General features: G+C 38.2%; 1 protein-coding gene and 1 pseudogene across 1 annotated transcript; one reads left to right on the forward strand and one right to left on the reverse strand.

Moving 5' to 3' along the window:
- Positions 1-7691: 7691 nt before the first annotated feature.
- Positions 7692-10464, reverse strand: LOC105042709 (L-type lectin-domain containing receptor kinase SIT2-like). Its single transcript, XM_073256789.1, has 3 exons — positions 8447-10464; positions 8042-8143; positions 7692-7944 (listed from the first exon to the last, which is right to left on the reverse strand). The coding sequence occupies exon 1, from the start codon at positions 10399-10401 to the stop codon at positions 8494-8496; it is 1908 nt and encodes a 635-aa protein (XP_073112890.1). The 5' UTR covers positions 10402-10464; the 3' UTR covers positions 7692-7944; positions 8042-8143; positions 8447-8493.
- Positions 10465-18487: 8023 nt separating this feature from the next.
- On the forward strand, positions 18488-37255 carry LOC140857397 (uncharacterized; annotated as a pseudogene).
- Positions 37256-72089: the final 34834 nt, after the last annotated feature.

The raw sequence follows: 72089 nt of genomic DNA on the forward strand, positions 1-72089 counted from the left end.
ATGTAAGCTATGTAATTGCTGAGCTTCATTAACAAGTTTGGAGTGGCACTCTCCACCGATGGTCCAGTCCTATCGTAGCACTAGAGCCATAAATCTGGCTAAAGAATTGAAGGACCAGCATACTCTGTATTACTATCACTTTTGATTTTAGATCAGGGTGACATCGATCTTTGGAAGATCGATAAAAAAGGAGAACTTGACTGACCCATTTGCTGAGGCCTCGAAAATAAGAAGTTCTAAGAACTTAAGTGAAAGATAGGATATTTAATATCATTCTGATTGGCTTTAGTACAAGTGAGAGTTATTGGGAAATATGTCCTACAGCCAATCATCTAAGTGGTAAATGATTGGAATTAGTATATGAATTATCTAATAATAATAGTTATTTGGTAAGTTCATCATAAAAGTTCTATCTTCCTTAAATGAACTCTTAAATTATGATGAAGTCCTTAGAACTGCAATCAATCGATAAAGGATGATTTACCGGATGGTTCTTAAACTGTTCACGATCAAATGATAAGTTATTAACAAGGATGATAAGTTATCATGTATATGTCGCTGTATGCCATATGCGTTGATTGTCCTCATAACCAAGTGGTGTGGAGACACTGGTATGGCATCCAGATGAGATGTAGGAGTACATCTGCATTGAACGTGACCAATGTAATACTCTACTGTCAAGAGTAGTTAGCTAAGACCAATGGGTATAAGTGTCCCTCTGATATGAGATCACCACAGTGACTTGCAAGCAACTTACTATGCTTTGGTGCCGGACTGCCTGTATTTTTAATATAGGTTCAAAAGATTTTTGGATACAGTCAAGTACTTGTGAAGTCGATGTGTGAGTCAAGATGGAATTGACCACTTTTAATTAACTTTAGAAAGAGAATGTCTCATTGTGTTTCAATTTAGCAAAACCTAGACCTAGGTAATCCTCGTGAGGAGTCACGGGATTTGCAAAATTTTGAGACACAATAGAGATGACTTGTATGAGTGATTGATAGCATACTCGAAGTCGTCTTGAGCATTATTGATCAAAAAGATGAATTATACGATAACCATGGGTTAGGATTCTTAGAATGTTGCTTTGCATACATTCGACCTATCTAGACGTCGGAAACCATTGCTAGATAGTTACTTCGACTGATACAGAAATTGGTTCCTATGCTATCAGCTTAGGTTCGAATCTATAGGATCACACACATAAGAGGTTGTAACCTAATCAGATGGTTAATCGATGATTGAGAATCGTTCTAAGGTTAAACAATCAATGTGATAGATGTTTGACCTAATGCAAGTATTGCAGGAGGATTATTAGCAATTGGATTGCTAATTGGCTCAATCTGATTGAGCAATTAGGCTGAGATCAAGTCTAATTGAATATGATTCAATTAGAATTGGTTTGGATTTAATTAGATTAAGTCTAATTGATTTATTGGATAAGCCAGTTGCAAGGGAGAATAAGTCTCTATTTGACTAGGACTTGTATGCACCTAATTTCTAATTAAATTAGAATTTAAATTAAATATAATTTAATCTAATTTAATTAGACTCCTAGTTGGACTAATATCACCATTAATTAGATTATAATTAATTTAAATTAAGTTCAAAGTATTTGACCTAATCTAAATAAGAATCCTAGTTAGACTAGGATTCCATCTTCTCTTGCGCCACCTAAGAAATTCAAAGCCCACGCCCACTAATTAATTTCAGATAATTTTTTTTATGATTTTTACATCTAAGGGAAGTAATCTCATACCACTTATTTTAGAGATTTGAATTAGATTTGATCTGGTTCAATATAAAAATTAATTTGGTTCATTGTGGAAAGTGGTTTAGCCTATTTCTCTTTTTGAAGGAGTTTCTCTTCACAAGGACTCTTCCCTCCCTCTCTTGCGCCAACTTCCCCCATGTTTATCTTCTTTTTTGTTGCCCATTTTGTGGTTATTTTTATGCTATCCATGAAATAAATGAGATAGGGGGCGTCCAAGAGTTGGATGCCCCAAGGACTCCTTGTTAGACTAGGTCTTATGACCTAGTCTGTCATATAAAAGGAGGCCGCCCCATATGCCATGATATAGGAGTCAAAAATTTATGAAAAATTGAGAGAAATATCAGAGGAGAATGAGGAAGATCTGGGAGGTTTGAGGCACCAAAATCTATGGAGGAGAGTCCTCTAACAAGAGATCAAAATTTGATGTCTTGTAGAGAAGAAAGGTAAGAGAGAAGATTATCTTCTCTTATTGGTTTTCTTTCTCATTTTTTTTCTCTTTATTTTTATATTTTTATGTGATAAAAATATGAGAGAGAAAGAAGGATTACATAGGTGGTTTGAGGTACCAAAATCCTTGGAGAAAATTTTTCAATCAAGAGATCAAAGGTTGATGTCTTGTAGAGAGAAAGGTAAGAGAGAAGATTGACTTCTCTTATTATTTTTTTCTTTCATATTAATATCTCTTTGTTTTATATTTTTTTTTATATGATAAAAAATTTGAAAGAGAAAGAGGGATGGTGTGGTGAATTCATGCTCCAAAGAGTTGGAGCATGGTGATCTTATTTTGGACATCATATGATCATGTTTTGATGGAAGAAGAAGAAGAAAAGAAGGTCTTTTCTTAAGATTTCTTTTAGAACCCTTCTTCTCCATAAATCATGAGATTTTTTTATGAGAAAAATCAAATATCATAAGATCTAAAAACTAAAAAAATATCAAGAGAAGAAGGTCTTCTCAAGTCCTAGCATAGAGATATTTTTAGGATATCAATTGTTGATGTACTGGAGGAGAAGATCTGTCTTCTCTTAGGATCCTTTTCTATTAAACATTAATTTTGATTTTAGAGAGGTCAAAAGGTTTGACTTCTTCCTTATTCTTCCTCATATTCTTCATCTCTTGGAATGTCCAAGAGATCTGAAGAATATTTTTTAGATTAACCATCCGAAGGGATATGTAAGAAGCTAGCACTTCGAGTGGATCTTCGTTCGACGAACCTCCAATTTTGTTACAGCCTCATGTAGATCATCTATAGAGGTCGGATGCGTGTGTGGCTCCAAAAGAAACAAAGAATATCAATCATGGAGTTCTCGATCGGAATGAAGGTAAGAGATCTGATCTCTTCTTTTATCTAGATATGATCTAGGTTTTAGATCTGAAACTGTTTCAGATCTAGGGTATTGATTTGATCAATACCAAATCTTTTATTTTTTAATTTATAAATGCAATATGACATGTTATAGGTCTTAATTGTAGGGTTTAGTAATTTGATTACATGCATTTGTAAATTAAATTATTTAATTTATATGTTTCGCTGCGTTACATTTCAAAAAAATTTTGAAATTCATGCATGAAATCTTGTACCTTTTCTAACAAAAGGATGGCCAGGAAAAAGTAAGAAAAGGAAGAGGAAGTAAGCTACCTCAATCCACTAGCCCAAAAAGAAAGGATTCAGGTGATCTTTTCCTGACAGCAACCTAAGAAGAAAATCCCAAGAAATCCTATGAAAAATGGTGGGATTTCTTCAAGAAATTGGGATGGAGTTCAAGGGAAGGGAAGATCTCCATTTAGATGGATTTTAGGGCTTATAATCCAAGTTTAGAACCCGAGAATCCTTTTTTCCCAACTATAATCGGAGAAGAGGAAGACTCCCATTTTCCTTTCCCTGCCTCACATGCACAATGCACAAGGTTCCCTTTTTTCTTCTATGTGCTTTAAAATTCATGCAGAAAAAAATAAAGGGATGGATCTTTACAATTATCTCATAATATCTTTTTCAAGATCCTTTTAATTGTTATCCAAGCAGATTTTCTTGTGAGTTTTGGAGCCTAGTTGGGCCAGGTACGTCTCCTATGCCTCCATGATCACTCGCTACCTGAAATATAACAATCTCCAGCAAATTGAGGCACTCTTCTGGAAAGCACCCATGAGGAATGTCATGTTGGAATTAGCAATTATTGATGGGTATGAAAATGACAGATTACCATATTAGACTTTGGATTAGCCAACCTATGGTGAAAGTGGAGAGGCAAACTTTAGAACCCTAGGTCAAGGGAAAGAGGTTTTATTTGGAATTGTAATAGATCATACTTCAAGAGAAGAACATTTCTTGGTTTTTGCTGATTCTTATCAGAATTGAAATAACTGAGGGTAACTTAAATGGCCAAGCCTTAAGTGGTGCTTGGGCTTGAGCCTTAAATCGAGCTAGAGATCAAGCCTAAATTCAGGCTCGGACATGGGCCAGGCCAATGATATATTCGAGCCTGGTCCGAAAAAAAAATAAGCTCTATATCCAAGCCTAAACCCAACCTGATATATTATTTTGGCCTATCCGTAGCCTGACCTAAAGTTGGGCTGGCTCAATGGACTTCAGGTTGGCTCAAGCCTAGTTTCACCTCTATGATTAGGAGAGAAACTCTGATGGCTAGGCATGCTATGAGGTACTTGCTGGATCAAGATAGCTTATGGAGCTCTATTGTGAAGGCTAAGTATGGCCCATGGACATCATTTATAGATATTTGAGCTGGTGGAAATAGCTCCTTCAGCTGGAAACATATTTATACCCATTCTCTATTGTTTTGGTGATCAGCTAGCTGAAAGGATTCTATCTATGCCAGTTCCTAGCTATGACACTCTTGATAGGAGGGCGTGGTATTTTACCTATAGCTTGAAGGTGAAGGCCAAGGATCTTTATGACAGAGATGAGCTAGATCAAAGGTTGGATAGTGCATAGATTCAGAGGTTGGGTGTCCACACTAGATTTACTCTATTCCTCTAGAAGGTGGCTTGGGGTTGCTCCCATCCAGAGGTTTCTTGAGTACATGGGGGTGGAGCCTTCCTCTGAGTTGCGATGTTTGCTCAGCCATAGAGGAATCAGATGGCACATGTTGTATTTTAGCATCCAAGGGCATTGTAGATGTAGGGGCTCATTGACAGCTCCTTGGATTTCCTCCAATCTATGACACTGATTAAGACTTCCTTGCTTATCTAAGGGGTTGCATGAGTAGAGCATCTATTATACCTTAGGGGATTAAGATTGTATAGTTTTCTTACCACATTTGACTTGCTAGGAATGTTTAGGTATTTGAGAATACTAGCCACCCACCAAGATTCGCATTGCAGAGGGCTTTTATTCAGGCAACAGAAGTTATTTCATTCGATTCCATTGGAGAGTCTGTGATAGCTTGGGACATTTGGGACTCCTCATCAACTGTTGTAGCAACTTAGATAATCTTCATCACTTGAGAGGTCCCACCCTCGAGCTTGCTCAAGGTGAACTTCAATGGTAATATGACTGATGGTGGTGGTAAAGGATACGTTGGATTTGTGGCTAGAGGCCCTGATTCTAGATTCATTATTGTTGGAGAAATTTAGATACATGATACCATCAACCTCAGGGTAAGTTGAGGGCAGGTTGGGTGGGTGTTAACTATGCTAGATTGCCTATGGTTTAATTCCATCCACTTGGAGGGGGACTCAACGATTGTGATTGGTTGAATTTAGAGGCAGTCTCGAGTGGATAGACACACCTTGATTTAGGACATTTGGCATTTTGTGAGGCATTGCACCACATTCCATGCCAATCATATTTACTATGAGGCAAACAAAACCATGGACTCGATTATCTCTTTTGTGGTAGAGCATTCTGGTGAGGTGTTGTTCGTTGATTATATAGTTATGCCACCCTTCTTTAGTGGTATTTTATTTTTGATTTCATTGGATGTGTTCATATTAGACTTATGTAACTTTTCCGGCCTATCAAAAAAGCAAAAAAAGAATTTTCAAGGTGGAATGGAATAGAATGTGAAGCCCCATGCTTGATTGCTGTTCATTGCATAGGTATAGTCATCTGCTTCCCTAGTGTCATTGGTGACATTAGTGCCACAAGAGGTGATCTTCATTTAGACCCATGTTTGCTCCACTAAATATATTAAGAATGAAAATATTATCAGAGAAGCTGACTAGAATCATGAGAAGAGGCAAAACTAGATTCTTAGGTAACAAGATAAAACATGGAAGAACTTTTATTTTTGAATGATAGCATCCACCTTAGCAATTGCAAACCTTCAGTCATTTACATATAGGTTTGAGTTTAGCATTGAGTATCATGACTTGGATTTCATAGCCCTTTGTTTGAAACATGCTGGAATAAAGCAGCACCATTGCCACATTTTTCCTTAGTAATATTAACTATTATTTTTTGGCAAAACATGGACTGGTGTGAGCATTATCTTATAAGGGCATGTTTGGTTCGTGAATAAAACAAAATCAGAATCCATTGGAACAGGAACTAGAATTGCCATATCCTCCCAATGCTTTGGTTTATAACTGAAATCAAAATTAAAATTAGAATGGTATTTGAATACTAGGGAATAGTAGGAATTGTATTTTGGAGGATTGAGGTAATCTCATTGTCTCTTGGAATGGGAATGGAATGGAACTCTCCCCAACCAAATGACAGAAATGGGAGTCACTCATTCTTAATTCCATTCTAGAATCCAAACAAGCCCTAAATATAATGTCATAGACATGTTTGACCAAAGCTAAAGAAGCTGAATGACTTGCTCTGAATCACTTGATGTTCATGGCAGTTTGTGTTCATCTTTAAATGAGCATAAAGGATGAATAAGACCACTTCATTCGATGCAATACTAGGTCTCCAAGTGAAGTGAGAAGAGAGAAAATCATAAAATAAGATATTTACATTCAAATTCTATTAGCTATGTAAATTCAAGAAAATCAACAACCTTCAAAAAGAATAGGCTCCTTACTGGTGGGCAGAAAGTAACAAGTGACACTCACTACAAAAAAAAAGGCCATTTTCGATGAATTTTTTGAGGGAAAAAGGAAAAAATTCGTCAAAAATTTGTATTTCCGATGAATTTTTTAAGGAAATAAGGTCATCAAAAAAACCCTTTCAAAATTTTTTTTTTGAGGAATTTTTTCGAGGGATTTTTTGATAGAATTTTTTCTTCAGAAACTTCTGATGAATTTTTCGAGAAAAAATTTTCAAGGGATTTTTCGAGGGAATCTTTTCGAGAGATTTTTCAAGAAAAATTTTTCAAGAGATTTTTCGAGAGATTTTCCAAGAGAATCTTTTTGAGGGATTTTTCGATGGAATATTTCTGAGGAATTTTTTGAAAAAATATTTTCGATGGATTTTTTAAAGAAAATTTTTCGAGGGATTTTTCGAGGAAATCTTTTTGAGAAATTTTCTGAGGAAATGTTTTCGAGGAATTTTCTGAGGGAATCTTTCCAATGGATTTTTTGAAGAAAATTTTTCAAAGAATTTTTCAAGAGAATATTTTCGAGGGATTTTCCAAGGAAATCTTTCTATATTTCTAAGGGATTGCTCGAATTTTCAAGTGATTTTTCTATATTTTCAAGAAAATTATCCCTCGCTAAACAATTTTTCGAGGGAAAAATCCCTCACAAAATGACTTTCTGAGAAAAAATAATCTCTTGCAAAATATATTTTTGAAAAAGTATTTCATTGCAATATTTAAATCTAACCATTAAAAAGAACCTAAAATATCCTATTTTTTTATACACCTGATCATATACAAATAATCCATATGGCAACAAATTCATATATATTCACAAATATAATATATTAATCCTAATAGAAAAACATAATCATCATAAACATTATCCTTCTCATATATCCAAGTTCATAAATAAAAGAAGTTCCACAAGTATCATCATCCTTATCATATCCAAATCCATAACTAAAAAAAGGTATCCACAAGTATCATCATTCTCATCATATTCAAGTCCATAATAAAAAAAAAAAGTATGACAAGCATCATCATCTCAATCATAACAAAAAAAAAAAATCATATTGACCATCCTCCTCCTCCTAATCACCATACATGCATCATGGATGGCTGAAGTGATGATTCTGCACTATCCTTCTGAGTCGAGATCTGACTTGATTGCATCTCTTACCACTTCTAGATAAAATTAGTTTGTGAAAGATATTAGATACAATGAGTAAATATACAGATAGTATACATATATGAATTAAAGTAGAATTTTTTGAATACTTACATATGTTGTCTCTATCCTCTTTTTCACCCACTGATTGTCATCCTTTTTCTTTTGATGGGTGTGTCTGAAGAGTTCATCCAATGTAGGTATTCAGTTCAACTTCTGCATTTGAATTTCACAACACAAACAACATTAACAACTTTAAAAATAAAATTATATTATTAATAAAATGAAGTGGATCAAGAATATATATGTATTAATAATAAATAAATTAACATTCCTATCTAGGACTATCTCCAATATTCTTTTCAGACTTTTCCAACTCACAACATAGTACATATAATTAAGTAGGTTTAACTTCTATATCTAATCGTAGTACTTTGTATTTTTGAAACCATGGTGGACGACATTGAGTTACATCTAGTTCACTAGGACTGCAACAAGGTAGAATTTATTGTGTTTTACCTCATATATTTTATGTTGCTTTACAATTTGGACACAGTTTAATGATATTACGATTCTTCCAGTTCTTCCCCCCTCCCATCTTTGGGTATTTCGGGCAGTGAAAGATCACCATCCAACAACTGCATCACCTGGCGCATGGTTGGTCTAGCTGCAGGTGCCGGATGTGAACAAAGCAATCCAATCTTTAAGATCAGTTCCACGTCCTTGGGATTATAATCACCTTCCAATCTTGCATCTGCAACCTCTAGAATTACTCCACTCCTCCAACTCCTCCACACCCCGTCCACCAAATGAAGATCCGGTGATTCTTGTTGCATTATTGGCCTCCTTCCACAGACAACCTCAAGTATGAAAACCCCGAAGGCGAAGACATCAGTTCTCGTGGTTGCCCTGCCTGTTTTAGTGAGCTCTGGAGCTATGTAACCAAAAGTTCCCACCACATGAGTGATTTGGGCATCGCTGCCATGATCATACAATCTTGATAGTCCAAAGTCTCCCAACTTTCCATTCATTTCACCGTCCAGTAAGACATTGCTTGCTTTGATATCTCTGTGTACAACAATCTGCTCCAACTCTTCATGCAAGTAGAGCAAACCTGAAGCCACACCTCTGATAATGTTTTGTCTCTGACTCCAGCAAAGTGTTGTTGGCTTGCTTGTATCATAGAGGAACTTGTCAAGACTACCATTGGACATGAACTCATAGACCACAAGGAGCTCCCCTCTCCTACGGCTATAGCCCAGAAGTTGGACCAAATTGCGGTGACGGAGTTGACTGTTACTTGCAATCTCCCCAACAACCTCCCTCATTCCTTGCTTAGAACCATGAGATATCGTCTTCACTGCAATTTCAGTTTTTGAGGTGGGTAGCTCGCCTTTGTAAACTCTTCCAAAACCGCCAACTCCCAAAAGATTTTGCTCTCGAAAGCCTTTGGTAGCCTTGAATAGTTCTTTATATGAGAATCTATGAGTTCTATGTTCTAGCTCCCACTCTTCAAGAACTTCAGCATATCTTGCCTTTCTTCTTATTATGTAAGCAATACTGAAGGCAGTTATAGTTATGAACACCACTACTCCTAAGGACAGCCAAATTATCAAAGATGCTAGTTTTCTACCATGCTTTTTAGAAGGAAGCGAAGGAAGGCTGGACAGATTGAGGGCACCCGCCTGCCCATTCATCTTAAAGCTCCAACCCAGAACATAATTGGATGGTACACTGGAGCCCGTAGAAGCAGAGAAGCCAATATACATGGTGTCTAATATTACGGAGGAGAGATTCATGAAAGAAGACAACAATGGATGGCTTGGTTTGGGCACACTCATGGGGGATATTGTTACATTTAGCTTCTTCTCTAGATTGCTGTAATCTACCCATACCTGCATAGGTTCCCCACTTATAAGGCTGAGGTTCTTAAACTCGCCAATGTTTTCAATGAAATATGATGCTGTCGCAGCATTTATCGACCTTAATCCGTTGACATCAATTCCGACATGGTTGTTGTTGATATCTCCAAAGTCGATGTTGAGGATGGTGTCTAGCTCAATAGCAAGGACATGATTTGCTGAATTGCCATTGTTGGTAGAGTTGAAGAGACCAAGGAATTGTTTGGGCAGAGCCCCAGGGAGCTCCATGTTTGGAGAGAGCACGAATGCAAGTCCATCGCCAGCCACATCTGGATACTCGGGGAGTATTGCAAAAACGAAGCAAGTAGAGAAAGAGTAAACGTTACCGTCCGAGGAGTTCTTCAAATGCAGTGGCACTTTGTGGAATGCATGTCCTCGCTGGCTCCTTGTAGTGTTGGTTAATCTCAGAAGGCCATTGGGTGTGATCTCTGCTATGCCATCAAGGTATAACTCACTCCTTTTGAATCCGTTGTATGTGAATTCATCATATTTGTTTGCTGTGATTCCCGTAAGCATGCATATCACCAGAAGTAAGGATAGTTTTGGATCCATTTGGAGAAGAATTGGGGATTTTCTTTTTGAGCAATTTAATGGTTATTTCCCTCACATTATGATGTGTAACCGTGAATGTATTCAACCTTGGCGTCCGGCAAACAAAAGAACGAGTAATTAATTATGGAAGCTAGACACTTCATTGAAGAGTCGAAGTCAATAGCACGTGTCATACTTCATTATCTGTGTTTTCAAGACTTGAAAAACAGAAGTTATAATAATAATAATAAAAAAGTGGTTGATCTACCCACATCCCAGTTCCTGTTCAAAGATTGTCCTGATTACTGCATCAGTGGACGAGACTTGCTAGCACAATTTTAAATGCAAGTCTGATATTGTACCACTTGCTAAGTTCTCCACCCTAGCTGGAAGAACTTAATCTTCACTTTTCTTTTCAGAACTCAGGATGGACAGAAACCTCAGTCACTACTGGAGTGAGAAATTGTGACCAAGTTGGGGAGGCTGTTTTGTTGGGAAAAGTTGGAGCATAAAATGGAGATGAGAATGAATAATTCTCATTCCAACCATTTGGTTGGAAAGAATCCTATTCTAATTTCAATTCTGGGATGAAATGTAAATATATCAATCTCTCTAAAATCTAATTTAAATTTTTTGCTAAGAATTCAAATCTTCATTTCAATTTCGGTCACAAATAAAACATTCGAAGGATATGACCGTTTCGATTCCTTTATCAACGTGACAAGAGTCTTTACAAGTTCTGCCAGCTAGCACCTCCCACCTGTAAGTCCTTCATTCAGTCCTTATAGTTTATTTCCTTGGATGTTGCCATAAGTTATATTTAGCATCCCACTGTTTTTAGGACGATTGAGCTCATTGGAGATCTTGTGATAAGAGTTGGAAGGTCCAAAACCCTCAATGATGGAGTCTGTTACTTGTTCTGTAGATAAGTGCGTATGGTAATTATAATAAGTGGACTCGTAGAAACTGAATTGAAGAGCATGACTATTCAAAGTAAGATCTATTTGATTGAGGCAGAAGAATAAGACCCACGATTTTGCTTCTATTTTCTTTGATCTAGCACGCTACCCTCTGATATTTTTTCTTTTGTTGCTGATCTTTGAAATCTATGTAACATAAGTTGGAAATTTTTTTTAGAATACCTTCATACTGACGTCTCATAGCTTAAATTGAAAAACTGATGTTGACAATATCATTGATGATCTAATAGTCAGTAATATCAGTCATGCAATCAATTTGAAATGGATAGCAATGGCATTGAGACGGTGGTGCAAGGGGCCGGTACCGTAATTAGACTGGAGGTTTGAGATAACAACTTTCTCTAGAATGTTTCTTCTTCTCTAAAATTTCTCAGCTAAACTTTGAAAATGGTGGCCTCTAGGTTTTGTCTCAAGGTGACAAGCCCACGCTCTTCTCTAGGGAGAGCCATGGGACGATCATTGTCATGGCCACCCTTTGGCCATCAGGTTAAAAGCATTCCACCTTCTTTATTATTAACATTGTATGGGATGGCGGGTCTTGATGGGAAAAAGAAAGAAAATATTATGTGGGGCCCTGGTCTGACATTTCCCTCGAGGGTGGGCAGGGGGCGTTGCCTTTCTTTCTTGGCAAGTCTCTTTTATGGGCGTCCGTATTGCATGCATTGCAATTGGACCGCGTCCCACCTACCCTTGTATTTCACCAATTCGGTATTCACCGAGCGCATGCTCCGCGATTTTCCCTGGTTCATTTGGACCTTGTGCATGCAATAATTTTTCCTCCCATGGAAACCTGAAACGTTGAAACTGGTACACGGGTGGGTCCCACCCTCTCCCCGGTTTCTCCTCCTCTTTTTGAGCGGCTGGTGGTTCTGTAGTTGATGAAAATGTAGCGGTCGTGGATTCCATAGCTTAGATGATAGTGATGTAAATCTGTTATAAGGGTTTTGCAGGTACTGATTCTCGGGATTCTCTTCGAGAAAATAAACATTATATGTGACGAGCGTTATAGACCACCATATGGAGAGTCTAATTTTATATTATTTTTTTTTATTTTGTATCTTAAAAAAAATAAAAATCAAATAAAAATTAATTTTTTTCTACTAATAAAATCTATTAGTATCATAAATAAAATAATAAAAAAATAAAATATATATCTAAGAGAGATCTTTTGTGATTGTTCTTCATTATCTTCCTCATTCAGCTATTTCTCTTATTTATGAGTAGAGATGTGCATTTTATTTTTTCGGCTCAAACCGAACCAAAGTTCTGAAAAATAAAATTTCTGAATCTACATATTATAAAACCAAAAATCAAATCGAAGTAGCCTAAAACCAAACAAACCAAATCAAAATAATTTATGTTCGGTTCAATTCAGCTCGATAATTCAGTTTTGGCCTTCTCTATGCTAAACTTTTGGTTTTGGTTAGAACTTATTAAACCCTCATAGTGATGGATCGATGGTGGAACAGCACGGGGGTGGTGAGGCAGCAGTGGCGGTGGAAGGGAGGGAGGTGAGGGGTAATGCAATGGGCATCAAGGAGGAGGAGATCAGTGGCGGCGATCGATGGACAGGCACTGAAAGATGAAGGCAAGTGATAGAGGGGGTGGCGGCATCTAATGGTCTACCATCTAGGGCCTGGATGCTGGAGGCATCCGACAGTATTAAGAAGCACCAAGGACAAAAGAAGGCGGGTGAAGATGAGGCGACTGTGGAAGAGAGGGAGGTGATGGGGTGAGGTGGTAGGCGTCGAGGAGGAGGAGGAGGTCCGCGATAGTGATGGAGAGGCACTGGAAGAGGAGAGTAGGCTACAGAGGGGGTGGTGGTGTCCGATCCACCATCCAATGGCTGGAGGTCGGAGGCGTCTGACTTTATTGAGGAGCGTCGAGGACTAGAGGAGGAGTGTGAATCTAAGGTGGTGGCAGAAGGGAGGGAGAAGATAGACGAGGTAGTGGGCATCGAGGAGGAGGAGGTCGGTGGTACTGATGGAGAGGCACTGGAAGAGGAGGGCAGGCCGTAGAGGAGGTGGAGGCATCTGACGATCCGAGTATCGGGCTACTAGTTGGCAAGGGGGCTATCAAGTCTAGGAGAAATTATTGCATACTAGCACCACTGCACTTGGTTCAAGTGAACCAAGCTCCGAGGCAAATCTCAGAGCATATGCATAGTCGATAGCGTGCAATCGGGAATTGGTGAAATACAAGGGGCAATCTGGCGTGTTATCTATCATGGGATTTGGCACGATCCAATTGGATTTGATCCAAGTAATATTTAGATCAAATCTAGATATCAAACCGAAGGTGATTAGATAATTTTGATTTTTGATTAAATGAAGTTATCAAATTAAATATTGAAGACCGAATCAATTAAAAAATTTTAGATCTGTTTTAAACTGAAACCAAAATTTTCAGAAGAAAAACTGAATCAAACACCAAAATAATTAATAGTGTGGTTCGATTTTCTATCAACCAAACCATTTGCACACTCCTATCCATAAGGTCTTCCTCCTAAGTCTCTTTCTCCGTTTTCAAATCTTGAAAATCGAATCATTTGCACACTCGTATCCATAAAGACTTCCTTCTGAGTCTCTTTCTCCTCTTCCAAACCCTACATGCCATCTCTCCTATCCATGAGATCTTCCTCGAGTCCCTTTCTTCTCTTCCAAATCTTTCTTTTTTTCTAAGATTTTTGCATCTAAAAGTTTATGAAAAATATATATCATTTTATCTAGAGGTATGCATTAAGATATCGGATGAATAATTTGTTAGATATATATTAACTGACTATATACTATGTACTGATGAATATTAAATTTGGTAAACTATGTATCAATTTATTTGCAGATATGTATTGGATTATTGCTAGATATATATCAAAAAAATTTACAGTATGTATCAGTAATCCATCTAGTGTGTATCATTTGATCATGTGCTCTGTACTGATGAGTGTTATATTCTGAAAGCTATATATTATTTCACCTATAGGTGTGTATTAGGATGTCAGATGAATATTTTGTCAGGTGTATATTAACTTGACATATACTATATACTGATAAATACTAAGTTCAGTAAACTATGTATCAATTTATCTATAAATGTATATTAGATCATTATTGGGTGTGTATCAAAAAAACTTACAATATATATCACCTGGCTATATACTTTATATTAGTGAACTTTATATTCTAAAAATTATATATCAATTTATTTATAGTTATGTATTAACTTGTTTGATGATTAGTTTATTTAGTGTGTATCATATGATGATGTAATATATATCACTAAAAAATATATGTTGAAAATAAAAAAGAAAGAAAATATCAATTTTTTTAATCATGAAACTAATAACTCTGTTAGTAAAAAAGTTTTTGACTTTTAAATTTATTTTTCAAGATTAGTATTAGAAGAAATATGATAAATTATAAAGCCCACCTCATATAATATTTTATAGTATGCACCTGATTTATGTCACAAATTGACATAAAAAGTATCAATTAATATCTAAATTATCTAACTTTATTAAGAAATTGATACTTATTATTATATTTTGCAGAAGAAGAGATCATCAATAGAAAGAACAAGGAAAGAGGATTCCAACGGTGCAAATTTTATGCAAAACGGAGTTAAATTGACCCAAGAATTGAAGAATGAAGAAAGAAGAATCAATTGGGTCAAACCCGAGTCAAATCAGATCAAAATTGGTCAAAAATCAACTAATTTGGTGATCTGGTTAGCCGCCTGGTCCACAGCAACAGACGCATGGACCATGGACCCATCGGCGTACCATAAATCTCCCTAACAATCCTCTAAAACCTCTTAGTCCCACATCTAAAGTTTTGAAAACCTTATAACCCCCAAATGCCTATAAAAAGCCCCCAAAGGCCCTTGTTTTATGTATTCTTCCTTCCGATCAAGCTTGTAACCCTAGATAGTGAGGTTTTTAGCTCTCTTCTCAAGCCTTGAGCTTTGAGATTTTTGTAATAATTTTTTTTTATATAAAATCTTGTTTTTATGCAATTTCATCTCTTTACATTATGCAATTTCTTTTTCTTGCAATTAGGATAGTTTAATTTATGCAATTTAAATTTTATGCAATTAGATTAGTTTAAATTATGCAGTTTAAATTTATGCAATTAGGATAGTTTAATTTATGAAATTAGGGTAGTTTATTTTTTTGCATTGAAATTTTGCATGTAGATTTAGATCATGTCTAGCTAAGCATCCCTTCTAGGGTTTGCGATGAAGCTAGATCATGAGTAGGAATTTTACATAGGGTTATTTCTTTTTCTTAGGGTTTCTTTTTCTTCCTCTTTTATCAAAAATTTTTGATGAACTACAGTTGGGTCAGAGTCGCTTCATAGTTCATGCTTGATTCAGTGCATAGGAGGAGAAAATCCTAAGGGATCCTAGTTACTACTCCCTTGTAAAGAATCTTGATGGATTATCGTTGGGCCTTAGTCCCTTCATAATCTATGCTTGGGAAAGACAAGAGGAGTAGTCGTTAGGATCAATAAGAAAAATTCTAGGTAGAATTTTCTAATCTAGATCTAGTGGATTCAAAAACCCTAGATCCTTAGTCTTATTGTCTTTAGCAAACAACTTTCGACTTTCGATTTTTGTTAAAGCTCACTTGAGCATAGATTTGAAAATTATTTTTAAATCAAGTCTCTGTGGGATCGACCCGTACTCGCTGGTCGTGCTACTCTGCATATCGTGCGCTTGCGGTTTTATTTACAAATTTTAAGATTTGCACATCAGCACCCCATATGACTTTTATTCCCTTCAAGGACCCCATCGAACATACTAATCAATAAAACAACTTGTGAGAGACGACTCCTCAAACAAGCTAGCATCCATCCCAAGATGGCATTAAGTGACCTAAATGGTATCACCACAGTGATCAAAGATCATCAATGATTCAAATCTTGAAGTCATTTAATCTCTAGTGATCTAAAATCACTATGTCTGGTAGGCCATGGTCCAAGGATTAAAGATTTCTGGATTTTTATGGGTGACTTATTGATTTTCCATAGAAATCCAAAATCACTTATCATATAATACCAAAACTATACCAGATATATCTCATAAAATATATTTATTAATCATATGAATATATTATAACATTATATTTATATATTTATTAATATATTAATTATTAATATATTTAATAGAATTTTTTTAGTCCTATAAATTACTAAACCTTTATTGATTGTTATTATAAAATTAATATTTTTATTTATACTTGCAATATATTATTTTAATTGTAATATTTATTTTATTAAAAATAAAGAATATAGAAGTAATATATTAAATAATTTAATTATACCGATATAGCATGCAATAGTGTATTTCTTCTATAATTTAAAATTATCTTTAAATAAAATTATGATAATGATATAATTAATACCATATTATAATATCATAAATATAATATTTAATATTAATATAACATTATATCATATATAATATTGACACAACATATTAACAGTATATTGATATGCAAATTTTTTTCATTGGATTGAGGGGTAATTTTATCCTCAAATTTTAGCCCAAGATGATCTTGAATTTCCAAATTTAAGGCTGAGCATCCTATCACTGGATTGGACAATGATTTATGAAGTAGGGGTAATTTGAAATTACTACTATGTAGGATCACCATGAGCTATAGTGATCTCATCATCTCCATCCCTATCATCCTTGATTTGGGATGATCATCTATACCAAATAGCCCCAAAAGCTCTAAGATTTGAACCCTTCTTTGGTTGAGAAAGGAACACTTGACAAGTCTTCGATATGAAAGGGGGTGAAAGTCCTATTCCACCACCAAACCTTTCTCCCTTGTCCAGCTCTAAGATGACTTCTACTTCTCTGGCTCCCAAGAGACCTTCAACTTCTCGAGCTATTGGTGTGGGGTGGATTACTGTGGCAAAACTCATCCCAACACATGTGAAGTGTTACTATTGAGATCTGAGACTCGATCGAAAAAGTTAGAGTAGTGGCACGTCCTCTTAGAGAAATGACCTACGAGCAAGTTCTGACCGGAGTTGGCTCTGATGGGATCCTCTAATGCTCAAGTTAGACCTCAAAAAAATAAAGAGAAGTGTTTGAGATATTGTACGCCCATATTTTGGGGGTCTCTTAAAGGTCATTTTGTAGAAGAAGACTGAAAAGTCATTTCGAATAGGTTATGTGGCCGATTTAGGTGCGATATGACAAGATTTTTGATTAAAATTTTTGAGATCAAACGGTTATACTTGTCTTATCTATTCCGGAGCTAGCTACAATATCGTGGGTATTTTTGAATTTAAAATGAGGACGTAGATTAGATTGGACCGGCTTCATTTGTGGAGGCTTCGGCATGGTCTGATGGACACGAATGTCGAAGAAAATAAGTGGCTGGAGCTAGCTGTGTTATGGGATGAGAATCGGCATGGGCCGAAGTATACCTGCAGCCAAAATCTGAGATCGATCTGTTCATATGTTGGCTATTGTATAGACTGTAGCCAGCTAGAACTGAGGTTTGAGATCGAAGTCAAGATCCACCGGACTTTGGTTTGCTGCTTAAGAAGATCACCAAGAGTCAAGGATTGTCAGGGTCTGAAGCTAAGAGATGAAGATTTAAAGCACTCCACAACCTTCAGATGCTATAAAACTTTTCCACTAAAAGAGTTGTTATTGGAGCAGACTCTCTTCAATACTGACATTAGTCTTACCGACCCCAAAAGTGAAGATTTCTTCAATCTTCTTGATGATTGTTTTTCTTATTTTTATAGATACTGACTTCTCATTTATCACAGAAATAAAGCCTGAAGAGTTGAAGAGGCTGAAGAAGAGTTCATTGAAGAGAAAAGCACCCTTTTCGTCCACCGATGTTTAGAAGAAGCAAAAGACTTCGAATGAAAGCTACAAGAAAGCATCTTCCCCAGCCCCTAAAAAGATGGGGTGATTTTGGTTCCTCCACTCCAATCTTATCCCCCGAAGCCCACTGCATTGCTTGCCCCTCAAACTGATTCAACACCGGTGGAACCAAACTTATGGGGCTGTCCCAAGAATGAAGACAGGATTCGACTTCGTCGTCTACCAGGGATGTCTTTGACAATTGGAAGACTACCAACAACATTTTTTCAAAAATGCTCTTTGATGATGGTCTGGAAAAGGTCAAGGGGAAGAGCTCCGCAAAGCACCAGAAGCGGATGATATCCTCTATAATTTGGGTAGGTTATTTCTTCTTCCTCTCTTTTTTCTCTCTTTTTTTTTTTTTGCTGACTTCTTACTCCTTGGATGTAGATGAGCCACTATGCTACTGCTCTCATTAACAGAGTGAGGGACATTGAGACAGAATTGGTCGAGGCCTAGGAAAAATGTAAGGCTGCTGAAGCTTCTGAAGCTAAGGTCAATACCGATGCTGCTGAAGCCAATTCCAAGGCAGAAGCAGCTGAGGTCAATGTTGCCCACTTGAAGAAGGCTTTGGGGAAGGTCAAAGCCGACTTGGCTTCAGAGAAGGAAAGGTGGCTGGAGGCATAGGCTAAGGTCACCAATGTTGAGAAGAAGGTAGAGGATCGGGATGCCAAAGTGGGGCACGCAGTTGTGGAGGCCTTCCACACGTCTGAGGAGCTCTCTCAGGACAAATGTGTCTTTGATCAGGAGGCCTTCAACACTAGACTAGACATCTGCCATCGGAGGGTGGTTGCATGCTTTTTGGAGTTAGACCTGAGCTACCTAGAAGAGAAAGAAGAGGAAGAAGAAGGAGCTAAAGGAGTCATAGGAGATGGGGCTCCTCCATCTATCGAGACTATCGAAGGGTGCTCCGAAGCTACTCCACGTTTGGAGGTTGTGCCTGCATTCATTCCTGCCGAAGCTATGCCAATTTTTTGCTGTGAGTGGAGTCAGAGCAGCAAGCTACGGATGCCCCTGGTTCATCCGCCAAACCTCACATCAAGGTCAGTGATATTTTAGTTTGTATTATTTTTTTTCTTTTTGTTTGCTTATCAATGTAATGAGAATTTCAATATCAATAAAGAAGTACTTTTTACGCATGCTCTTCAACTTGTGTTTGCTTATAGTGTTTGTCTCAGTTGGTTTTGTGTAACTGTTATGATCGCATATTTACTCAATATCGTGCTAAGCATCTATCAACGGCCTTTTCTTTAAAGGTTCGTATCAAAGATCTTGAGGAGGATGTCTACTTGGCTCAATGAGATATTGTTGAAGTAAAAAAAAAACTCCAAAAGTTAAAGAAGAATAATGATGAAGCTTTGATAGAAATAGAGCGCCTGAAGCAGACAGATAGGAAGTACTTTGCAGAAAAATGCAGGTTGATCGAGGAGCGTAATAAATTTGCGAAGTCAATTAAGAATAATAATTGGAGGATGGAAGCGACAAAAGTTCTTTGCAGTGAATGATCGCTCAAGGTGCAGGATGCGATAATAGGGCTGAAGCACACCATAGCATCGAACAAAGCCGCTAGTGAAGCCAGGTTAGATTCAGCTACCTAGATCGATCAACTTCAAGGCAAATTTCGTTCGCTGAGGAATTGATCATAGAACTCAATCGAGTGGTGGATATTGAGAGATCGACAACTAATGTCCTTCGACGTAAACTCATTTCGGCCTGACAGATCTTCGTTGACCTTTCAGTAGCTTTGAGCAAAGATAGGGCTACGGTGACTGAACTCTGTATCAAGCTTGCAGAGAACACAGCGATAGTTGAACATGCCAAAGCTACTATTAGGCTGTTGGAGGATCAGTTCATCTCAACTCTATGCGATGCAACTCTTCAGTCGCTGATGTATCAGCCTAGGCAGTCGATGTCATTTTTAAGGAATGTAGGAGTTTAGTCGGTGACTTTTCTTCAAAGTCGACTCTTACCTCAATGCCCTTAAAGATGGTAGAATGTCGAACCTCCATCAGCCAAAGGTGGATCCTCCAAATGATTGCCAAATAATTGATATACTTTTTATTCTTTCTTTTTGTAGACGTCTGTCTTATAACTTTTGTAGTAAACTTGACAATATAATAAACTTGAAACTTTTGTTTCACCTATATTTTTATGCTTTGTTAGCTTTATATTTGCATCATTCAAGCTTAGTCGCGCACGATCCTTGCATCAAGGGATTTCACGAAGATATTCATAGGTTGGGTGTTGCCTTCGCTTTGAGAGTCCTTAAAGGTTAGCTCTTCGAACGTTCTTTTAGATTAGGTTTTGTATGTTATCAAAATTGATAGGTTGAGGGTCCTTATAGGTTAGCCATCGTTTGTTACTAAAGCTGATGGGCTGAGGGTCCTCATAGGTTAACCCTCCAAAGATCCTTTTAAATTAGCCTCCACTTCTTGCATTACTAAGGTCTTCATGGGCATTGGTTTGTTGAAAAGTGAGCGGCTTTCAGGAGTCCTTATAAGTTATCCCCCACTTCTTAGTCATCGAGGTCTTTTACCCATGTAGGTTAGATCGGTGACTGTTGGGGGTCATTATATTTTAGCCCCCACTTCTCATACGACTAAGATCTTCATCGGCTGTTGGCTTGCTGAAAAGCGAGTGGTCTTCAGGGGTCGTTATAGGTTAGCCCTCGTTTCTTAGGCACCAAGGTTTTTATAGTTGATGACTTGTATTTATGGACTTCGAGAATTTTTTTAGGTTATCCTACGCTTCTCGTCCAATTTTTACTCATCTTATCTTAGGACAAGTGGCATTCATCGCTCAAGATCGTGCGAGGTCTTCAGCCCGCTAGCTGCAAGAGATGATAACATTCCTAAAAAAGGATTGTTTTATTAGGGATTATCGAATTACATTACTAATAAACATTCAAATATTCTCTAAGTTTGATGGCTGAGGTAAGAGCACTCCATCTAGTTGCTTGAGATGATAGATTTCAGGTGTGACGACTTCATCCACTTGATAGAGACCTTCCCTTTTTGGGGACAGCTTTTTGCATTCTGTAGGTTGAGAGACTTTGGCTCATTATAGGACTAGATCACCAGCTTTGAATTTCTTGCTCTGAATGTGGGAGTTGTAGTATCATGCCACCCTTTGTTGATAGGCTGCCATCCGCACTCATACTTTCTTGTGAACTCCCTTAAGTAGATCTAGGTTGGCATGAAGCTATTTTGCATTTCTTTGATCATTATAGTCCTCTACCCGATGTGAAGGGAGTCTAATTTCTATTAGGATGATGACTTCCTTCCGAAGGAGAGGATGAAAGGAGTCTCTCCAATAGGTATCTTTTGAGTGGTGCAGTAGACCCAGAGTTTATTATGCAACTCATCCACCCATGCTTTTTTAGCCTAGCCGATCCTAGCCTTTAGTCCTTGCAAAATGGTATGGTTAGTTATCTTAGCCTTTTCGTTAGCCTGCGAGCATCCCACCAAAGTGAAGTGTTGAGCAATGCCGTAGCTTTGACAAAACTTAATGAGTTTGGAGCTTGAGAACTGATGTCCATTATCGGTGATCAGTACTCATAGGAGATTGAATTGATGAATAATATACTTCCAAATAAAGTCTTTCACTTTGACTTCGATGACTTTTGCAAGGGGCTCGGCTTCCACTCACTTGGTGAAGTAGTCGATGGCGATAAGTAAAAACTTTTTCTGACCTAATGCCGGTGGAAAGAGATCTAGAATATCCATTCCCCACCATGCGAATGGCCAAGGAGTGACTATCAAGACTAGTGGAACAGCTGGCTGATGCTGAATATTGGCATTCCATTCACATTGGTCACAGTGCTTGGCGAAGTTTGCTGCATTATTCTATATCATGGGCTAGTAGTATCCCTACTCAAGCATCTTGTAGGCTAGAGATTTGCCATCCAGATGGTTTTCATATATCCCTTCATGCACTTTTCGAAGGATGTGCTCAGCTTTGGAGGGATGAAGGCATCTGAGAAGTGGCAGGGAGAAGGATCTTTTATAGAGTTTGTCTTCATAAAAAATATAGCAGAGAGCTTGATGTTTGATTTTTTGAGTCTCTTTAAAATCTACAGGTAGCACTCCATCTCATAGAAAATAGATGAAAGGATCCATCCAATAAGGTTCGTTATTGATCTACAAGATTGGGATCGGTTCTTCAGTGCTGGGCTTTGCTAGACCTCAAAGAATGACTTTCAGGGGAGATCCTTGGGAGCCGATGATGCCAATTTGAATAGTGGATCGGCTCTCAAATTCTCCGATCAGGGTACCTATTGAATATTAAAGTTAGCAAATAGTGAAGTTAGGTCCTTCACCTTCTGGAGGTACTTCTTCATGTTCTTCTCTCAGATTTTGAAGTCTCCCTTCACTTGTCCTGCCACTAGTTATGATTCAGTGTAGATCCTAAGTTTCTAAACTCCAAGCTCCTTTGTAATTCTTAGTCCGATAAAGAGGGCTTCATACTCAGCTTCATTATTAGTTGCTGGGATATCGAACCTCAAGGTGTATTCCATAATAAATATTTTGGATCAAGATTAAGAGGCCAGCTCTCGATCCTATAGAGTTCGATGATCCATCCACGTGCACTATCCAAAAGTCATCTAGCTCTCCTGATGAGCTTGGTCCTACCAATGTATTCTCTTCTTGAATTGGCTTTGGCTTTTTTGGATCATCCGGGATGGTGCACTCTACAATGAAGTCTGCCAATATCTAAACCTTGATGGAGGGTTGAGGTTGAAATTTTATCTCAAACTCTGCAAGCTCAATAGCCCATTTTGCCAATTGCCCAAAAATATCAGGCCGATGCAAGACCATTTTGAGTGATTGATCAGTTAGCACCATAATGGGATGCACTTGAAAGTAAGACCAGAGTCTTCGAGCTACAATAATGAAGGCGAAGATCAACTTCTCCAACTTAGTATATCTAGTCTCCACATCATATAAGACTCGACTGATATAGTAGATCGGTCTTTGGACTTTATCCTATTAATGGACCAATACCGTGCTTATGGCAACCAAAGGGATTGCCAAATACAAGCAGAGTTCTTCATCAGGCTTTGGCTTGTTGAGGAGTGGTGTAGATTTGAGATATTTTTTTAACTCCTCGAAGGCGTGTTGGCATTCTTTGGTCCACTAAAAATTTTTGAGCTACTTCAGAGTTTGAAAGGATGGGAGGCAGCATTCGATTGATCTAGAGGTAAATTGGTTTAGTGCTGCCACTTTGCCTGTGAGACACTGAACTTTCTTAATATTCTTAGATGGGCTCATCTCTTGTATGGCTTGGATCTTCTTAGAATTGGTTTCTACTCCCCGACTGGACACTATAAAGCCTAGAAATTTATCTGAAGTAATCTCGAAAGCACACTTAGCCAGATTCAGCTTTATTTGGTACTTCCTTAGAGTGTTGAAGATCTCTTTGAGGTCATCTATATGGGTTCAAAAGGTCCTGCTATTGACAAGCATGTCGTCCATGTAAATCTTTATATTCTATCTGATCTAATCTTTGAAGATCTTGTTCACCAGGCATTGATAAGTTGCACCTGTATTTTTCAAGCCAAAGGGCATAACCCTATAACAAAAGAGACCTGTCAGTAATAAAGGCTATTTTCTCCTCATCTTTGGATGCCATCCAGATTTGATTATATCTCCAAAAAGCATCCATGAAGCTAAAGAGTTCATGCCCCGAAGTCGCATCCACCAACTGATCGATGGAGAGTAAGGGATAGCTGTTCTTCATATACATCTTGTTAAGATCGGTGAAGTCAATGCATATCCATCACTTGCCATTCATCTTCTTCAACAGGACTATGTTCTCGATCTAGCTTGGGTAGGTTACCTCATGGATGAAGCCAACACTGAGTAGCTTGTCCATCTCTTCAGCTATTGTCTTCTGTTATTCAGATATGAAGTTTCTTTTCTTCTGTTTGATGGATCGATAGTTCAGGTTGATGCTTAGCTGATGTGTCATTACCATCGGATCGATGCCTGACATATTAGCTGGGATCTAAGCAAATATGTCCTCATTTTTTTGCAAAAAAGAGATGAGATGTTTCTTGGTTACCTGATCAAGGTTTGACCTGATCTGGGCAGTCTACTCCTTATTACCATCATTTAGTGCGATCATCTCCAAGTTCTTCACTGGCCTTCCATATTCTTTAGATAGTTCATCCTAGGTGTCTATCCCATCCATCGGATAAGCTTTAGAAGATTTTGTTCCACAAAGTGCAATGGAGTAGCACTTTCATGGCAGGATTTGATCTCTGCGAACTTCACCAACTTCAAACTCGATTGAAAACTTCATCTTCAAATGATAAGTGGACACCACCGCTCAGAGGGCATTAAGTCTTGGATGTCTGTGGATGGCATTGTAGGTCGATGGAGTCTAAACCATCAAGAAATCAACTTAGGTTTTAGATCATCGAGGGAATTGTCTAGCTATTATAGGAAGGGTTATGACTCCTTCCATAGGCACCGCATCTCCGGTAAATCCCATAAGGGGGAAGTCCAGTGACCCTAGGCATTTTGGGGAATTGTCCATTTAGGAGAAAGCATCATAAAATAGCATATATGTTAGGATTTGATGCCTCGAGATTCAGCCCACATTGAGCCCACAGCGAGGTTCGCAGCGAAAAACAGAGTCCAACGAGACCAAGATCACCTGAATCGGAGCTCGGATGGAGGAGATACGAGCTTTTGAAGTCGGCAAGAGAATCGAGGCGGTGGAGGACCGTCGGTGACCGGCGGCGGGCGGCAGCGGCGCGGCCGCAGGTCAGGCGCGGCCGCAGGTGACCTGCGGCCGCGCGGGACGCGCGACCCAGGCCCACGCGGTGGGGGCCCGCGGCGCAGGCGGGCGCGCGGCCCAGCCGGGCGGGCGGCCCAGCGGGGCGCACGGCCCAGCCGGGCGCGCGGCCCAGGCGCGCGCAGGCCCGCGCGCGCGGGCCGGCCCAAGCCAGCGGCCTGCGGGCCCCTTGCCCCAGTCCACCGTGGATCGGGTGGTCCACGGCACGGTCTGTGGACCGCATGGGCGTTTCCCACGCATTTCTCGCGGTCCATGGCACTATTCCATGGACCGGAGTGCGATCTAAGGGCCGAGGAGGCTCCCGGTCTTGATCCGACGGTCAGGGGATTTTTTGGCTTTGTTTAGGATTCCTAATCACTCTCTAATCAAGTTTTAACCTATGTTTAAGCCTTTAAAAGGCCCTGAGAACGAACAGAAGAGGGTGGATTCGGGTTTTCTCGCCGTCGTACGAACCAGAGGAGAGAGAGAGAGGCGTGAGGCGCTGTGAGAGAAGGAGCAGGAGGCTCCTGGACAGCGGTCGCCAGGCTCTTCAGGGGTTCAGGGGGGTCTCCAAGAGAGAGAGATCTTTTGTGAGGAGAACTACATGTGAGAGAAAATTGGGTGTACAAGGGTTGAGGGTGAGGTCTCCTCTTGTAACATTTTCTTTTCATAGTGAAGTTTGCATGCCCCGTGGAGGCGAGCCCTTTTGTGGCAGATCCACGTATTTTGATTATTTTTTTCTTCTGTTTTGTTTCTTCTTTTTTCCTGCTGCATCACGTGGTACTGAAAGGATCTTGGGAGGTGGTGTCCTGGTCAGACGTCCACCCAACAAGTGGTATCAGAGCAAGGCGGTACAAGGATGCAGATTGCAGTGGTGGTGAGCAAGACTGAAGATGGAGAAAATAGGAACAATCAAGATGGAGATCAACAAGTTCGATGGTAAGAGCAATTTCTCCTTGTGGCAGGCAAGGGTGAAGGACGTGATCATCCAACAGGGGTTGATCGATGCTCTCTTGTGCGATGAGAAGCCGACCACCATGGAGGTGCGGGATTGGAAATGGCTACAGATGCAGGTGGTGAGTACCATCCGCATGTACCTGGCAGATGAGGTGGTGATCCATGTGCTGAGCGAGACTTCCCCGACGGTGCTGTGGTCGAAGCTCAAGGAGTTGTACATGGCGAAGTCTCTCACCAACACTCTTTTCCTCTGGAGGCAGTTTTACCAACTGCGGATGACTGAGGGACAGAGCGTCCAGGAGCATCTGAGCCACTTCCAGAAGATCCTCACCGACCTCCTTAGCGTTGGCGAGAATATTGAGGAGAAGACCAGGGCGCTGGTTTTGCTGGCGTCGCTTCCTTCTTCGTACGAGTCCTTGGTGACTGCTCTTCTAGTGGGGAAGAGCACTATCAAGATGGACGAGGTCACCACGGCGATACTCCAGAACGAGGTTCTCAGGAGAGAGAACCCAGCTTCGAGCTCAGGTGTCGATAGCTCAGCTTTGGTGGCTTCTGGAGGTGCAGGAGGCGGTAGACGGAGCGACAGGAGATCGCAACGAGGGCGGTCTAAGTCCAGGAGGGACTTGAGCAAAACCAGGTGTTACCGGTGTGAAGAGTTGGGGCATCTAGCCAGAGATTGCCCTCAACTGAAAAATCAGACGGTGGCTGCTGTAGCGACGGCCGGCAGTGATTCAGATGGAGATGTCCTGGAGATATCTGATGAGGTATCTACTTCTTCCCAGCAGTGGATATTAGATTCTGCATGCCCCTATCATGTGTGTTGCAGAGAGGAGTAGTTTGACTCCCTGGAGAACAGTGAGAGCACTGTATATTTGTCGGATGGATCGAGCTGTGCGATCAGAGGCATTGGGACGGTCAGCTGGAGGACATATGACGGTGCAGTGAGGAGATTGGGGGAGGTCCGATACATACCCGATTTCAGGCGGAATCTTATCTCACTTAGCAGTCTGGATTCGAGAGGCTAAAGGATGATAGCTGGTGGAGGAATCCTGAGGGTGCTACGCGGTGATAGGATTATGCTGGAGGGGAAGAAGGGGAGCAGAGGACATTATTACCTGGCAGGGAGCCCAGTGCGAGGTGGAGCATCGGTAGTCAGGTGGAGTCCAGAGCGAGGTGGAGCTCCAGGAGGCGGATCGGGCACGAGACAGGAGACTCGGGAGGATGAGAGGCGACGTCGCAAGGTAAGATTCCTATTGCCGCAGGATGATGCCCCGAGCAGGTCTCAGGTCAGGAGGAGCACAGCATACGACGGAGATGGGATCGAGCAGCCTGGCTCGACTCCCATGTTTGCCCATCCATGATCAGCAGGCGATTGCCCCAGGGCATGGGGGCAAGGAGATCCAGAAGCTCTCGAAATTTGGAGGAGGCCGAATATCGAGTCGAGGTGGAGATTGTTAGGATTTGATGCCTCAAGATTCAGCCCATATTAAGCCCACAACGAGGTTCGCGGTGAAAAACAGAGTCCAACGAGACCAAGATCACCTGAATCGGAGCTCGGATGGAGGAGATACGAGCTTTTGAAGTCGGTACGAGAATCGAGGTGGTGGAGGACCGTCGGTGACCGGCGGCGGGCGGCAGCGGTGCGGCTGCAGGCGGTGGCGCACGGGACGCGCGACCCAGGCCCGCGCGGTGGGGGCCCGCGGCCCAGGCGGGCATGCGGCCCAGCTGGGCGCGCGGCCCAGGCGGGCGCGCAGCCCAGGCGTGCGCAGGCCCGCGCGCAGGCGCGGCCCAAGCGGGCGTGCGGCCCAGACGGGCGTGCGGCCTAGACGGGTGCGCGGCCCAGGCGCGCGCAGGCCCGCGCGCGCGGGCCGGCCCAGGCCAGCGGCCTGCTGGCCCCTTGCCCCAGTCCACCATGGATCGGGTGGTCCACGGTGCGGTCTGTGGACCGCGTGGGCGTTTCCCACATATTTCTCGTGGTCTATGGCACTATTCCGTGGACCGAAGCGCGATCTAAGGGCCGAGGAGGCTCCCGGTCTTGATCCGACGGTCAGGGGGTTTTTTGGCTTTGTTTAGGATTCCTAATCACTCTCTAATCAAGTTTTAACTTATGTTTAAGCCTTTAAAAGGCCTTGAGAACGAATAGAAGAGGGTGGATTCGGGTTTTCTCGCCGCCGTACAAACCAGAGGAGAGAGAGAGAGGCGTGAGGCGCTGTGAGAGAAGGAGCAGAAGGCTCCTGGACAGCGGTCGCCAGGCTCTTCAGGGGTTCAGGGGGGTCTCCAAGAGAGAGAGAGCTTTTGTGAGGGGAACTACATGTGAGAGAGAATTGGGTGTACAAGGGTTGAGGGTGAGGTCTCCTCTTGTAAATTTTTTTTTTCATAGTGAAGTTTGCATGCCCCGTGGAGGCGAGCCCTTTTGTGGCTGATCCACGTATTTTGATTGTTTTTTTCTTCTATTTTGTTTCTTCTTTCTTCCTGCTGCATCCGTGGTACTGAAAGGATCTTGGGAGGTGGTGTCCTGGCCAGACGTCCACCCAATGTGTCATTACCATCGGATCGATGCCTGACATATTAGCTGGGATCTAAGCAAATATATCCTCATTTTTTTGCAAAAAAGAGATGAGACGTTTCTTGGTTACCTGATCAAGGTTTGACCTGATCTGGGCAGTCTGCTCCTTATTACCATCATTTAGTGCGATCATCTCCAAGTTCTTCACTGGCCTTCCATATTCTTTAGATAGTTCATCCTAGGTGTCTATCACATCCATCGGATAAGCTTTAGAAGATTTTGTTCCACAAAGTGCAATGGAGTAGCACTTTCATGGCAGGATTCGATCTCTGCGAACTTCACCAACTTCAAACTCGATTGAAAACTTCATCTTCAAATGATAAGTGGATACCACCGCTCAGAGGGCATTAAGTCTTGGGTGTCTGTGGATGGCATTGTAGGTCGATGGAGTCTAAACCATCAAGAAATCAACTTAGGTTTTAGATCATCGAGGGAATTGTCTAGCTATTATAGGAAGGGTTATGACTCCTTCCATAGGCACTGCATCTCCGGTAAATCCCATAAGGGGGGAGTCCAGTGACCCTAGGCATTTTGGGGAATTGTCCATTTAGGAGAAAGCATCATAAAATAGCATATATGTCGAGCTTTCATTATCAATTAAAATATGACGTACATCATAATTTGTGATAATTAAAAATACAACAACCGCATCATTATGTGGGAATTGGATTTCTTGAGCATCTTCTTCAGTAAAGATGAAGAATTCTTCAGTTCTCTGCTTCTTGATTGGTTCGACAGATTCCTCTGCTCAACTTCGATATCCTCCAATTATTGTATTTATTACTTCAACAGAAGGTCGATCTCTGGAAAGCTCCCTTATTGCTACTATGGTGGGTAGGGTGATCTCCGTCATTCTTTCGACTGCTCCTGATGATGCCTGATGAACCAATCCAGGCACCCATGCCAAATGAGTTCCTCAATTTTATCCCGAAGCTGGAGACAGTCTTTAGTGTCATGGCCATGGTCGTGGTGGTGAAGATAGTACTTGTTGGAATTTTGGTGATCAGGATCAGATCGCAACCTCCCTAATTGAGGGATCCAATTCTTAATTTCCATCAACACTTGGGCTCAGGCAGTGTTTAGCCATGTATCGTTTATAAATCTCTTAGGCGGAGATACACATCGCTCTTTAAAGGAATTCTTTTATCAGAGGTTTCGTGGGAAAGTTTGGGACCTTCGATGCTTGGGTGGAGAGTGAGAGGGTTGCCTATCCCTCGATGGAGACTTCATCTTCTTTCCTATCTTCTTTTCCCCAACAGGCACATCTATTAGGGGCACATCTTCAAATGCTTCATCGGCCCATATGTACTTCTCTGCCCAACCCAATATATTGGTGAAGTTGCAGGAGTATGTCATCTCCAAAGAGTATCAAAGATTATTCCTCAAAAGCCTGCCCTTTAAGGATGTCATAGCGATCGATTGATCAAGGTTGCAAACTTCTAGTACAACCGCATTAAAGTGACTTATGTAGGATCAGATGGACTCTCCCTCTTTCTATTTGATGTTGATCAGAGAGCCTGATCCTCGCTGCTCCCTCCTACTGTTAACAAATCACCCATGAATAAATGACTCATTTGGTCAAATGAGTGGATTATCCATGGCTTCAAACTTGAGTACTGGTGTCGAGCCGTGTCCTTTAAAGTAGATAGAAAGGCTCAGTAGAGTGCAGCATCAATAGCCCCATGGAAAAGCATCATGGCTTTGAAACTTTCTAGGTGGTCCACGGGATCAATAATCCTTTGATAGCTCTCCAACTACGGTATTTTGAAGTTGTTGGGAAGTGGATCTTGCATGATTCGGATGCTAAAGCATGGATCGATGTAGAATTTGTTATCTCGCATCGGAGCTTGGTTGTGAACTACCTCGATGTACTCATTTATTTTCTAAAGTTTATGATTGATATCCGCATCTCAGGCAGTGTAATCCTTTGAATGTCATGGAGGAGATCATTATCTAGGAGTCAAGTCCTGTCTGGAGTAGTAACTCGAAGATCGTCACCTTCTCCACTCTAGGCTTCAAGGTCAGCTATGACAAGTCTATCTCCCCTGCTTAGGGCTCTGCAGAGGGATCTATGGCTGCTCCTATAGTGGTAGTGTGGATTGCTATACCAGGTTGGCCAACTGTGGATCCACCACCAATGCAGCATCGGTTGGTTGTGTTTTTGCTGCTGCCAGTGCTGCATTGATCGGTTACACCGGCATCACTGTTGTCGATGTGGCATGGAGTTGTTGCATTGCTTGGATGATGGTGGTCAAGGTCTACACCTGTTGAAATAATAGGTTAAACTATTTTGTACTTACAGCCACCATCAGTGGTGGAGCAGATGGGGGAGCCTCCTGAGGTTGCACCTAGGCCTGCTGATTGGCCACGTTCTCCATTGGTTGGGAGGTGGTAGCGGCAGCTGATCTTTAGGGAGACATTCTACATGGGGCCATGATCTTGATCTCTTTCTTCTTCTCAAAATCGGATAAGAAATCCTTTTTCTAGCATCAATTTGTTGCCTCTGAAATCTGGGACTCGATCAAAAAAGTTGGAGTGGTGGTGCATCCTTTTGGAGAAACAACTTGCAAGCAAGTTCTAAATAGAGTTGGCGTCGACGGAGACCCTCCGACGCTCAAGTTAGATCTCAAAAAAATAAAGAGGAGTGTTTGAGAGATTATGTGTGTGTACCTTGGGGGTTCCTTGGAGGTTTTTTTGTAGGTGATGGCTAAAAAACTATTTTGAGCATGTTATGTGGCTGATTCTGATGTGATATGATAAGATTTTCAACCAAAATTCTTGAGATCAGGTAGTTACACCTATCTTATCTATTTCAGAGCTTGCTGCAATGTCATGGGCACTTTTGAATTTGAAATGAGGGCACAGATTGGATTGGACCGGCTTCATTTGTGGAGGCTTCGGTATGGTCTGATAGAGATGGATGCTGAAGGAAGGAGTGGCTGGAGCCAGCTGTGTTATGGAGCAAGAATCGACGTGGGTTGAAGTATACCTGCAGCTGAAGTCCGAGATCAGATTGTTCAGATGTTGGCTGTTGCATAGACGGGAGCCAGTTGGAATTGAGGTTTGAGACCAAAGTCAAGATCAGTCAAACTTGGGTGTTGCACTTAAGAAGATCGTCAGGTGCCAAGGATCGCTGGGGTTCGAAGCTAGGATCGAGAGATCTCAGGTTATGTACTAGATGACTTCATGCGGCCCTCCCAAGGATCGAAGAGACATGAGAGGGATCAAAGAGACATATCTACCTTCAGAGTTGGGCATTCATCTCCAATAATACTGTGACATCGATCGGCCCCATAAGCTTTATCATACATTTGATTCATGTCTTCGGCCTGGGTGATAAATTACCCCCAAACATGAAGAAAAAAATCAATGTAGATTCTTTGATTCCATTGCATCTGATCCCTTACCAAGTTCTTATTGATTAGGGTGAGGCTTGTGGATTCAAGTTCCTAGAGGATAAAGCTAAAGAGGTTGTAGAGTCAATCATTGCCCTAGAACAAGCGAAGGCAACTGCCTCTTCTACATAATATGGGCAATTCAACATCATTGAATTATAATTGTGCTCTCCCTCAATCCCATTGCTTTGCTAGCTATGCTACCCATCCTTATGGTTGTTCTCTTCTTGTGTGAGGCTAGCATTTGTACTTGGAAACTACTCTATTTTGTTTGATCTGATGTAGGGGTACTTGGATGCTAATTGGTTGCTCTCTATGTCATCAATGATAGATTGGTGTAATATTTTAGCTCAAATGGGCCCAAATTTAGACTAGGCCTGGTCCACCTAACCGATCCAGCCACCAAGAGACAACCCAAAGAAAATCCATAAGATTTTTAAAGCATGTTAAAAAAAAAAAGAGAGAGAGAGAGTAGAAGACTTCCCATAGGAGTGTCTTTCTCCCGAAGTGTCTTTCTCCCTCCCAATTTTGCAGGAGGGAAGCCAACTTTGAGTGGGAATTAGCTACCCTCTACTTTATTTCAGAAGCCCCCACTCTCCTCTCCCCCTTGGATCTCATACCCTGGGTCCCCAAAGATTGCTAGTGATTTCCCTTCTCTTGTCTTCTTCTTCTTCTTCAAGTAATGCCACTCGAGTTTGCATGTGGAATTGGGGGCCAACCATCGGTAGGGAAGCCAGGTAAGAGCTTGAGACTCTTAGGTGGATCATTTTTCCAATTTCCTCAACCTTAGAGCCTTGATTCCTGTTGGCAATTGCTAAAAATTTTTGAGGAAAATGGAGCCCCATTTTTTTTTCTATCTTTTGTTGTTTTTCTTTAATTTTTTGGTGCTGTTCAAAATTGCTAACCGTCAAGATGAATGATTGTTGGTTGTGCCACCACAACCCTAGCCACAACCAGCCATAGCCATGTTGGCTGTGCTCCCCTATTCCGAGAATAGAAGGGAACCCTGTTTCACCAAGAAAAAAAAGGGAAGAAAGACAAGAAGAAAAGAAAAGAACAAAAAAAAGAAGAAGAAGAGAGTTTTTCTCTCCTCTTTCTCTCTCTTTCCTCTCTCTTCCTCCAATTTCTCTCTAGTTTCTCACTCCACCTTCTCTTTCTAGTTTATACCTCTACAACTCTCTCTAGATTTTTTCTCTCTCTACATGGATTTTCTTTCTCTAGGATTGTTGGATTCAACAAAGTAATCTTCTTAATAATTTTAATCGATCCTGATGAAAGGGGCCCTTATCCATGGTCACTAGGTATATATGTAGCATGTCGACTCTAGTCTTGGCCTTTGTTGAGTAGTTAGAGTTTGGTCTCCTTGATTTCTATTGACCTATCTATATCCTAGTCTAATAATGGTCAGACAAAGTCTTCTTGATTGGACTAATCGGGACATCAATCGCTACTATTTGATGCATGTTAGATACAAGTAGATTTGATCGCTTTTGATCTCTATGAAGTCAATTATATCTTAGTTTAATCTTGATCAAATAAAGTTAGCATGATCGGACTGATTTAAACTATTGATTAATCCTATCTTTCTTAATCATTCATATTCTTTTTAATTATTGAACTTGATTCTATATAGGGGTGTGGTTGTCTTAACAAGTGATGTCCACCAGTGGGATTCTACAACATAATCTATTAACTAAATATTTTCAAAAGAAATTTTATAATTATTTGGATTTGTTGGCTTGCATAGGAGGTAGGTAATGTAACTCTTTTTCCAAATTTATTAGCAAATTATGTAGTATTTATATCATTAAATTTTGAGTTAAATTATTTATGATTTATAAATATGAATCATGACATTTACTTGTTAAATTTAACTTATTATAAAATATTATTTGATTTATCATCGAAGGTATTGATTCTGATTATGGATTATGATCGATTGATTTTATTTTCAGATAGTTTTGCATATTGTTTGATTTAAAATATGAAATCAAGTTTATAAAAAAAGAGACTTGAATCAAAATAGATTTTGATTCACAGTCTGACTATATATTGAAACCTTATCAATAGGGGTTGTGCGAAGCCCAACCCGAAATAGGAGAGACCTCTATTTGTCTATGATAGAGGAGGAAGTGTACATCATGACTTCATTGGAGGCTAGCAAAATCTAGCTTCCATTTCTATTTAACCCCCCTAGCCCCTCCACTGGTGTCCATCGTAGCCATTACTCATCCTTTCTTTCTATTCTTCCATTGATTGCCAATGATTTGAACCTTTTGTGCTCACCGGTGATCATAGGCGAGCCCTCACTGGAGTCAAGGTAAGATCCCTTGATCTTCTATCTTTCCTATTCCATCTTAAACTTTTGTTGTTAGTCATGTTTTTTGATGAAAAAACACAATGAATAAAAGACAAAAATCTCCTATTTTTAGATCTAAAAAACCTCCTTTGATCTCCTTTTCTCAACTTTCTTTGCTGTTGGTGCTTGTCATCAGAGTTGGGGACTTCCCTTTTGTCACTTCTAACTATGGCCGGAGCCCCCATCATCAGGAACCATGAAAATAAGACAATAAGGGATTGAAATCCCTATTTTATTGATGTTTCTTCCTTTCTATCATCGGCTGCCCTGATGCCACCACCAATGGCCTCCTGTTGTCGGTCCTTGGGATGATAGCCACCAGTGCAATTAGGCCTCCTCCACATAGTTCAAAACACCCCAAAACCATCCCCTATTTCTACCAAAGAGAAGAAAAGAAGAAAGAAAGAAAGAAAGAGAGGAAGAAGAAGAAGAAAATAAAAGAAAAGAAAAAGAAAAAAAGAGAGAGAAAAAGAAAAGGAGAGAGATTTTCTCTCTTCCCTCTCTTTCACTCTTGTTTCTCTCTAGCCTTTCTTTCTACTTCCTCACTCTAAATTGTTTCCCCCTCTACTGTTGGATCCAGTAAAGGTCTTTCTCTTAATGATTTTGATTTATCTTGATGAAGAGGATTTTGACCTTTTCGAGCACTGGGTAGCACACTAGCCTCCACTCAAGTCCTTGTTATATATCCCACTTGATTTGGACATCATTGATTGTTGTGTGCCACTTGTATTTTGGTATGATTCATGATTGGATATAACTAGCTTAATTGAACTAATCAAATTATGGGACCTTATTGCTCGACCTGCCTTATTCATCTTCATCCTTATTGGGCATGAGCCATATCCCTAACAATACCTTGATCCAATCCATCTTAGTTCTTCAGGGCCTTTTAGTTTGTTATGATTTTTAAATCATTGATAATGAAATTAATTAATTATTAATGACATTGAATAGATGAAGCCAATCTATCTAATTGAAGTAGAATTTTGAGGCATGACAAGGTAAGTAACCTAATGCTTCAAGTATGCTTTCAAATGATCTTTGAAAGTCACAATTAGTTATTTAATTTTATTTATGCTCTTTGTTTTTTGTTTAAGAAACAATTCAAGCAAGTATTATTTTATTATTGAAAATAATTTATTTTCAACAAATGATCTGCTTTAATTTGAGAAATGGATTTGAAAAATTTGACTGGAGAGTTTGTGAAATTGGTTTTACATATGTTCTCAGCATTACTATGATTTGGCCCCACCAATGGAGATTTTAAGTGGGACCTGTCAACTTTTAATCTAAGAAATCGATTTCGATATAGGGCCATCGATGATTAAAATAGTGGTATTTACTATCTGGCACTTTGTGCAATATATTTTTGTTATCAAACCCATGCCATTGGGTTATGTGGCCATAGCTTAACAGTGAGTTTATTGTCAGGTTATGAAAAATAATTATACTCAATGGAATATGTGTTATTGGAGATTTGTTCCTCCTAGTCAATATTATATGATTTATTTACTTAGCATGCTTAGATTCTCATTTGATGTGTTATCTTGCTTACTAGGCTAGTGTAGCTAATTATTTTTTTTAAATTTTTAGATAAAAAATTATGATTACTTGGGATATGGGGGAGTGCACTAGATCGTTTGGACATATTTGAGTTTTTCAGATTTCTAGCTTAGTTTGATTTAGTTTGGATTTTTTATTTAGATGAAACATTATGATTCATGTTACATAAAGATATGTGCTAGGAAAAAGGATTTTATTGGTTTTTATTAAATTAATTTTTGAGAATTGAAGGCTTATTATTATTATCATTATTTTAAAATTTTTATGATTTGATTTGTAGTCTTGCATGCTTAGGGCCCACCCATAGATATGCAGCATCTATCATGTGCTTGATTTGGGGCATGATGGAATTAGTGGTATCAGAGCCTATGTTTAAGATAATTAAGGATTGTGATAAAAAATAATGGTATGTCATAGGATCATTAGGACTCATTGGAAAGGTTGAGAGTTGGATAGAAACTAGGCAATGAGATTGAGGCCTGGATAGATGAGATGGATAAAGATTTCAAGGTGATAATGTGTATTGATGAGAAAAGGGTCAAATTTGCCATCTATATGCTTCAAGATAGAGCCCAACATTGGTGGAAGTTTGTGGAGCACACATTAGTAAATGATCATGAGCTAGTTATCTGGCAAAGATTCCGCACTACTTTCTATTATAAGTTTTTTACTTCTAGCCAACTAAGAGAGATAGAGAGAGAATTTCTTCATCTATCTCAGGATAGTATGACTGTGGATGAGTATGAGGCTAAGTTTAACAAACTATCCCAATCTTCTCCCATCTTAGTCATAGATGCTTAGTCTAGGATGAGGAGGTTTGAAGAGGGGTTGAAGCCACATATTTATCGAGTTTTGGCAGCAGTACACTCAACAAACTATGATGATTTGGTTGATAGGGACAAGAATATAGAGATTATCAGGAAGGAAACCCATGACACTATGGGAGGCAAGCAAAAGAAGAGGAGTAGACATACAAATGCTCAAAATTTTGATGGGTCTATAAAATCTCATGCTAAGTCTCGGCATTCAAGGCTCTTATGAAAAAATGATTCAGCAGGATAAGCCTAAGTGCGAAGCATGTAGTTGTATTCATAAGATAAAAAACTGTAGACGAGCAAGTGGAGCTTATTTCAAATGTGGCTAGTAGGGCCATAAGATAGCCGAGTGCTCTCAGATTCTTCAAGAGTCCTAATCATTTCATAAACCTCAGGCTATGAGGACCTAGCTGGTGCAAGCTCTTGTTCTTCCAACCCCTACTTCTTTGACTCAACCAACTCAGGGATTATCTCTAGAGCTACAAAAAGGTGGAAAACCATGCACTCAAGGCCATGTTTATGCATTGACCTAGCAGGACACTCAGGCATCCAACACCATGGTATGAAGTATATTATTTGTTAGAAAAAGTTAAGATACGAATCAAAAATTTGGATCCTTCATAGTTTTAAGATATTTAAGATTAATAAAAGAAAGTGAGATCAAAATCATCACCTTTGTATGGATAGATCTTCACCACAACCTAATGATTATAGATGCCTTCATGATTCTTTTGAAGCCACACAAGCGTCCGACCTCTACAAATATCCACACAAAGTTATGATCGGATCAATGCCCTCTAATCTCACTCGAGTGCTAGTTTTTTTATAGAGATCCTTCTTATGATGGTGGATTTCTTCTCTTATTTCTTATTGCTCAAAATCCTTCTCAAAGATTTTAGCTTTTCTCCTTTTTTCCAGATTACACACTGCAACAACTTTAGTGCAAGAAAACTCCTCTTTTTATAACATGAGCTCTTTCACATGAGAATTTTAAGGCGTCAAGTCTTTGACGCATTAGACTCTTTGACCAGTTAAACCTTGGGCATGAAGCATTCTTGGGCATCAACACTTTTAGCACGTCTAACTCTTGGGCATGTGAGATGTTAGGAGATAAATGGAGTGTGGATTCTCTTGTGTGCACGCCCTCCTTTTAGTGTGAGAACCCTTCTCATGCATGATTCCTATAAAGGGTGATCGTGAGGAAACCTTGGGTTGCCACAACTCTTGGGCGCTAATCCTTTTTAGCATGTGAGAAGTCCCTAGGTGTCCAAACTCTTTGGATGTGAGAAATCCTAAATCCCAATTTAATTTGACTCAAACTTAACCCAATTAGTTAATTTGATCACATTAACTTAAAAAATATTATAATAATTGCTAATAAGTCCTCCTAAAACTCACTGACTGTTAGTGTGTTCTATCTTGTAACTTTTGCATTTTAGGACCATTAATTTGTAATAATTATAAATTAGTCCAATTATTAATATATTGACCATCAAATCCTACAATGATTCAAAAATTATAATACAATTATCTGAACAGTCACAACCTCTTATGTGTATGATCCTATAGATTTCTTGTATCTAGTAATGAGGTATGTTGTGATCTTTATGTATAATATCATAAAAAAAAATTTCAATGGGATGGAATAATTTTAACTTATTTCAATAAGAATAATTGACCATCAAGATAATTCTCATAGGTCCTACAATCCACCAACGATGTCTAGCAGTATGTAGTAGCAATCTCATAGAATAGAATAGAATGAATCTCTAGGTACAGTAAATACATGATACAATCCTTCTATCATTAGTCCTAACTAGATAGAGGTTATGGAATTACTTATCAAACCCCATCATCTATCATATATTTAACTTATTTGACTCAAATTTTTGATGTGAAAATGATGAAAATTCTTTTTCACTATTCACACTATCCTGCCTAAGATCTTTTGAACTCAATCTCATAAATCATATAAGACCAACTTTTTTATCTATTAAGAATGATAGATTTTATATAGGTGCACATCCTATTTCTACAATGAACCTACTATAGTACTATAGACAACATGTACTGCAAGGATCCATGTGGCTGGGGATCAAGTGTATATATAGTCAAACTATAGTAACTCTATTATGAATAGTCGAGATACTACAAGTTAAAGGACTAGTCACACTACTACAATATCGAGTAAGTCACTAATGAGTGAGCAAACATCCAAATAACTTTTCACATCGATCATGCTCAATATTATTGTTCACTAATAACCACCTGTACTCTCACTTCAGTATCCTCACACTGTAGACTTGAGACTCATCTATTCTTAAAGAAAAATGACCCACATACTAATCTCATCGGATCAATCACCACCACCATGATGATCCATTGATGGAAAGTATTTAGAAATCAATCACTAAAGATATATATCTTTAATTCTTAATGCTTGAAAATATATGTCATCATCTTATTAATTTTTTAGATAATTTATGGACACATATACAATATGAATAGAATTAAAAAATCTAATTTCATTAATAATAAAAAAATTAAATATAAAATTATATCATAGATAAATATATATATCAGTCTAATTGACTTCTAGGACATCCATCTAATATTATTAACTATATTTATGTATGCTCATATGTTATTTGATTCTAGTTTTACATAGTCTTTTGTGCCCTCTATGTTTGTACAAAAGCATAACATGCCCTATGTGCCATTAGAGTTTGATTTGTATATTAATACCCCTATTGGGAGAGAGATGATCTCTAATTAGATTTGCAAGTCTCATTCAATTCAGATAGAGGGTAGAGAATTGACTGCAAATATGATAGTCATTGATATCAATGATTTTGATTTAATTTTGGGTATGGATTGGTTGGCTTTCACATTTTGTCATAATTGATTGCCATGAGAAAAGGATGAATTTCCAAATTTCTAATGGTACAAATTTTAGTTTTATTAATAGTGGGACTTACACTTCCCCTCGAGTTATTTCTATCTTGGAAATCTGACAGCTATTCAGAGAGGCATGTATGGTATACCTAGCCACAGTGTCCTATGCTAGACAAAAAGATTAGAAACTTGAAGATATTTCTATGGTGAATGAGTATCTTGATATCTTTCTAGTTGATCTTCCTTGGTTGCCTCCAGATAGGAAAATTGAGTTTGTAATCAAGTTGATTCCTGATATGGCACCAATTTTCAAAGCTCCGTATAGAATGGCTCAAACTGAAATGAATGAATTGAAGGAGCAATTGCAATATCTTTTGATAAAGGCTTCATCAGACCTAGCATTTCCCTATGGGGAGCTCAAGTATTATTTGCAAAGCAGAAGGATGGTAGTTTGAGGTTATGTATTGATTATCAAGAGATAAACAAAGTGACGATAAAGAACAAATATCCTCTTTCTAGGATCGATTATCTGTTTAATCAGTTAAAGGATGCTCAGGTATTCTCTAAGATTGATCTTCGTTCTGCGTACCATCAAATGAAGATAAGGGCAGTGATGTCCCCAAGACCACTTTCTGTATGCAATACGAGCACTATGAATTCTTGGTCATGCCCTTTGGGTTGACAAATACTCCAGTAGCTTTTATAGACATGATGAATAAGACATTTAAGCCCTTTTTAGATAAGCTTGTAGTTGTCTTTATTGATGATGTTTGATTTACTCTAGAAGCCAAGCCGAGCATGAGCAACACTTGAGACTTATTCTAAAAACTCTAAAATAGAAGCAATTATATGGTAAATTGAAGAAAAGTGAGTTTTGATTGAACAATGTAGTATTCTTGGGGCACCTAATATCTAAAGAAGGTGGAGGCAGTGGTAAATTGGAACAAGCCAATCAACATTTTTGAGATTCATAGTTTTTTAGGGCTAGTTGGATATTATTTATGGTTTGTGAGGGTTTCTCTTATATTGCTACACCTTTGACTGGACTAACTTATAAAGAAGTTAAGTTTGAGTGGTCAGATGAATCTGAACAAAGCTTTCAGGAGCTAAAGCGGTATTCGATAACAGCTCCCATTCTTGCATTCCTTCTAATGGTGGAGGTCTCACTATTTATAGCAATGCTTCAAAGAAGGGATTGGGTTGTGTACTAAAATAGAATGACCAGTTAATTACTTATGCCTCTCGACAACTGAAGCCTTATGAGGAAAATTACCCCACTTATCATCTTGAATTGGCAGCTATTGTAATCACATTAAAAACTTGGATACATTATTTGTATATTGGTGAATCTTGTGAAGTATATCCTAATCATAAAAATCTAAAATATCTTTTCACTCAAAAGAAACTCAATACGAGATAAAGGAGATAGTTAGAATTGCTTAAAGATTATGATTTATCCGTACAATATCATCTAAGAAAAGCTAATATGGTGGCTGATGTACTAAGTAGGAAATCTTCAGATAGTATAGCATCTTTACTCACCTCTTAGAAAAGCATTTTGGAAGATTTGAAGAGAGCAGAGAATGAAGTTTGTTTGTATAATCCTAATGTGTAGTTGGCTAACATGTGTGTCCAGCCTACTTTAACAGAGAGAATCAAGGACGCACAAGTAAATGACCCCCAGCTATAAAAGATTAGAAGTGATCTAGAGTTAGGTTCTTAAACAAAATTTAGTATTAATGAGGATGGATCATTGAGATTTAATAATAACAAGATTTATATTCCAAATAACTCTAAGTTGACAAAAGAAATTATGGAGGAAGCCCATAACATGGGGTATACAATGCACCCTGGAAGCACCAAGATGTATAAGGATCTGAAAAATATAGTTTGGTGGAATAACATGAAGAGATAGGTTGCATAGTTTGGGGTGTAGTGCTTGACTTGTAAGCAAGTAAAAGTAGAACACTATAGACTAGCAGGATTGTTACAACCCCTTCCTATTCTTAAATGGAAGTGGGAACACATTATGATGGACTTTGTATCTAGGCTACCTCAGACTTCAAAGGGTTAAGATGCCAATATGGATAATTATAGATGCACTGACAAAATTAGCTCACTTTTTAGCATTTAGAGCAGGAATGGCATTAGAAAACCTTGTAGAACTTTCTATCGAGTAGGTAGTGAGGTTGCATGGAGTTTCTTTATCAATTATCTGAAAAAGGGACTCACGATCTATGGCACATTTATGGGGAAGTCTGTATAAAGCTTTGAGGACCACTCTTAATTTTAGTATTACTTTCCACCTCTATAATAATGGCCAGTCAAAAAGAATCATTCAAATTTTGGAGGATATGTTAAGAGCTTGTGTAATTACTATGGGAGGTTCTTGGGACCATCACTTGCCTTTGACTAAGTTTGTCTATAATAATAGTTATCAAGCGAGTATTCAGATGGCTCCTTATGAAGCCCTTTATAGAAGGAAATGCGGATCTCCAATTTGTTGGGATGATGTGAATGAAAGAAAACTAATAGGCCCTGAGATAATTCAAGAGACCATTGAAAAGATTTAGTCAATCAAAGAACACCTTTAGATAGCTTAGAGTAGACAAAAAAGCTATGCTGATAGTATGAGATGAGAATTAGAATTTTATATCGAAGATCATGTATTTTTGAGAGTATCTTCCAGTAGAGGGCAATCTGATTTGGAGTTCATGGAAAACTCAATCCTTGATATTTGGGCCCTTTTAAGATTCTAGAAAGAATTGGAGCTATAGCATATAAATTGGCACTTCCACCCTCACTAGTAGGAGTTCATGACATATTTTATGTTTTTATGTTAAGAAAGTATATTCCATATATGAGCTATATGATAGAGTTAGTGTCTTTAGAACTTAAATAAGATTGGTCTTATGATGAACAGCCTATACACATTATTGACAAAAAGGAATAGGTTTTAAGAAGGTGCATAATTCACTATGTCAAGATACAGTGGAGTAATTACATAGAACATGAGGCTACTTGGAAATTGGAGGACAAGATGAAGGAGAAATATCTAGATCTTTTTGCAAATTAAGGTATGTCAAATTTTGATGAAAAAATTTTTTTAGGGAGGGAAGAATTTGAGGCCTGACCTAAAACAAGGGAGACCCTTGTTTGTCTACGATGGAGGAGAAAGAGTCCTCCTCCTTCTTGACTTTGTTAGAGGCTAAAAAGTCCTAGCTTCCACTTATATTTAAACCCCCCAACCCCTCTACCAATGCCCATCACAGCTGCCACTCATCTTTTCTCTCTCTTCTCCTATTGATTGCTGATGATTTGAACTCTTTGTGCTCGCCGATGATCATAGCTAAGCCCTCACCAAAGTCAAGGTAAGATTCCTTAATCTTTTATCTTTCCTATTCAATCTTAAACTTCCATTGTCGGTCAAGTTCATTGTCGAAAAAACCCAAAGAAAAGAAAGGCAAAAATCCCCTATTTTCATATCTGAAAGACCTCCTTTGATCTCCTTTTCCCAACCTTCTTTGCTACCTCGCTCATCATCGGAGCTGGGGACTTGTCTCCTTTGTCACTTCTAACCATGGCTAGAGCCTCCATCATTGGGAACCATGGAAATAAGCTAACAAGGGGCTGAAACCCTTATTTTATTGATGTTTCTTTCTTTCCATCACCTACAGCCCTCCTGCCACTATCGATGGCCTCTTGTCGCTGATCCTCTAGATGGTAGCCACCACCACAATATGGTCTCCTCCACCTAGTTCAAAACACCCCAAGACCATCCCCTAATTTTGCCAAAGAGAAGAGAAGAAAAAAGAAACAAACAAAGAAACAAAGAGAGGAAGAAGAAGAAGAAAAAAAGGAAAAGAAAAATAAAAAGAGAGAGAAAAAGAAAAGGAGAGAGATTTTCTCTCTTCCCTCTCTTTCTCTCTTGTTTCTCTCTCTAGCCTTTCTCTCTTTTGTTCGTCTTGTTTGATCTTTCTCTCTACTTCCTCTCTCTAGATTATTTCTCTCTCTACCATTGAATTCAATAAAGGGATCTCTTTATGATTTTGATTTATCCCGATGAAGAGAATTCTAAACCATGACCATTATGTAGCACACCTGCCTTTACTCATGTCCTTGTTAGATCCCACTAGATTTGGGTATCCTTGATCATTGTGTGCCACTTATATTTTGGTATGATTCCTAATCAGATGTAATTAGCTTAGTCAAACCAATCAAGTTGTGGGATCCTATCGATCGATTAGTCTTATTCTTTTTCATCCTTGTCTAGCATGAGCCATATCCCTAACAATACCTTGATCTGATCCATCTCAGTTCTTCAAGGCTTCTTATTTTGTTAAGATTCTTAAGTCACTGATAATGAAATCAATTAATTGTTAATGACATTGGAGAGGTAAGCCAATCTATCTAATTGAGGTCAGATTTTGAGGAATGATAAGGTCATTGAACTAATGCTTCCAGTATGCTTTTGAATGATATTTGAAAATTATAATTATTATTTTAATTTGATTAATGCTCTCTATTTTTTATTTAGTAAATGGGATGAGCATATATTATTTTATTATTAAAAAATATTATTTTGAACATATGATATGCTTTGAGAAATTGATTTGGAAAATTTGATTGGCTAGTTTGTGAAATTGGTTTTATATATGTTCTCAATGTGGTTATGACGTGGCCTCACCAATGGAGGTTATATATTTGACCTATTGACTTATAATCTAAGAAACTAGTTTTGACATCAAGTCATCGATAGTGGTATCTATTATCCTGCACTTTGTGGAATGTATTTCTGTTATCAAACCCTGCCATTGGATTATGTGGCCATAGGTTGATTTTGAGTTAATTATTAGTTTATAAAAAATAATTATTCTCAAAAGAATATGTATTATTTGAGATTTGTTCCTCTCAGTCAATATTATATGATTTATTTGATCAACATGTTCAGATCCCACTTTGATATGTTGTGTTGCTTAATAAGCTAGTGTAGCTCATTATTCTCTTTTTTTAGTTTTTAGATGAGGAATCATGATTATTCAAAACATCAAGAAGTGCACTAGATCATTTGGAGATATTTGAGTTTTCCATATTTCTAGCTTAGTTTGATTTAGTTTGGATATATTATTCGGATGAAACATTATGATTTATGTTATGTAAAGATATTTGTTATGGAAAAAGATTTAATTGATCTTTATTAAATTGATTTTGAAAATTAAAGGCACATTATTATTCTTATCATTCTAAAATGTTTATGGTTTGTTCAGCCTTGCATGCTTGTAGGGTCCACACTACAAATATGCAGCATCTATCACATTCTCAGTTTGGGGCATGATAGGTTATGCGTCGGTACATCAATACCCTATCAATAGAGGTTGTACTCTGATACATTGATATCCTATCAGTGAGAATTATGTGCTGGTATATTGATATATTGCTAGTTAGGATAGTGTGATGGTCAATCGATATCCTACTAGTAGAGTGTGTGATGGTACATTGATATCATGCTAGTAGAAGTTGTATTCTAGTAGATTAATACTCTGTGAGTGGGTGTTGTGTGTCGATACATTAATATTCTATCAATGGAGGTTACACACTCGTATATTGGTATCCTACTAATGAGGGTTGTACACTAGTATATCGGCACCCCACTAGTAGGGGTTATGTATTGATATATTGACATCCTGCCTGATTATTTTGAGCTTATTATTAGTGTGGCCACAGTTCATGACTATTGAGGTGAATCGAATATTTTGAAAGAAATTGATTTATAAATAAAAATTGAATCTTGAAAAGACTAAGTTTGCATAGATCTTATTTTGATTAGTACTTTGTACTTTGAATTGAGTTTTGAATTAATATACTCTGTGTGCTTACTTTTAGTATACTATTATTATTTGATTTATCTAGTTAAATAGTTCGTTGCTTGCTAGATTGTCTAGCTCATTATTTTATATTTTATTATTTCTAAAGATTTGGATGACTAACTTGACTTAGGGATTCATTATAGGAGACTAATAAGAAACAAAATTTGATATCTTTATTTTAGATTAAGATTTATTGAAGATTGATGCAAGACTTTAGAATATTATATTATTAGATATTTGATTTAGTTATTTAAATTAAGTTTGAATGTTAATTTATTGATTATTTATTCTACTATTACTTTATGATATGATAATCAGATGCCTTGCATGCTTGTGGGGATAGTTCTCCATAAGTATGTAGCAATTGTTATGTACTCTGGCTTGCGATCTTGGGTCGGAGGTGCAATAATAAGTATGGTATGAGAGCATAATTCGGAAATATTATGACACATAAAATCAACTTAAGATGAGCATAGGTCTGTAGACACTAGGGAAACTAAGATGTTAATTTTTATTGATTATGATATAACTTAAAAATCAAGATTGACACAAGTATGTTGGTGGATTTGAATTAGAGTGTACCATGAAAGCGTAGTAGTCTGAATTATTTTTAAGCTAATTAGAATGATAATTTGATTTGAAAAGTGTTATAATGAAAGGCTCAATCATAAAATTGGAGGATGACTATGACTTAAGATAAAAGCAATCTCAAATTTTTGAAGACTTAGACAAGAAAAATTTCGAGGACGAAATTTCTTTCAAGAGGAGAGAATGTAATTTCTTAGCCTAAACGGACCCAAATTTAAATTGGATCTGTTCCATAGGACCACCCCAACCATCAGGAAATGACCTAAAGAAAATATGTATGATTTTTAAAGCAGGCTCAAATAAAAGAGAAGAAGAAGACTCCCGATGGAAGTCTCCTTCTCCCTCCCGATTTCACTAGAGGGAAGCCAACTTTGAGTGGAAATTGGCCTCACTCTACTCTAATTAACGAGCCCCAACCTTCCACTTGGATCCCAAACCCAAGTCATTGGAGATTGCTAACTATTTCCCTTCTCTTCTTTTCTTCTCTATGGAAAGCGCTCATTAAGTTCATTAGAATTAGGGCCCAGCCATTGTCAGGAAGCTAGGTAAGAGCTTGAGGCTCTTAGGTAGATCTATGGTGGATCTTTTCCCTAGCTTCCTCAACACTTAAAGCCTTGAGCTCGCAAATACTAGAAATTTTTGAGAAATATGAAGCCCCTAGTTTTTCCCTATGTTTTTTGTTATTTTTCTTTGATTTTCTGACATTGATCATCGTTGCTGATTGCCAGGATGAATGACCATCAGCTATGCCACTATGTCTCTAGCCATTGTCAACCATAGCCATACTGATTGGTGCTCCCTTATTTAGACACTACAAGAAATTTCACTATGAGTGGGCTTTGCCATTGATAATAGTATTAGTGATAGAACACCATCGCTAATTGGTAGTCGGAATAACCCTTATCGCTAATTGCCCCTATTAGCGATAAATTTTTTTACTGTTGCTAATAATCGTTATTAGTGACGGTATTTGTGATGGCCAAATTTAGTCGCTATTTATTTTTTCTTAAAATCAAATTTAAAAAAAAATACAAAAAATTAGCGATGGCTATTTTGTCGCTAGTACCGTCACTAATAATTATTAGTGATGGCTGAAGCCATCGCTAATACTATCGATGATAGTTAATTTTATTTTTTAAAAAAATATATAATAATATTTTTTAAAATTTATTTTAACTAATCATAATCAATTATGCTTTCTAACACCTATTACAATTAAAATTCAAAAATAATATGATAATCATAAATAAAAAACCAATTATATTATATTAAAAATATAAATTATATAATTTTACAAGTAGTATCAAAAAAAATACAATACATCAAAATGAAAAAAAAAATCAGGGTAGATTTTCCTCATCATCTTTTACATCCTTCTGCTCCTCTTCAATAGCTGGTGGATGAGAGCCGGATGTCCCAGCATCTTGAAATGAAAAAAAATAAAATATTATTAATAAATTTTGATATGGAGGTGTATCTTTCGATATGGAGGTATATCTTTCGATACACTCTTTCAATTCTTGAACTGATTATTCTTATACGTTTCATTTGATGATATAGAGCATAGACATCCCCAACCTATTAATTAGATGGTTAGATTGAATTTTTAGCCCCTAGATTTTCTTTTCCGACTCAAGCCTAAATATGTGAAGCTTCTAAATATGAAAACTTAAAACAAGTAAAAGAGTTTACTGATAGAATTACCTAAAATAATGGCCGGGACAATGAGCCCTGTTGGTCGTGCAGCTACGAGTCTTGAAGAATCTCCACGATCGTATCGTGGATGACATCCCGAAAGCTCGGAGATCGCTAGCTCAAAAACCTCTGCACGATCTCCTCTATGTGTGCATCGCTCCAAATCTAGGACATCAAGGCCTGTGAGGACACCGAAGAGTATCGAGCCGCTGGAGGATCGAAGCTGTGGCCAAATCCTATGATCCGATGACCCTGAGCCATCCCTTTAAGGTCAAGGAGGGGCTGAGTGGATGGGTCATCATCGTGCCATGCAACAACATACTCCACGTAATCCACCTACATGATTCAAAAATATATTAGTTCTAATATACATATTAGATCTTGTAACAACTTAATAAATACAGTTTAAAATTTTTACCATGATCTATCGTGATCTAAAATCTAAGTAATCACCAGTCCTCCTAGACTAGTGTGTGGCCTCCCACAACCACAGCTGGCCTAGTGGATGATCTAGCTGTCGTGTCTACAATAAGTAAATAATAAAATTAAATTAATTAAAGCATACATATAAAAATTTTTACAGTTCTAGTGAAGAGTTTTGGTATAGATTTCTTACCAGTCTTTGGCCATAACATGTGTGACGATGGAGCCACCCATGTGCTTGATCGGATCCTACTGGACGGTCTGATTCTGTCAGACCCTCTGCCACCTACTGCAGTATTTCTCGATGCTCTATTGATTGCAAAGGACCTCCCATATGTTTGCTCGCATCCAGTGATCCCTATAGGATCTCCAGTTTGATGGTGATTGAGAATTGAAATGCTCGATAATGGACTGCTTAAGGCTGTATAGCCCATTTTGAAACCTACATGTGGCCATCTGCTCGAAGATCCGATGGCCAGCCTTCTTATCTTGAGGAGTCTCGAATCAATAGTACCCCTGCAAGTAGAAGCAACCATGTATTAATAAATAGAATACAAACCTACAGCAATTTAAAATGTAAATATTTTTGACTTACCCGAAACATCTCCCAGGCTGCATCATGAGCTCCAGATGGTTAGCTAGAGAACTCATTCATCAGTCCCGACATCACGCATCGGATGATGCCGGTAACCACATGAGATACTTCAGACTTTCTAAACATGCTGTAAAATTGATTTTGAAAAAGAAATGTTAACTCTAGAATGATTAAATTCTAAACATATTAATTAAAGTTATAGTACTTATGAACAGCTCTGAATGTGGATGAGCTCTCTATCCTCCAATCGAGTCAGTGATTCTACGAGCTAGGTGGGTCCTCTACCATGCCATTGACTTTGAGAGCCAGACACTGCTCCATGTGAGTGTGGGGTCACTGGGGACCCCATGTCATCTGAATCTGAGAGTATCAAACCATCATAAAGAATATTATATTAGATAATAAAAGATAAAATAATATAAAAAAAAAATATCTAAAGTATCAGAGTTTACCACGTGATATATGTGCCGCAGAACCATACGAGCTGGCTACATGAGAGCTCTCTCCTCGACTGTGACAGCTCCATCCTCGAGAAGACATGATCTATAATCTCTTGAAGTAGGAAATAATGTTATAATAATTTTAGTAGGACTGTGGTTGATACAATTTATCTAGTTTTCAAAATAATTTTATATCTATTTATCTATATTTTGTTTTCATTCAAGAGACTAGCAGACCAACACATTATCATGTACTATTAGATGAGAATTATTTTTTTACTGATATATTACAGATACTAACTAACAATGTTATATAACATCTGATCTCTCTGATGGAGGATCGACATTGGTTGGTGAGTCTAGGGATAGATCTGCTGTGGTGCACCATCTGCCACAAATCAAAGACAATGTTAAAGAAGTTATATATGTTCATAAAATCTAATCGAGTATATATGAATAAAGTCAAATATATATTCTAGATGTATTTGTGGGGTCTAGCTTCTTAGCTACAAATAGGTCTTGAAACTAAAAAACTATTATAATTGATATGTCTCAAGCCTAAATTAGTATAGAGGAATATATTTTAATATACTGCTTCAATTCTCGAACAGATTATTTCTACATATTTTATTCGATGATACGGAGCTATAGATACCTTTGACCCATGACCCATCCATCAGATGGTTAGATTGAATTTTGACCCCTTGTACCCATCCATTCTGCCTCAAGTCTAAACTGGCATGGAGTATATTTTGATATACTCTTCTGATTCTCGAATGGATTGTTCCTATATATCTCATTCAATTATATGAATGTATCTACACCTCCATCCCATCCATCAAATAGAAAGATTGACTTTTGACCCTTAGATCCCCTTCCTTGACTAGGAGTAAAATTTTTTTAAAAAAAATAAAATAAAAACTTAAAAACAATACTTAAATCAGAGACCCACAAAATAAACAAGGGAAAGAGGAAAAGAAGAAGGCTCAAATCTATCATTAAAAAATAAGGCATTATAAGTTTCATTGCATCTTTAACCATGAGGTGGCTGCAAGCGGTTGTCTGTGATGTAACAGACCATCCAAGCTTGTTCTGCAACTGCAACAATAAAAACAAAAATGCACCATCTCCATCGATCTCTCTCTAGACTCTTTAGGCACATTTCGCACAGACAGTCATCATTCTCCCCAAGCCTCTGGCCGCCTCCCCGAGCTCTCCACCCCTACACAAGCCTAGCCTGAATATTCTTTTCAAGCTTCGAGGCGATCTTAGACCCGATGATTTTTAGAAAAACTAGGCCCGAACCATGTCCTGGCCTAGGCTCGAGCCCGACCCGAACCCATTTGGGCGGGCCCGAACCATGAGGTAGCTGTAAAGTAAGAAGGCTGCAAACTAGAAGTAGAAATTTTTTAAAAAAATAAAATAAAAACTTAAAAATAGTACTTAAATCAGAGACCAACAAAGTAAACAAGGGAAAGAAGAAAAGAAAAAGGCTCAGATCTGCCATTGAAAAATAAGGCATTGCAAGTTGCTCTACACTTTTAACCTTGAGGTGGCTGCAAGTGATTGTTTGTGATGTAACAGACCATCCAAACTTACCCTGCAACTACAACAATAAAAATAGAAATGCATCATCTCCATCGATCTCTCTTTAGACTCTTTAGGTGCATCTCGCATAGGCAGTCATCATAGCCTCTCCAAGCCTCCAACTGCCTCTCCAAGCCCCCCACCCCTATCCAAACCAGTCTGAAAATTTTTTTCGAACTTTGAAGTGGGCATAGGCCTAATAATTTTAGAAAAAATCAGACCCGAACTATGCTCTGGCGCAGGCCCAAGCCCGGCCTGAACCCATTTGGGTGGGCCCGAACCATGAGATGGTTGCAAAGAAAGAAGGCTGCAAACTAAAAATAAAATTCTTTTAAAAAAATAAAATAAAAATATAAAAATAGTACTTAAATTAGAGACCAACAAAGTAAACAAGAAAGAGAGGAAAAGAAGAAGGCTCATATCTACCATTGGAAAATAAGGCATTGCAAGTTCCTCTGCACCTTTAACCATGAGGTAGCTGCAAATTGTTGTCTGCAATGTAACAGACCATCCAAACTTACCTTGCAACTATAACAATAAGAAGAGAAATGCATTACCTCTATCGATCTCTCTCTAGACTTTTTAGGTTCACCTCGCACAGGCAATCATCGTAGCCTCCCCGAGCTCCCGACCGCCTCCCTGAGCCCCCGACCACCTCTCAGCCCAGCCCAAAAATTAATTAATTTTTTAATACATAATTATACTTAATTAATATAATTTAAATATATAATTAACTTTTAGTGATGACATTAGCCATCGCTGATGCCGTCGCTAATACTCACAACAGAAGCCAGACTGTCGTGCAAGGACTGAGGTGTGAGAGGATGGCTTGGGGATGGGATGCCGACTCAGGGATGCGGCCATAGAGATGAATCATGGGCTCAAGGGCATAGGATGCCGAACCACAGCGAGGGGGGAACCGTCGGGAAGAAGACGTCGGGGAGGGGGTGAACCACCGGGAAGGAGGTGCCGGTGAGGAAGAGAAAGCCGTGCAGGCTCAAGGCCACAGGACACGACCGTGGAGACGAGGGCGTGGGGATGAGGCCGCGAGAAGGCGATGTGGGTCAGAGCCATGGGGTCAGGCCAGTGGGGCAGGGGCTACGGGCTGGGGGTGGTGGGCAGGTCGGGCCGATAGGGTTGAGGTGGTGAGGTCAAGGCCGACGGGGTGAGGACGGCCGTGGGTATGGCCGAAGCACAGGCTCGGGGCCGCAGGATGCCGGAGTGTAAGAAGGGGAGAACCGCTAGGAAGGAGGTGCTGGGGGGGCCTTCGGGAAGGAGGCATCGATGAGGGGGGCAAAGCTATGCGGGCTTGGGGCCATGGGAAGCCGAAGTGCAGGGAGGGGGGAACACCTGGGAAGGAGGCACTAGGGAGAGGGGAACCATTGGGAAGGACGCACTGACGAGGGGAGGAAGTCAAGAAGGAAGAGGCATCGGGGAGGGGGGAATCGCAAGAAGGGGAGGAGATGAGGTGCAAATTTTTTTTTTCTCCTATGGGTCGAGGGCTAGGATATTTTTGGTAGACTATTAGTGACGGCAGCTATGGCCGTCGCTAATGGTTATTAGCGATGGCAAAATACCATCACTGAAAACTAATCACCGTCGCTAATACTGTTATCAGAAAAAAAATATTTTTTCATAATTTTTTAAATAATATTTTTTAAAACTATTAGCGACAGCAAATCTTTCTATTCCTAATAGTAGTCGATAATTAATTAATTTAATTAGAATTATAACTCAAAAATTTTGTTAAAATTTTAAATTTATTAGCGATGGCTTTTGCCATTGCTGATAGTCAGATTTTTATCGCTAATACTATTAGCAATGGCTAATTTTTTGGATGGTTTTTTTTTATGGTTAAAGACTATTATTAGTTTGATTTTCCATCGCTAATAATATAAATTCCTGTAGTGTGAAAGAGGAACAAGCAACCCCTATGTCATAACAGAAGAAAAGGAAAGAAATAGAAGAAGAAAAAGAAAAGAATAAAACAAAAAAAAAGAGAGCTTTCCTCTCCTAGTTCTCTCTCTTTCCTCTCTCTGCTCTAATTTCTCTCTCTAATTTTTCTCTAATTTTTCTCCACTTTTTCTCTCCTTTCTGTTTCTAGTTTCTCTCTTTATAACTTTCTCTTTTTAGATTGTTTCTATATCTACATGGATTTTTTCTCTCTAAGATTGTTGGATTTTTCCTAAGTGATCTTGTCAATAATTTTGATTGGCCCTAGTGAAAGGGGTCCTTGATCCATGGTCACTGAGCAGTATGTTGACCCTCACCTTGGTCTTTGTCGAACTATTGGAGTTTGGTCCCCTTGATTGTTATTGACCTACTTGTATCCTAGTCTCATCATGATCAGATAAAATTATTTTGATTGGACTGACCGGATTGTCTGTTGCTATTGCTTGGCACTTGTCAGATACCATTAGATTTGGTCACTTTTGATCTCTATAGAGCCTGCTTTATTCTAGTCTGATCTTGATCGAACAAAGTTAGCATGATTAGACTGATCTAGACCGTCAGATGTGAGTACCTATCGGATGTGACTACCTATCAATCCTATCTTTCTTAATTATCCATATCCTTTTTAATTATCAGACTTAATCATGTATAGATGTGCAGCCATTTTGATAAGAAGATGCCCAACAGTTGGTATTGCAATATGATCTATTAACTAAAAATTTAAAAAAAAATCTGAAATTATTTAGATTTATTAGAGTGAATATGAGTAGATAAGGTAACCCTTTTTTAAATTTATCAACAAAATATATAGTATTATATCATTGAATTTTGAGTCAAATTATTTATAATTTATGTATATGAAGCATGACATTTACTTGTTAAATTTATCTTATTATAAAAAATTATTTGATGCATTATTGAAGGTATTGATTTTGATTATGAAATATGTTTGATTGATTTTGATTTTGGATAATTTTGCATATTATTCGATATAAAATCTGAAATTGATTTTATGGTAAAAATAATTTGAATCGAGATGGATTTTAACTCGTAGTTTGACTATATATCGAAACTTTGTTGGTGAGGATTATGTATTAGTACATCGATACCCTAGTAGTGGAGATTATGCATTGGTACATCGATACCACTACAAAAAATTAAGGTATTGACGAAGGGCATTAGCGATGGTATTTTTGCCGTCGCTAATAGACAATGCCATCGCTAATATGTCTATTAGCGACGGTATTATCGACGGCAATAATTTCATCTCTAATAATTATTTTATCGATGGCTATTAGAGATGGTATTTTCACCATCTCTAATATTAGTTTTATCGATGGCGTAAACGGTATTAGCAATGGCATCATCGTTGCTAATAATCATTAGCAATGGCACTATTAGAGATAGCATTTGTCATCGCAAAAAAGAAAAAAAATTGTTTATTAAAATTATTAGTGACGAAAAGAGTATTAGTGATGGTATTTGCTGTCTCTAATAATCATTAGCGATGGCACTATTAGCGATAGCATAAATCATTGTAAAAAATAAAAGAAAAATTTTTTTATTTATTAAAATTTTTAACGATGATAAAAAGAGTATGAGCATAGTAACTACTGTCTCTAATAATCATTAGCTATGGCACTATTAGTGCTTGTATTCACTATTATAAAAAATAAAAGAAATTTTTTTTATTACTAAAATTATTAGCGATGATAGGAAGAGTATTAATAATGGTAATTACCATCGCTAATACTCAATGCAGAATATAATTTTTCTTTATTTTTTTAAAATATGATATAATTTAAAATTTATAGCTCATCTTCACTGTTCATTATCTAAATAATTATCATTAGAGTATCGTCATAAAAAACCACCTCGATCTGATAGCCCTAGCTATGTCGACCAATAAAATTTAATTTCGACAATCACAAATGATTGCATAATGATCTAATAGATAGAGACAATTGATGGATTTAAAAACTTACAATGATAATTTTGATAATATTTATAGCACACTATCAAAATTTTACTTCAATCGGACATCATTATCATTATCAATTTAGCACAAAATTATTTAGATCGTTAAATAAAAAATGAATGATCAAAAGGCCAAATGGTATCCGATTATCAGGCAATTTTTTAGATAAATGATCTTTGCTACTATTTTGATCATTTGTACAATGGTGATCATAAAATTCATAATGCGTGTATATGAATGATCAACAACTATATGTCTCTTGATACTCATTCTTAAAATCTTTAAATAATTATATTTATGTTTTTGTAAAATCTACTTAATGTAGATAGTTCATATGTGTGCAGTTTAGATTTTACGATCATCATCATACAAATGATTAAAGTAGTAGCAAAGATCATTTATCTAAAAAATTACCTTAATGGGATGCCGTTTGATCTTTTGATTACTCATTTTTTATTTAACGATCGAAATCATCTCGTACTAAATTGATCATGATAATAATGTCTGATTGAAGTAAAATTTTGATAGTATGCTATAAATATCATCAAAATTATCGTTGTAAGTTTTTGGATCCATCGGTGGTCTCTATCTATCAGATCATCATGCGATCATTTATGATCATCGAAACTAAATTTTAATGATCGACATACCTAGGGCCATCAGATCGAGGTGATCTTTTGTGATGATACTCTAACTATAATTATTTAGATAATGAATGATAAAAATAAATTTTAAATTCTAAAATTATACTATATTCAGATGTTTGTGAAGAAGTGGAGAGGTTATTAGCGATGGTATTAGCGATAGTATTAGCGATGGCTAATTTATTAGCGACAGAAGTCATGTCATCGCTAATAATTTAAAAAATATATATTTTAAATATTTGATAAAGTATTAGCGATGAATTTTTATTTTTAGTGACAGAACTTTTCGTTCCTAATACCTTCACTGACGGTATTAGCGACGGCAAGTTTGCCATCATTAATAATCTGTCTTTTATAAAATCAAAATGTTTCTCCCTCCCCACTCATTCTCTCCCATTCCTGCCCCCGAACCCCCCTCTCTAGCATCTTGTGGCCGCTACGACCTTGCTTGCCCCATCCCCACATCAGTCCCACCCCGAGCTGACCTCGTCGGCCACGCGGCCCCTACCTTGCCGCCCCTGTGGCCCCACACCATCGGCCTCGCCGCCCCTAGCTAGCAGCCCCGCGACCCCACCCTTGCCCCGCCACCCCCAACGGCCCTGCCACCCCAAGCTCGCGGCCTAACTCCGTCGGCCCCTGAGCCCCCACCCCAGTCCCACACCCCTACCTCAACCCCCTGGCCCCCATCCCGACCCTGCTGCCCCCAGCCCATAGCCCTGAGCCAACCACCTCGGCCCTGCCCCGCCACCCCTACCCAACGATCCGTCCCCGCATCAGTGTTGTGAGCATTAGTGATGGCTAATGTTATCTACTATTAGTGACGATATTAGTGATGACAAAGTTAATTTGATTTAATTAATTAGTTAGATAATTAATGAATTACATGCATGGGACTTTGGTCTGGGCATGTAGAGTGCTTGGATCAAGGGAAGGTGCCGAATAGCATTACAAACATGGGTTCTAAGCATGTCCTACGTGTCCGGGCCTCGAATCATAGCTGGCATTCTAGACATCTAGCCCTCGCGTGCCCAGTGCGCTCAGGCCGATGGAAGGTGTTGGGCAGCATTAATTTTATGTTAATTTTAATAAAATTTGTATCGCATAGAGCGATAGACCCATCAGTTGATTGATGTACATATTCTAATATATCCGCATATTTATTTATTTTTATATAGATGAAAGAATTATGTACATTGATCAGTTGATTATCTACTATGGACAATTTGGTGAATTTATTTATTTTTATTTTTAGAGAGCATAAATCATGTCTTTCAAAGGTTGGAGCCATGCCAGTCGAGGATAAAGCTCTCGAAGAGAGAGTGATCACATGGCCAGCTCATATGGTTCTACACCTCTCATCGGGTAGTGTGATAGCCCAAAACTAAAAAAAAAAAAAAAAAAAAAAAAAAAAAAAAAAAAAAAAAAAACCAGAGAAACCGGGAAGAAGACTCCCGGTAGGAGTCTTCTTCTCCGGTGATTCCCGGGCAAAATAGGACTCCTAGGACCCCTCGGAGTCCTAGGGTGATCTATAAGAAGACCCCTTTCCCTTGAGACCGATCATCGGCCTCTTCTTCCTCTCCTTCCCTCCGATTTTCCCGAAATTAAGCCGCGGACACCGGTTGATTTCTCGCCGTGATTGCCGCCGACGAGGTCTCCGGAGGCTGAGGTAAGTCTTCCTTTTCCTCCCCTCTTTCTTCTCCTTCCTCCCATGCTCCTGTGCGCGGCTGCCGGCGACGAGAGTCGCTGATTTTTCCGTCGGGAAAGCGACCCTGTTTTTGGGTTTCTTCTCCTTGAATTTTCGGCGCCGGCGATCGGATTTGATCGCCGGCCATGTCTCCTCCGTGACCGGGGGAGTGACCCCCGTCGGCCGCCGGCCTCCGCCGCGGCGGCCGTGGCCCGAACGGCCGGTCAAGGCCGAGGGGACGCCGGTCCCCTGTTCCGGTGCGGGAAGAACCGAGAAGAAGAAGAAAAAGAAAAAGAAAAGAAAAGAAAAAGAAAAGAAAAGAAGAAAAAGAAGAAAAAGGAAAGAAAAAGAAGAAAAAAAGAAGAAAAAGAAAAAGAAGAAAAAAAAAAGAAGAAAAGAAAAGAAAATAATAATAATAATAATAAAATATATATATATATATTTATATATATATATATGAACAAATAAGTAAGTAAATAAATAAATAAATAAATAAAGAAAAATTGAAATTGATGAGAGAGAGAGTTTCTCTCTCTTCTCTCTCTTCTCTCAGTCTGAACCCTGACTTTTCTCTCTCTGGAATTGGACTTTCTCTCTCTACTTTCTCTCTCTAGAATTTTCTCTCTCTAGGATATTTCTCTCTCTTGATGGATTCCTCTCTCTCTAAAGTTTTTCCTCTAGGATTAACGTAGTGGAAGGCTTCATCTGATGATTCTGATCAAGTTTAGAGACAAGTCTGATTTTAAGCGAGATTTTGATTTTGAGATTTGTTAGATTTAATTTTGAATTAAAATTAATGTAAAAATATAATTTTGAATAATAGGCACGGAAGAATCTCCTAGAAGTTAGTCGATCCATTCATTCAGTGCTCCGTGAAAGGTAAGTAATGAATCATCTTCTCGAGATATTCCATATTTATTCTGAAAATAAATAATTATTCTCTGAAATTATGCATGATTTATGAAATTATGTTTTGAAAGAAAAGTGCTTTTGAAATGTTATGGTATATCGATTTATGCACATGTTTAGTGAAAGATTATGATATATATTGTGGTACTAAGTGTTTTGATATAGATCAGATTTTATGCTCTCAGCCTAACTATGTTTCAGTGGGCCCCGCCAATGGGGATTATACGTTGGTACTTTGTGGACCCTGCCAGTGGGGGTTGTGCACTGGTATTTGTGGACCCTGCCAGTGGGGGTTGTGCGCTGGTATTTCTGGACCCTGCCAGTGGGGGTTGTGCGCTGGTATTCTGTGGATCCCGCCAATGGGGGTTAAACGTTGGTCATAGTCGAGGCTGTTGAGTTACGAGTGTTTTGAATCGAATCGGATTTATGATTATATTATATGTGAATATTTGAAAATATTGGATTTGCATTAAATCAGCATGAAATATATTTTTATGTTTAATTGCAGCATTATTCTGGAAAATTATATAATATCTGAAATATCTGGTAGAGATACTTGTTACTTACTGGGCTGTCTAGCTCATTATCTTTCTTTCTATTTTTCAGATTCAGATAATTAATTTCGAACGTGGGAAGAAATTTTGGGACAGAGCTTTTAGAGGCGAGATTTAGCATTGTCAACTTCATTGAACTTAGATCTATTGTTAGCAAAAATTTTATTGGATGTAAGACATTTGATTTAATTACTTGAATTACAGTTGAATAATAATTATTTAAATTTATTCCGCTGCGATGCATTGATATCGTGATGAGATGCCTTGCATGCTTATGGAGAGAGTTCTTCATGAGTATGCGGCGGTTGCCGCGACCCTCGATTCGCAAATCTCGGGTCGGGGGCGTGACAATTAATATGGTATCAGAGCATAAGTGGATAAATTATAACACATAGAATTTGACATAGTATGAGTGTAGGTGGGTAAACATTAGGAATATTGGGACGTTAGAGTATGAGCATCATAATAAACCCATCCTAACAAATAGAAAATTGAATCTAATAAGGTTTTACTACCACAAGGTTACCATGCCTCCCCGTAGAATGACAAGAACTACTCAAGAAATTGCAAGAGAGACATCACAACCACAGGATGGTAACACTCCCCATCTGACCAGTGGCACCCCTCAGGAGGAGGGAGTCGTAGATTCTAATGGGAGTACTTCGAGAGTACGTCAAGAACCAGATATGACTCAGTTAATGCAGACCCTAATCAGAATGGTACAAGCACAACAACAAATACAGCAGCAAATGTTTGAACAACAGCAGATACAACGAGATACACAACAACATCAGCATCCACCACCACAACATGGAGAGCAACCAGTACAACGGAATAATATCTCAGAATTTAAAAAGCTTGCTCCTCCAGCTTTCAAGGGGACTACTGAACCTTTGGAGGCTGACAACTGGATAATGGAGATGGAGAAGGCTTTCGCTGTCCAAGAGTGTCTTGATGAAGAAAAGATTCGATATGCAGCTTATTTACTATAAGGAGAAGCATACAACTGGTGTCAGCGTCTACAGCGCAAGCATGAACAAGACGGTGAAATACTTACCTGGGAAAGATTTCGGATTGCATTCTATGATCAGTATTTTTCTCGGAGTATAAGGATCCAGAAAGAGCAAGAGTTTATTTATTTGAAGCAAAAGGGTATAAGTGTGACCGAATATGAAGCAAAATTTACAGAGTTAGCAAAATTTGCTCCGAGATTAGTGGATGGTGAGCAAGAACGTGTTCACAAGTTTGAGATGGGACTGAGAACTGAGATTCGAAAACAAGTGGTTCCTTATGAATTGACAACTTATGCAGATGTGGTAAACAAAGCACTGATAATTGAAAGGGAAGTCAATGAAGAACGCATGGAAAGGGAAAGAAGGCAAAGAAAGAGAGCACAATCAAATGATACACAAGGGCAGAATAATAAAAACATCAAAAGATCAGCTAAGGGAGCAGTAGACAATAAGACTCAACAGATTGATGGTGAGCCATGCTCCAGATGTGGCAAAAATCATGCAGATAAGGATTGCTATTGGAATACCGGTGCTTGTTTCAAATGTGGACAGAAGAATCATAAAATTGCTAGCTGCCCGCTAAATACTGAAAATCAAGCTGGCAAAAGAACTCATGAAGGACAACATAAGGGTGGCGGACCGATTTCTAAAACCCAGGGAAGAGTTTATGCACTTACTCAGCAGAATCCACAGGCTTCCAATACAATGGTGACAGGTATGAAAAATTTCGAGGACGAAATTTCTTTTTAGGAGTGAAGAATGTGATAGCCCAAAACTAAAAAAAAAAAAAAAAAAAAAAAAAACCAGAGAAACCGGGAAGAAGACTCCCGGTAGGAGTCTTCTTCTCCGGTGATTCCCGGGCAAAATAGGACTCCTAGGACCCCTCGGAGTCCTAGGGTGATCTATAAGAAGACCCCTTTCCCTTGAGACCGATCATCGGCCTCTTCTTCCTCTCCTTCCCTCCGATTTTCCCGAAATTAAGCCGCGGACACCGGTTGATTTCTCGCCGTGATTGCCGCCGACGAGGTCTCCGGAGGCTGAGGTAAGTCTTCCTTTTCCTCCCCTCTTTCTTCTCCTTCCTCCCATGCTCCTGTGCGCGGCTGCCGGCGACGAGAGTCGCTGATTTTTCCGTCGGGAAAGCGACCCTGTTTTTGGGTTTCTTCTCCTTGAATTTTCGGCGCCGGCGATCGGAATTGATCGCCGGCCATGTCTCCTCCGTGACCGGGGGAGTGACCCCCGTCGGCCGCCGGCCTCCGCCGCGGCGGCCGTGGCCCGAACGGCCGGTCAAGGCCGAGGGGACGCCGGTCCCCTGTTCCGGTGCGGGAAGAACCGAGAAGAAGAAGAAAAAGAAAAAGAAAAGAAAAGAAAAAGAAAAGAAAAGAAGAAAAAGAAGAAAAAGGAAAGAAAAAGAAGAAAAAAAGAAGAAAAAGAAAAAGAAGAAAAAAAAAAGAAGAAAAGAAAAGAAAATAATAATAATAATAATAAAATATATATATATATATTTATATATATATATATGAACAAATAAGTAAGTAAATAAATAAATAAATAAATAAATAAATAAAGAAAAATTGAAATTGATGAGAGAGAGAGTTTCTCTCTCTTCTCTCTCTTCTCTCAGTCTGAACCCTGACTTTTCTCTCTCTGGAATTGGACTTTCTCTCTCTACTTTCTCTCTCTAGAATTTTCTCTCTCTAGGATATTTCTCTCTCTTGATGGATTCCTCTCTCTCTAAAGTTTTTCCTCTAGGATTAACGTAGTGGAAGGCTTCATCTGATGATTCTGATCAAGTTTAGAGACAAGTCTGATTTTAAGCGAGATTTTGATTTTGAGATTTGTTAGATTTAATTTTGAATTAAAATTAATGTAAAAATATAATTTTGAATAATAGGCACGGAAGAATCTCCTAGAAGTTAGTCGATCCATTCATTCAGTGCTCCGTGAAAGGTAAGTAATGAATCATCTTCTCGAGATATTCCATATTTATTCTGAAAATAAATAATTATTCTCTGAAATTATGCATGATTTATGAAATTATGTTTTGAAAGAAAAGTGCTTTTGAAATGTTATGGTATATCGATTTATGCACATGTTTAGTGAAAGATTATGATATATATTGTGGTACTAAGTGTTTTGATATAGATCGGATTTTATGCTCTCAGCCTAACTATGTTTCAGTGGGCCCCGCCAATGGGGATTATACGTTGGTACTTTGTGGACCCTGCCAGTGGGGGTTGTGCACTGGTATTTGTGGACCCTGCCAGTGGGGGTTGTGCGCTGGTATTTGTGGACCCTGCCAGTGGGGGTTGTGCGCTGGTATTTCTGGACCCTGCCAGTGGGGGTTGTGCGCTGGTATTCTGTGGATCCCGCCAATGGGGGTTAAACGTTGGTCATAGTCGAGGCTGTTGAGTTACGAGTGTTTTGAATCGAATCGGATTTATGATTATATTATATGTGAATATTTGAAAATATTGGATTTGCATTAAATCAGCATGAAATATATTTTTATGTTTAATTGCAGCATTATTCTGGAAAATTATATAATATCTGAAATATCTGGTAGAGATACTTGTTACTTACTGGGCTGTCTAGCTCATTATCTTTCTTTCTATTTTTCAGATTCAGATAATTAATTTCGAACGTGGGAAGAAATTTTGGGACAGAGCTTTTAGAGGCGAGATTTAGCATTGTCAACTTCATTGAACTTAGATCTATTGTTAGCAAAAATTTTATTGGATGTAAGACATTTGATTTAATTACTTGAATTACAGTTGAATAATAATTATTTAAATTTATTCCGCTGCGATGCATTGATATCGTGATGAGATGCCTTGCATGCTTATGGAGAGAGTTCTTCATGAGTATGCGGCGGTTGCCGCGACCCTCGATTCGCAAATCTCGGGTCGGGGGCGTGACAGGTAGTAAGCTCTAATACTTAATTTATATATTTTTATTTATGTTATTTTGTCATCTGTTAACTAATATATAACATTCTTTATATTAGATATTTTATGCTCAGATTCGGAGGATAGGGGGTTACTAGTGACCTCATAGTCGCATGCAGGAGTGACTACCAGCTCTCAGACATAGCACCGTGGTTGAGGACCTATTCGGCTTTTGGCACCTTCGACTCAATCAGAGGATAGAGAGATTATCTATATCCAGAGCCATCCATAAGTACTACATGCTCAATTAATATGTTTAGAATATAGTAATTTTAGAGTTAACATTTATTCTTTAAAATTAATTTTACAGCATATTCAGAGAGCCTTCTATATCTCATGTCGTTATCGAGATCATACGTCGATTGATGCCGGGATCGGTGAACGAGTTCTTAAGTTGACCGTCGGGAGCTCGTGATGCAACCTGGAAGATGTTTCTGGTAAGTCAAAACTAGTTTAATTTTTAATTTTCTGATACATTGATATTTTAATTACATATTAATACATGCTTACTTCTATCTTATAGGAGTACTACCGATTCGAGACTCTTCAGAATGAGGAGGCTGGCCATTAGATCTTTAAGGAGGTGGCCACACGGAGGTTTCGAGATGGCCTCTATAGCCTTAGGCATTCTGCCATCCAGCACATCGATTCTCAGTCACTATCAGACGGGAGGTCTTCACAGATCATTGTATGTGGATGGACATATGGCAGGCCTTCTGCAATCAGTGGAGTAGCGAGGAGTACTCCGATAGGTGGCAGAGGGTCTGATAGAATCAGGCCATCCAATCGGATCCGATCAAGCACACGGGTAGTTCGGTCAGCACACATGTTGTGGCTGACAAACTGATAAAAAATCTATAACAAAATTCTTTACTAGAACTGTAAAAACTCTTATGTGTATTCTTTAATTAATTTAATTTTATTATTTACTTACTGTAGATACGGCAGTTAGATCGTCAACCAGACCAGCTGCAGTTGTGAGAGGCCACACATCAGTCTAGGAGGACTGGTGACTATTTAGATTCTACATCATGATAGATCGTGATAAAAACTTCAAATTTTATTTACTAATTAAGTTGTTACATGATTTAATTTTTATATTAGAACTAATATATTTTTGAACTGTGCAGATGCATTACACGAAGTACATTGTTGAGAGGTACGGCAATGATCTGTCTTTTCAGCTCCCCTTGACCTTAAGGGATGGCTCAGCACCACTAAGGGAGTGAGTAGGAGGTGTATCATAGAATTTGATCATAGCTTCGACTCTCTACTGACTCGATATCCTTCGACATCCTCACAGGCCTCGATGTCCCAGACCTGGAGCGATGCAAACATGGAGAAGGTCATGTAGAGGGTTTTGAGCCAGCAACCTCCGAGCCTCCTGAATGCTATCCACGATATGGTTGTGGAGTTTCTCTAAGACTCATAGCTGCACGACCAACTGGGCTTGTCATCCCAGCCATCACATGAGGTAATTATATTACTAAACCTTTTTATTTGTTTTAAGTTTTCATATTTAGAAGCTTCATATATTTATGTTTGAGTCTGGAAAGGAGATATAGGGGCTCAAAATTCAATCTAACTATCCAATCGATAGGTCGGGGATGTCTATAGCTCCGTATCATCAAATACAATATGTAGAAATAATCTGTTTGAGAATCGGATGAGTGTATCAAAAGATACACCTTCATATCGAAACTTATTATCTTTCGTTACAAGATGCTGGAACATCTGGCTCTCATCCACCAGCTGCTGGAGAGGAGCGAGAGGAGGAGGCAGACGACGACAAGGATTGGATCTAATTTTTTTTTTGATGTATTATATTTCTTTTGATATTGATTATAAAAAATATATCATTTATATTTTTAATATAATATAATTAATTTTTAATTTTTATTATCATATTATCTTTGGATTTTAATTATAACAGATATTAAGAATCATAATTCATTATGATTAATTAAAATAGATTTTAAAAAATATTATTATTATTATTATTTAAAAAATAAAATTAATTATTAACGATGGTTTTAGTGATGAAAAATATCATTGCTAATACTTATTAACGATGGCATTATCGAAGATACTATCATCTCTAATATTTTTTTTAAAAAAATTATTTAATTTAAAATTTTAAAAAATTAGAGACAGCATTAGCAATGATATTTTTTATCGCTAATAATTATTAGCAATAATATTAGTATGATGACCCAAGCCCAAGCCCGATTGAGAAGACCCAAGCTCAAGCCCAAAAAAAAAACTGGGAATGGAAGAAAACTCCCGAAGGGAGTCTTCTTCTCCGATGAATCCCGATTTGAGAAGGGTTCTAGGACTCTTGAAACTCTAGGACCCTCTATAAATAAGCCTCCCCTCTCTCTCTCATGCCTCCACCGACGATCGTTGAGCTCAAATTTCTCTCTTTTTTCCTTGGAAGCCGTGGTACCCTCTTCTTGTATTCATCGAAAATCGAAGGTCGAAGAGGCCACCGGAGTTCAGATAAGGGTTCAATCTTTCTTTCTCTCCCTCTTTTCTTTCTTCCCATGGTTTTAGACTCCTCGCCAACTGTCGAGATCATCAAAAATTCCATGAAACATGAAACCCCTATTCGGTCGGAACCTTTCTCTCTCTTTTTCGACCACCGGCACCGTCGGTTGCGACGTCTCATCCCCGAGACTGGACCCTCATCTCTCTCTCTCTTCCCTTGAGTGCTTGGCTACCGACGATCGGCCAATGATCGAAAATCATGAAGAAAGGGGACAGATCCCCTATTTTTTGAGAAATTAAAAAAAAAACTTCGTCGACCAAACCTCATTGTTGGCCGGCCTTGCTCTGTTGCCGTCAATTGGATGCCACCCACCTCGTCGGAGCCCGGGTCACTGGGGGGGGCCTCGTCGGTCTTCCCTTATTTTGGCCCAAGAGAGGGCCGTGGGAAGAAGGAAAAGAAAAAGAAAAGAAAAGAAAAAAATAGAAAAATAGAAGAAAAAGAAAAGAGAGAAATTTTCTCTCTCTTCTCTCTCCTTTCTCTCTCTTTCCTCTCTCCTCTCTCTACCTTCTCTCTTCATTTTCTCTCTCTAGATTCTCTCCCTATTTTCTCTCTTTGCTCTCTTTCTTGAATTTTTTTAGGATTTATGGATTTAAAATAATAATAATAATAATAATAATAATATAAAAAAAATTTTGGATGCTGTCATCTAGTCGATCCATGTGAGGACATTGAATTTTAAAAATTTTTATTATTTTTATTTGATGAAATTTTGATAAAAAATATGATATTTGACTACCATATCCGGAGAAGGATTTTCAAGATTTCTAGAATCCCTAATTTGAAATTTTTTTGAGGTAAGTAGTATTTTACTTTTATTAAATTTATATGGTAAATTATAAATTTAAATTATATAAATTCATGGCATGCTTGTGATTGAAAATATTTATTAAAATTAATTATGATTAAAAATAATTATTAAAAAATTATTTATGATTGAAGATATTTGTTGAAAATTTTTATGATGATATATGACCATAAAGAATGATATGATTGATTTACTCGAATATCACTTATTTATATTATTATTAAAATAATATATGAATTGAAAGATGATATGAGTTGACAACCTGACTATGTAAAAGACCCTGCCAATGGAGGCATATACGTTGGTAAATAATTTATCCCGAGAATTTATGTCGCTAGTGAGACCAGCGACATGTTGCCAGAGAGACCAGTGACAAACCGTCAATGAGACTAGCGGTTCCGAAGGACTTTGCTGTCAGATGATTCACAACCACCGTAAGAAGATATACGGTATTATGATCCTGCCACAGAAAAAATATGATCATAGTTCATGATTGATAAGAAGAACTTAAGAAATTTGATGAATGCAAGATGATAAGCATAATTTAAAATTATGATGAATTGAAAGTTTATATATGATTGATAGTGTGATGAATTAAATTATAAATTCATGAATTTATATATTATTTATGTTATTATCAGTAAACAGATATGTACAGTATTATTGTCTGATTTATTCATTTAAAGGTATACATTGCTTACTGAGCTATTTAGCTCATGATGAGTTTACATTTTCTTTACAGATCCAGAAAATTAGCGTGATACAGAATTTGGTTGGAAGAGCGATTAGAGATGGAGTTGGTTTATTTGATTTAAGATTTTTTCTCAGAATTGATGCAAGATTTTTATTTTAAGTGTTGACTTTGTCAGACAATTATTTTCTTTTTCTTGACACTGAGTTTTGATTTATTATTTGAACTAAGATTTGATCATTAAGATTGAAATTTATTTAACTTTATGTGTATGATGTCATGATGAGATGCCTTGCATGCTTATAAGAAAAGCTTCCTGTGAGTATGCGGCAGTTGCCATGACCTTTGACTCACAATCTCGGGTCGGAGGTGTGATAATTTATATAGTATCAGAGCATAAGTAGATAGATAAAGACATATAGAATAGAATGAGCGAGTGATGGACAGATATTAGGAAATTCGAAAGGTTAGTTATGATGATTATGATCTGACCTGTCTTAAGTAAGTTTATGACTTTATTAAGGTTAAGTTATCATCTCAAATCTGTCATAGGTCAATGTGCCTCCACGACGAATGAAGAATACTCAAGGAGCGGTAGGAGGGACATCAAATCCACTTAGTGATAACACTCCCCAATTGAATAGCAGTACATCTCAGCAGGAAGGAATCATTGACCCTACTGGAAATACTCCAACAATGCAGGAAGAGCCGAATATGACTCAATTAATGCAAACTCTGATCGGAGTAGTACAAACACAGCAATAATTACTTCAACAACAATATGTGCAGCCACGTCAGCATCCTCCATTGACACCTGGCCATGGAGAACATCCGATGCAGAGAAACAACATCATCGAGTTTAAAAAGCTAGCTCCTCCAGCCTTCAAAGGGACCATCGAGCCACTGGAAGCTGACAACTGGATTATGAAGATGGAGAAGGCATTCACCGTGCAAGAATGCCACGATGATGAGAAGATCCGCTATACAGCATATCTGTTACAAGGTGAGGCATACAACTGGTGGTGTATATTTGAACAAAAATATGAACACGATGGGATACCACTCACTTGAGAGAGATTTTGAATGAATTCTTTGACAAATATTTTTTTCAAAGTGTCAGAATATAGAAAGAGCAAGAGTTTATTCATCTAAAATAGGAGAACAGATCCATTGTAGAGTATGAAGCCAAATTCACGGAGTTAGCCAAGTTCGTTCCAAGATTAGTTGAGATTGAGCAAGATAGAGTACATAAATTTAAAATGGAACTGAAGATGAAAATTAAAAAATAAGTTATACCCTATGAGTTAACTACTTATGCCTCAATTGTGAATAAAGCTCTAATAATTGAGAGGGAAGTTAATGAAGCACATGCGAAAAGAGAACGGAATCAGAAGAAGAGAAATAAGTTTGGTGGAACTCAAGGACAAAATCAGAATAATAAGGATCCAGTGAAGAAGCCAGCAAATGATAAGAATCATGAGAATAAGATGGCTAGATGTTCGAGATATGGTCAAAGAGAGTATGAGTCTTCAAATTGCCCATGGAATACTGGTTCTTGTTTTAACTGTGGACAGAAGAGATACAAAATTGCAGATTACCCTCAGAGGAATGAGAATAGATCCACACAAACAAAGGATGGAGGTCAAAGGTCGAAAACTTAAGGAAGGATCTATGCACTCACACAACAGGATACTCAGGCCTCTAATGCTGTAGTGACAGGTATCATTCCTGTATCTGATATTTATGCTTCAATTTTGTTTGATTCTGATGCTACGCACTCCTTTATATCCACTATTTTTATTAGACAACATGATATAGTATGTGAATCTATAAAAACAAAATTATATGTTGAGACATCAGTAGGTGGTATTTTGAGTATCGAAAGTATGTGCAAGTCATGTAGTATCAGAATAGGAGAAAAAGAATTACCGACAGATTTGGTGGTCCTAGATATGCATGATTTTGATATCATTCTAGGAATGGATTGGCTTGCTACTTATCATGCCTCTGTGGATTGTCATAGAAAGAGAGTGAACTTTCAAATACTGGAAGAATTAACATTCAGTTTTGATGGAAGTACAAGAACCACCCCTCCACATATTATTTCATTTGTGCAAGCTAGACAGATGCTAAGAAAGGGATATAGAGGTTATCTAGTATCAATAAAGAATACAAAACATGATGAATTAAGGTTACAGGATATTTTTATTAATGAATTTTTGGATGTATTCATTGAAGATTTATCTGGACTACCACCAGATAGAAAAATTGAATTTACCATTAAGTTGGCACCCAATATCAGTCCGATTTTTAAAGCTCCTTACCGAATGGCTCCCATGAAGTTGAAGGAGTTAAAAGATCAATTATAGGATTTATTGGATAAAGGCTTTATAAGACCTAGTATATCTCCTTGGAGAGCTCCAGTTTTGTTTGTGAAAAAGAAAGATGGTAGTATGAGGCTTTGTATTGACTATAGAGAGTTGAATAAGAACACTATCAGAAATAAGTATCCCTTGCCTCGAATCGATAATTTATTTGATCAGCTGCAAGGTGCACAAGTTTTTTTAAAAATTGATCTTCGTTCAGGATATCATCAGTTAAAAATCAAAGCAGAGGACATACCAAAGACTATATTTAGAACTTGTTATGGATATTATAAATTTCTAGTGATGCCATTTGGGTTAACCAATGCTCCATCGGCCTTCATGGATTTAATGAACAGAATATTCAAATCTTATCTTGATAAGTTTGTTGTCGTATTTATTGATGATATCTTGATATATTCAAGAAGCAAATTGGAGCATGAAGAATATTTACGGTGTGTACTACAAATATTGAGGAAAGAAAAGCTTTATGCCAAATTAAAGAAGTGTGAATTTTAGTTGGACAAAATAGTCTTTTTAGGACACATCGTATCTAAAGATAAAATTTTTGTGGATCCAACAAAAGTGGAAGCTGTGATGCAGTGAAACAGACCTACAAATATTTTCGAGATTTGAAGTTTTCTAGGAATGACAGGTTATTACAGACGATTTGTAGAAGGATTCTCCCGCATAGCTGCACCTTTGACTCGTCTTACTCAGAAAGGGATTAAATTCAAGTGGACTGAGGATTGTGAACAGAGTTTTTAAGAGTTAAAACAATGATTAGTTTTCGCCCCTATCCTTACTATACCAACAGGAGATGAAGGATTTACAATATATAGTGATGCATCTAAAAAGGGACTTGACTGTGTATTGATACAACATGGTAAGGTAGTGGCCTATGTCTCAAGACAATTGAAACCATATGAACAGAATTATCGACACATGATTTGGAGTTAGCTGCAGTGATTTTTGTCCTGAAAATTTGAAGACGTCATTTATACGATACGCAGTGTGAAGTGTTTACTGATCATAAGAGTTTGAAGTATATTTTTACGTAGAAAAAATTAAATATGAGACAGAGAAGGTGGTTAGAACTGTTGAAAGATTATGATTAACAATTCATTATCATCTCGAAAAAGCTAATGTTGTCGCTGATGCCCTTAGTAGAAAATCCATGGGAAATTTGGCTACTTTAATTACACATCAAAGTCAATTATTAAAGGATATAAGAAAACTGAAATTAGATATTCGAGTATATGACTCAACAGTACGATTAGCCAATATGAGGGTTCAGCCAACACTCATTGAAAAGATTATAATCGCCCAGAATGGTGATCCATAATTAACGAAAATAAGAGATTCAGTGAAAGCTAGTGATCAATTTGAATTCAAGATACATGATGATGGTTCATTGAGATTCGAAAATAGAATTTACATACCCAATGATTCAGTACTCAAACAAGAAATACTTCAGAAAGTACATCAGACCAATTATACAGTTCATCTGGGAGGTACTAAGATGTATAGGGACTTGAAAAAAATATACTGGTGGAATAATATAAAAAAAGAGATCGCTCAATTTGTGGCTCAATGTTTAGTGTGTCAATAAGTTAAAGCTGAACATCAGAGACCTGCAGGATTACTTCAACCTCTCGATATTCCAGTATGGAAGTAGGAACATATCATTATGAATTTTGTAACTGGACTACCTAAGACTCCAAGTAAAAATGATGCAGCCTAGGTGATTGTGGATCGATTGACAAAGTCTGCACACTTTCTACCAATTAGAGTTGGATTCACTTTGAAAAGACTAGCAAAATTATATATGAAAGAAATTGTAAGGCTACATAGAATTTTAGTGACCATTGTATTAGATCGAGATACCAGATTTGTATCACAGTTTGGAAGAGCTTACACAAGGCATTAGGAACAAAATTGAACTTTAGTACAGCCTTTCATCTACAGACTAATGGCCAGTCAGAGAGAACTATTCAAATCTTAGAAGATATGTTGAGGACTTGTATTTTAGATATGAAAAATTTTTGGGACGAGCATCTACCTTTGATTGAGTTTGCTTATAATAACAGTTATCAGGCTAGCATTGGTATGGCACCTTATGAAGCATTATATGGTAGAAGATGTCGATCACCGATTCACTAGGATGATATTGGTGAGCGGAGAATATTGGGTCCCGAACTTATTCAACAAGCAGTCGAGAAGATTCAATTAATTAAAGAATGACTTCAGATAGCACAATGCAGACAGAAAAGTTATGCAGATAATAGAAGACAAAAATTAGAATTTTAAATTGGTGATCATGTATTTCTCAAAGTGTCTCCTTCAAAAGGAATCTTAAGATTTGGCATTCGTGGCAAATTGAATCCTAGATATGTGGGTCTGTTTGAGATTTTGGAAAGAATTGGTGAGGTGGCATATAGACTTGCCTTACCACCTTTACTTGCAGGAGTACATAATATTTTTCATGTTTCTATGTTAAAGAAATATTTACCAGACCCAAGTCGCATCGTGGAACTTGAACCCTTGCAAGCTAGAAAAGATCTATCATATGAAGAATATTCGGTACGGATCGTGGACCATAAAGAATAAGTGCTGAGGCATCGCAACATTTCTTATGTTAAGGTACAGTGGAGTCGACATTCGGAAAGAGAAGCTACTTGGAAACTAGAGAAAGAAATGAAGCAAAAATATCCCCAGCTCTTCGAGACCACAGGTATAAAAAATTTCGAGGATCAAATTTTTTTTAGGGGTGAAGAATGTGATGACCCAAGCCCAAGCTCGATTGAGAAGACCCAAGCCCAAGCCTAAAAAAAATAAAATTGGGAACGGAAGAAGACTCCCTTTGGGAGTCTTCTTCTCCAATGAATCCCGATTTGAGAAGGGTTCTAGAACTCTTGAAACTCTAGGACCCTCTATAAATAAGCCTCCCCTCTCCCTCTCGAGCCTCCACCGGCGATCGTTGAGCTCAAATTCCTCTCTTTTTCCTTGGAAGCCGCAGCACCCTCTTCTTTTGTTCGTCGAAAATCAAAGGTCGAAGAGGCCGTCGGAGTTCAGATAAGGGTTCAATCTTTCTTTCTCTCCCTCTTTTCTTTCTTCCCATGGTTTTAGACTCCTCGTCGGCTGTCGAGATCATCGAAAATTTCATGAAACATGAAACTCCTGTTCGGTCGGAACCTTTCTCTCTCTTTTTCGACCACTGGCA

This window comes from Elaeis guineensis, chromosome 4, assembly GCF_000442705.2.
Source record: "Elaeis guineensis isolate ETL-2024a chromosome 4, EG11, whole genome shotgun sequence".
NCBI classification, from domain to species: domain Eukaryota; kingdom Viridiplantae; phylum Streptophyta; class Magnoliopsida; order Arecales; family Arecaceae; genus Elaeis; species Elaeis guineensis.

What these genes read in the sequence shown, in the direction of transcription:
- LOC105042709 (XM_073256789.1), bottom strand. Translation starts at nt 10,401, where the DNA reads ATGGATCCAAAACTATCCTTACTTCTGGTGATATGCATGCTTACGGGA.